This window comes from Lolium perenne, chromosome 3 (assembly GCF_019359855.2).
Source record: "Lolium perenne isolate Kyuss_39 chromosome 3, Kyuss_2.0, whole genome shotgun sequence".
In the NCBI taxonomy this organism is placed as follows: Eukaryota; Viridiplantae; Streptophyta; class Magnoliopsida; order Poales; family Poaceae; genus Lolium; species Lolium perenne.
The window spans coordinates 67,865,823-67,936,762 of record NC_067246.2 but is presented as its reverse complement, the minus strand read 5'-3'; the positions used below and the strand labels follow the sequence as shown (position 1 = coordinate 67,936,762).

Genomic DNA, 70,940 nt, shown 5'->3' with positions numbered 1-70,940 from the left:
ATTTAATGTGCAAAAAATTCCGAAAAAGAGTGGCACTTACTCATGGAGTCTTTACCACAAATTGCCACTTCTCAAATCATAGATAAATCATAGATAAATCAAGTTTCACCACAAATTGCCACTTCTCAAATCACCTAGTAGCTATGAAGGTGCATGGTTTTCCATAATAAGCCCTACCCAAAACAGATTTCCCCAAAACATACTTTGTCTGAATGAGGCCATAATTTTCACACTCATGTAGATTTGTATTGCAAATAGTTTGAGGTAGGGCAAGATGGGTTTCATTGTACAAAACACGCATTTTCCATTTTTTAAATCTCATATTTGAATCCCTTAGTCTGTTTACTACTCACTTGCCCTTGGTTTCTTGATACTACTCAGTTTTGCCCTCTCCCTTCACAAACTCTCACAGACGCCCAACATTGCCCTGATTGGTCTAGCCCATGTCACGCGGATCGTGCCCGCCGACCGATTGATCGTATGATCTAACGGGCAGGATAACCCTATCTCTCTCTCTCTGGTCGGGGCCAGCACCCTCTCTCTCTCTGTCGTCGGTTAGCTTCACGCAAAGTTTGGTTTTCTGCATTATTTTTCACGAGCTAAATTATAAACTCTTTTTAGGCATTACTTTTCACGCAAAAAATGATAAACCATCACCGATTTGTTGTAGCCATTACTTTTCACGCAAAAAAATGATACACCATCACCCATTTCTTGTAGGGATTGTACCCATTACTTTTCACGCAAAAAACGATAAATCATCACCGATTTTGTTGTAGCCATTACTTTTCACACAAAAAATGATACACCATCACCCATTTCTTGTAGCCATTACTTTTCACGCAAAAAACGATAAACCATCACCGATTTGTTGTAGCCATTACTTTTCACGCACAAAAATGATACACCATCACCCATTTCTTGTACCCATTACTTTTCACGCAAAAAACGATAAATCATCACCGATTTTGTTGTAGCCATTACTTTTCACGCAAAAAATGATACACCATCACCCATTTCTTGTAGCCATTACTTTTTACGCAAAAAACGATAAACCATCACCGATTTTGTTGTAGCCATTACTTTGCACGCAAAAAATGATACACCATCACCCATTTCTTGTAGCCATTACTTTTCACGAAAAAAATGATAAACCATCAACGATTTGTTGTAGCCATTACGGTAAATGATAAAGTATCACAAATTACCATTTCTTTTAGGCATTACTTTTCATGGTAAAATGATAAACTATATCACGGTCGTCTCCTCCTTAATTTATTGTGTAAACCCCCACAACGGTCATCTCCTCCTTAATTTATTGTGTAAACCCCCACCAACGTTCACCTCCTCCTTATTTTATTGTGTAAACCCCTACAACGGTCATCTCTCCCTTATAAACACCCACACGGCCATCCCTTGTGTCAATAGGTTCTGCCTCTCTCTTCTTCGTTCACATACACTTGATCATCCATTGCCATGGCTTCCACATCTCGGACGCGGACCGGAAGGGGAAGGGGAAGGGGAAGGGGAAGTGGATCATCATCATTGCCACCACCACCGTCAACACTGCCATTGATCATAGAGGAGTTCTTCATCGTCGTCTATGAAGACCCTTTGGTCAAGAAGGTATGTACGCGTTCCCACATATATGATGCATGTGATTAATTATGGGCATGTTCTAAAAAACCTTTAATTTCAAACGATCGGCGCTCGATCTCTTTGCAGGAACTCCCAAAAAAGTTTGCGGACTATCATGATGGACAGGAGCCAGCTAAGGTGTATCTGCGAGCAGCTGACTGCGGTCCTCGTCTCTGGACCGTGGAGGTCATATTTGATGGACAAGGCCGGATGTACCTCGACAAGGGCTGGGAGAAATTCGCCATCGCGCACGGTGTGGATTTCGGCTGCTACGTACACTTCAAATATGAAGGCGATGATGTGCTCACAGTGAAGGTGTTCGACGGAACAATGTGCAGGAGGTACTACTACTCAGACGACAAAGATACTGACGATGAAAGCGACGACGACGTGAAGCCATGCATCCATCCCCTTTAGATAAGGGGATTATGACCAAGAATATATATGTAGCTTCATATGCATCGATTTAGAGATCTAGCTATTTTCCTATATATTATGCATTTAAAAAATAATATCGCATTTCCACTATTATTCGAGCACCACATCCTCCAAACGATGCCGGTGCCGATGCCGATATCGGCATGGTCAGAACGGCTATGCTCGCCGCCACTGCTAGGTCAACGTCGGGATGCACAATGTTTAGCATAAGAGTCACTTTAGATTAAGCTGCGAAAATAGTCACCTGCCACAGCGGTCATTGGCTGCGGAGGCCCCACAGAGCGGCAATATATAATTTTCTATAAATAAATAGACGACCCACTGGTCATTGGCTGCGGCAGCCCCATAGAGCGGCCCCATTTGTCATTGGCAGCACCGCGTATACAATCAGGAAATAAAACGGCCCACGCGTCAGCGGTAGATGGATGGCTACCCGTCAGCACGAGACGGTCAGAGAGGAACTGCCCTCTATGCAGCCCCACCTCTGTGCAGCCCCACCCGTCAGATTAACGGTAACGGTAAGGCCTCTGACCTGACGGCAACCCGCGTCTTCGAGGGGTTTCAAACTAGAGGGAGGGGAAAGCTGAGGAAAAACTAAGGGGCTGGGGAAAACTGAGTACAACTAACGAAGCAGGGGCACGAAAATAGAAATCCCTTCACTCAATAGCATCAATATTCAATAACAAGGAGTAATCAACACTGGGAGAGTTTCCCCTATGAAATAATCAAGATTAAACCCTAGATGTTACAGTGGAGACGAGGTGCAGCGGTGGAGATGACGGTGTCGGTGGTGGAGATGATGATGATGATGACGATCCCAATGAAGTCCAACTCGATGACGGTGACGATGGCGACGATTTCCCCCCTCCGGGAGGGAATTTCCTCGGCAGATTTCGGCCTGCCGGAGAGCTCTTTTCTCTCTGGTGTTTTCCGCCCCGAGGAGGCGGCTATGACTATCCTCGATGTTCCCCCGCACCTTAGGGTTTCTGGGAGATGAAGTACGCGAAAGGGCGATGGCCGAGGGGGTCGTGGGCCCCCTCCCCACGTGGCGGCGCGCCAGCCCTGGTGGCCGCGCCGGCCTATGGGGAGAGCCCATGGCGGCCCTCCTCGGCCTCCCCTTTTGGATGGCTCCGTCATCTGGAAAAATAGGAGCTTCTGTATATTTTCCGTCAATTGTTGATCTTCAGAAATATTGTATCCTGACGGTGCTTTTTCCAGCAGAATTCTGACTCCGGTGAGTAATTCTCCAATAATCATGAAACATGCAAAATAGATGAAATAACATAAGTATCATCTCTAAATATGAAATATATCAATGAATAACAGTAAATTATGATATAAAATAGTGATGCAAAATGGACGTATCAACTCCCCCCAAGCTTAGACCTCGCTTGTCCCCAAGCGAAACTGAACTCAGTAAACAAGACCACATGTTTATGGACTGAAGAGTCGATAAATAAAATACGGACAAGAAGCATCACATTTATTAATTCACACAAGACATTCTAGTAAACAACTTCCTCATATAACTCAACTTGAGACAAGTAAAGGGAAATCACAAATAAAGGTGCATAGGAAATCATAATTGGTGATGGCAAACTTCGTTCTTGGTCAAAGAACAATTAACAGATTGTAATTATCTTTCGAGCAGAGCCTTTATATTAGAGCTTATATGGCAGATCTTACATGCTCAATCATAACAATCTCCTCATAATCATTGATAACCTTCAAAGTCATATTCATTCAGATAAAATTTGTACTAAACAAGGAAGAATAAAAGACATAATTAAATAGATCACAATATAAATGGTTGGACCACAACAACACAATTGCTTGCTTGAGATAGAGGGAAATAGGTTTACTGACTTAACATAAAGTAAAAGATATGCCCTTCGCAGAGGGAAGCAGGGATTAAATCATGTGCTAGAGCTTTTCAAGTTTTGAAATCATATAAAGAGCATAAAAATAAAGTTTTGAGAGGTGTTTGTTGTTGTCAACGAATGATAGTGGGCACTCTAACCCCCTTGTCAAACAGACTTTCAAAGAGCGGCTCCCATGAAGGACGTTATCTCTACCAGCAAGGTAGATCATCCCTCCTCTTTTGTTTACACATGTACTTTAGTTTTATTTATGGATGACACTCCTCCCAACCTTTTTCTTTCACAAGCCATGGCTAACCGAATCCTCGGGTGCCTTCCAACATTTCACATACCATGGAGGAGTGTTTATTGCAAAATTAAGTTGCTCACTGATAAATCAGGGCAAAACATGTGAAGATAATTATTAATGAAAGTTATTAATTGGGGCTGGGCACCCCGTTGCCAGCTCTTTTTGCAAAATTATTGGATAAGCGGATGTATATGCCACTAGTCCATTGGTGAAAGTCTGCCCAACAAGATTGAAAGATAAAAAACCACATACTTCCTCATGAGCTATAAAACATTGAAACAAATAAGAGATAATAACTTTCGAATTGTTTAAAGGTATCACATGAAATATTTACTTGGAGTGGCGCAAAATACCACATAATAGGTAGTTATGGTGGACACAAATGGCATGGGTTTGGTTTAAGGTTTTGGATGCACGAGAAGCATTCCCTCTCAGTACAGGTCTTTGGCTAGCAAGGTTGGTTAACAAGCATAAGAGTTGAGGGAAACAAACAAATATACATGTGATAGAAACAATCATGCATCTTCCTTGTAAGCACAAACAATTTTAACTTCAGAATACTAAGCTCATTAGCTAACAAGAAAGAAAGATAATGAAATAATATATCTACATGTATTTCCCTCTTTTCTACTTAAGCTTCAAAGTATTGTTGGTGTTGACCAATGCTAAGTTTGCCAAAGCAAAATAGATTTACTTGATGCTCCCAAAGTGATACCAATACTAACAACAAGATCAATCATATAACAGAAATTGCAAACTAAAATAAGGTGTGCAAAACGTAAATGATAAAACTTCTCATTAATATTCCATAACGATAACTCACACCAAGGGATACATAGATAACCAACTAAAAGAGAGATACTTCCACACTGCAACCATCTTATATGATAACTTCCCTACTCATGATATGACACTGATAGTAAAAAGGTAAAAGATAGTGATGATGTGATACCGCGGCACTCCCCCCAAGATTGGAACAAACCAAGGGGGCGCCAATACCAACGATGAATTACTCCTTTGGTGGTGGTGGTGAATTCTTCCCGTCATCAAACTTCCAAGGAAGAGGACCTCCATCAACAAACGACGTCTTGGTCTCAGGAATCTTGAAACTGGCAGCATAGCTTATGTGTTTAAACCTGTTTTCATACCCACAGTTTTGATTCTGAACATCATAAAGTTGCGCTTGGAGTTTGTTGGTAGTGTTGTGAAGCGAGAGGATATCGTCCCACAGCTTTGTAGTCTCCTTCTCGTGTTCATCAATAAGTTCGGACACAATCTTGTGGAAGATGTCCACTTCACGTTCAGCCATCTTCTTGTAGGTGAAGACCTCTTGTTCTAGCTTCTCCATCCTGTCCTCCAAGCTTCCTTCTCCTTTAGGGCCCCGGACATCTTCTATCTGCAACTCTCCATCTACGAGCAGCAATTCCTTGGGATGCATCTTCAGCTCATTCATATACGGGTTGACGACGTTCTCAAAGAAGCTGTCCTTCGGAGTTCCCGACGAAGACATGGTGGCTCTAGATCTGAAAACAATATCTGGCAGAAAACAGCTCGAAACAAAACATGACGAGAAGACGATATATGGACCTCGGGGGATCCGGGGGATTATATAACAAAAAAATTCACGACAAAGGAAAGTACCAGATCGAACTCGAGTGGGAGAGGGACTCCGAGGAGCCGTCCCCATATGGCAGCGCAGCCAGGGTGGGGCCCGCGCCACCACGTTGGGACGCGCCCTCGTGCGTCTCCTCCGCTCCGATTCGATCTCGTAATTTTTCATATTTTCTAAAAATAGCAAAAACATTGTTCGGAAAGTTAAACGCGGACTTTTTACTACCAAAACTCTTACCTATTCGAAGTCGAACTCTGCAGAACTATCAATTTGATTTTTGATGAAAGTTTCCGGAGTCACCACTCGAATAACATCAACATCTTCATTATAAGAATCTCCGGAACTATAATGTTTGAGTCTTTGTCCATTCACCACTTGTGTGGCATCACCTTTCAGCGAAGCAATTTTTATTGCCCCTGAACGATACACCTCCACAATGACATATGGTCCTTCCCATTTTGAGAGTAATTTCTCTGCAAAAAATCTGAGACGAGACCGATAAAATAGGACTTTATCTCCAACATTAAATTCTCTTTTAATAATTCTTCTATCATGCCATTTCTTAACTTTCTCCTTAAAAAGTTTAGCATTTTCATAAGCTTCACTTCTCCAATCATCTAGAGAACTCAATTGTAGCAACCTTTTCTTACCGGCAAGTTTAAAATATTTATTAAGTTCTCTTGCGGCCCAATAAGCTTTGTGCTCTAGCTCTAAAGGTAAATGACAAGCTTTTCCATAAACCATTTTATAAGGAGACATACCCATAGGATTTTTATAAGCACTTCTATAAGCCCACAACGCTTCCTTCAACTTACTAGCCCAATTTTTCCTAGATTTATTAACAGTCTTTTGCAAGATAGATTTAATTTCTCTATTTGATAATTCTACTTGCCCACTAGTTTGGGGATGATAAGCTGAAGCAATTCTATAATTAATACCATATTTAGCAAGAGTTTTTCTAAAACCACCATGAATAAAATGAGAACCTCCATCAGTCATAAGATATCTAGGTACTCCAAACCTAGGAAAAATAACATCTAAAAGCATTTTTAAAGAGGTCTCACCATCAACGCTTTTTGTGGGTATGGCTTCCACCCATTTAGTAACATAATCAACAGCAACAAGTATATGAGTGTTACCTTCTGAAGAAGGGAAAGGACCCATGAAGTCAAATCCCCAACAATCAAATGGTTCAATAACAAGAGTATAATGCATAGGCATTTCATTGTGTCTAGAGATATTACCAACTCTTTGACATTCATCACAAGATAAAATAAACTTTCTTGCATCTTTAAAGAGAGTTGGCCAATAAAAATCTGACTGTAGAACCTTTTGTGCGGTTCTATCTCCGGCGTGATGTTCTCCATAAACACTACCATGACACTTACTCAATATCTCTTGTTGTTCATATTCGGGGACACATCTTCGCATAACACCATCCACTCCTTCTTTATATAAGTGTGGGTCATCCCAAAAATAATGCCTCAAGTCATAAAAGAATTTCCTCCTTTGCTGAGCTGAAAAGGTTGGAGGCAAGTACTTGGAAACAATAAAGTTAGCATAATCAGCATACCAAGGACTATCTCGCGAGCTGACCCTTATTGCAGCCAATTGTTCATTTGGAAAACTATCATTAACAGGTACAGGATCATAAACAATATTTTCCAATCTAGACAAATTATGAGCAACAGGATTATCAGCACCTTTCCTATCTACGATATGTAAATCAAATTCTTGCAAAAGAAGCACCCATCTAATAAGCATTGGCTTAGCATCTTTCTTTTCCATAAGGTACCTAATTGCAGCATGATCAGTATGAATTGTGACTTTTGAATCAACAATATAAGGTCTAAACTTGTCACAAGCAAAAACTACAGCTAATAATTCTTTTTCAGTTGTAGCATAATTTCTTTGAGCAGCATCAAGAGTTTTACTAGCATAATGAATAACATTCAATTTTTTATCTACTCGCTGTCCAATAATAGCACCTACAGCAAAATCACTAGCATCACACATAATTTCAAAAGGTAAATTCCAATCAGGAGGTTCAACTACATGAGCAGTTGTTAAGGCTTTCTTTAGTGTTTCAAAAGCTTCCTTACAATCATCGTCAAAAACAAAGGTACATCTTTTTGAAGAAGATTAGTAAGAGGCTTTGAAATTTTAGAGAAATCTTTAATAAATCTCCTATAAAAACCAGGATGACCAAGAATACTACGAATACCTTTAACATCCCTAGGATAGGGCATCTTCTCAATTGCTTCAACTTTAGCTCTATCAACTTCAATACCTCTCTCAGAAATTTTATGTCCCAATACAATTCCTTCATTAACCATAAAGTGGCATTTCTCCCAATTAAGAACAAGGTTAGTTTCTTCACATCTCTGCATAACTTTATCAAGGTTTCGCAAACAATTATCAAAAGAATTCCCATAGACAGAAAAATCATCCATGAATACCTCTACAATCTTTTCACAAAAGTCATGAAAAATAGCAGACATGCATCTTTGAAAAGTAGCAGGAGCATTACATAAACCAAAAGGCATACGCCTATAAGCATAAGTTCCATAGGGACAAGTGAAAGTGGTTTTCTCTTGATCTTTAGCTCTAACAGCAATTTCTGAAAACCCAGAATAACCATCAAGAAAGCAGAAATGAGTATTTTTAGACAATCTTTCTAGCATTTGATCAATAAAAGGTAAAGGGTAATGATCTTTCTTAGTAACTTTATTGACCTTTCAAAAATCAATGCACATTCTATACGCTACAACTACTCTTTGAGGGATGAGCTCATCATTATCATTAGGTACAACAGTTATTCCTCCTTTCTTAGGAACACAATGCACAGGACTAACCCATCTACTATCAGCAATAGGATATATAATACCAGCTTCAAGAAGTTTTAATACCTCATTCCTTACCACATCCTTCATCTTAGGAATTAGACGATGCTGATGTTCAACAACAGGCTTTGCATCATCTTCCATGTTGATGGCATGTTGGCAAATAGAGGGAGAAATCCCCTTCAAGTCATCAAGAGTGTAGCCAATAGCTCCTCGGTGTTTCTTCAATATTTCCAATAATCTTTCTTCCTCAAAATCTGAAAGCTTAGTACTAATAATAACAGGATATGTTTTCTTATCATCAATATAAGCATACTTAAGATTATCAGGCAACGGTTTCAAATCAAAAACAGGATCTTCCTTTGGCGGTGGTGTTGTACCTAGATCTTCAACCGGTAAGTCATGTTTAAGAATGGGTTGACGAAGAAAAATTTCACCAAGCTCATTCCTTTCTTACCTAAAGACTTCACTCTCATGATCCTCCAAATGTTGCTGCAAAGGATTATTAGGAGCAAGAGCAATAGATGCCAGTTGTTCAACTCTAAAATCATCATTAGGCAATTCAGCTTCATAAGGAACTTTGGCAAATTTAGAGAAATTAAACTCATAAGATTCACCAGCAAATTTAGTCACAATTTTCTCTTTATTGCAATCTATAATAGCTCCACAAGTATTTAGAAAAGATCTACCAAAAATGATAGGACAAGTCTTACTAGCGGCAGAACCAAGTACCAAAAAGTCAGCAGGATATTTAATCTTACCACATAGAACTTCCACATCTCGAACAATACCAATAGGAGAGATAGTTTCTCTATTAGCTATCTGAATAACCACATCAATATCTTTGAGTTCACAAGAACCAATTTCATGCATGATTTTCCTGTAAAGCTCATAAGGAATGGCACTAGTACTTGCACCAATATCGCATAAACCATAATAACAATGATCACCAATTCTAACAGAGAGCATAGGAACACTGGCTTTCCTAGACTTACTAGGATTTGAAACAATATTAGAAGCATCTTCACAGAAAATGATGTGACCATCTTCTACATTTTCAGTCACAAGGTCTTTAACTATTGCAACAGCAGGTTCAACATTTATTTGCTCCTCAGGTTCTATAGGTTTCTTTGCACTTTTGTTAGCCACACTAGTTATAATAGAATACTCCTTCATTTTAGCAGGAAAAGGAATTTTTTCAATATAAGCTTCAGGAAGAATTTGATCAACTAACTTCAATACATTTACCTATAGGTGAATCAGTTTTATCTTTGTAAGGTTCATGATACTTATTAAAACTCTTCCTAGGCAATTCAAAATGAGAGGCAAAAGCTTTATAAAAATTTGCAACAACTTGAGAGTCAAGACCATAAGTAGCACTCATATTTCGAAATTTATCAGTATCCATAAAAGTTTCAATGCATTCATAATCATAATTTATACCTGACTCTCTACCTTTGTCGTTCTCCCATCCTTCGGTATTCTCCTGAATCCGATCAAGAAGGTCCCATTTAAACTCTTCTTTGTTGCGTGTGAATGATCCAGAACAAGCAGTATCCAGCAAGGTTTTATCTTGAAAAGAAAGTCTTGCATAGAAATTATCAATGACGATATTACCAGGAAGCTCATGAATGGGTCATTTGAGCATTAAAGACTTCAATATCCCCCATGCTTGGGCAATACTCTCTCCATCATGAGGCCAGATATTATATATGCAATTTCGGTCTTTGTGAATTTCACTTGGAGGATAGAATTTAGAATAAAATAGAGGCACAATATCCTTCCAATCAAGAGAATTCCCATTCTTCAGCAATTTATACCAATGCGCCGCTTTACCAGACAGCGACATAGAGAATAGTTTCTTCCTAACTTCATCCATAGAAATACCTGCACACTTGAATAACCCGCATAATTCATGTAAAAACAGTAAATTATCTCCAGGATGGACAGTTCCATCCCCTTCATAGCGGTTATCCACAACACGTTCAATAATTTTCATAGGTATTTTATATGGAATCTCTTTCTCACCTGGCACCTCATCCACTACCTTTGCAGTAGTAATAGATTTTCCAAATAGGAATTCAAGAGAAGATCTCTCCATAATGAATTATAGCAGCAGGCAGAAATAAAAACAGCACGTACAGTAAAAGTTTTCCTTACCAATTCCACTTACCAATAGCGCTTCACTCCCCGGCAACGGCGCCAGAAAATAGTCTTGATGACCCACAAGTATAGGGGGTGTATCGTAGTACTTTCGATAAATAAGAGTGTCAAACCCAACGAGGAGCAGAAGATGCTGACAAGCAGTTTCGATGAAGGATTCACTGTAAATGCTCACATACAAGTTTTCAGGAGGTTTTGATATAGTAGATAAATAAAATACAAGTAAGTAAAATGCAAGAATAATAAGTGCAGCAAGTGGCCCAATCCTTTTTAGCACAAAGGACAAGCCGGTTTTTTTACTTATGATGACCAAATGTTCTTGAGGACACACGAGAATTTAGTCTAGTGCTTTCGCTTCATATAGTTGATTAATCTTCATTGTTTTGATAAGTGTTGTGTGGGTGAACCTATGCCAATGCACCGCCCTTCCTAGGACTAATACATACTTGTGATTAAACCTCTTGCAAGCATCCGCAAATACAAGAAAGTAATTAAGATAAATCTAACCACAGCCTTAAACTCTGATATCCTGCTATCCCTCATGCATCGATATACCAACGGGGGTTCAGGTTGCTGTCAATCCGGCAACCCCACAATTAGCAAACGAATACAAGATGCATTCCCCTAGGCCCATAAAGGTGAAATATCATGTAGTCGACGTTCACATGACACCACTAGAAGAATAACACCACAACTTAAATATCAAACCATTAAATATTACTCAACATAGTTCACTACTAACATTTAGACTTCACTCATGTCCTCAAGAACTAAACGAACTACTCACAAGACATCATATGGAACATGATCAGAGGTGATATGATGATGCATAACAATCTGAACATAAACCTTGATTCAATGGTTTCACTCAATAGCATCAATAACAAGGAGTAATCAACACCGGGTGAGTTTCCCCTATGAAATAATCAAGATTAAACCCTAGATGTTACAGCGGAGACGAGGTGCAGAGGTGGAGATGACGGTGTCGGTGGTGGAGATGATGATGATGATGATCCCAATGAAGTCCAGCTCGATGACAGTGACGATGGCGACGATTTCCCCCCTCCGGGAGGGAATTTCCCCGATAGATTTCGGCCTGCCGGAGAGCTCTTTTCTCTCTGGTGTTTTCCGCCCCGAGGAGGCGGCTATGACTATCCTCGATGTTCCCCCGCACCTTAGGGTTTCTGGGAGATGAAGTACGCGAAAGGGCGATGGTCGAGGGGGTCATGGGCCCCCTCCCCACGTGGCGGCGCGCCAGCCCTGGTGGCCGCGCCGGCCTATGGGGAGGGCCCATGGCGGCCCTCCTCGGTCTCCCCTTTTGGCTGGCTCCGTCATCTAGAAAAATAGGAGCTTCTGTATATTTTCCGTCAATTGTTGATCTTCAGAAATATTGTATCCTGACGGTGCTTTTTCCAGCAGAATTCTGACTCCAGTGAGTAATTCTCCAATAATCATGAAACATGCAAAATATGTGAAATAACATAAGTATCATCTCTAAATATGAAATATATCAATGAATAACAGTAAATTATGATATAAAATAGTGATGCAAAATAGACGTATCAACACGCTCGTCGAGTTCCTCCAAGCTAATATGGATATCTTCGCATGGCAACCTTCTGACATGTCCGGAGTACAAAGGGAATTCGCCGAGCACTAACTCAACATCAATCCGGGTGCAAAACCGGTGAAGCAAGCTATGCGACGCTTTGGAGACAACAAGCGTCGTGCCATAGGGATGGAATTATCAAAGTTACAGGCGGGATTTGTAGTAGAAGTTATCCATACTGATTGGGTCGCAAACCCCGTCCTTGTACCCAAAAAGAATTCTAAAATACTAAGAATGTGCATCGATTACTCCGGCTTGAATAAGCATTGTCCAAAGGATCCGTTCCCCCTGCCGCGAAATGAACCAAGTCATTGATTCGACGGCAGGGGCAGAACTTCTGTGTTTTCTTGACGCATATTCCGGGTATCATCAGATCCGGATGAAGAAGTCCGACCAAAAGGCGACCTCGTTCATCACACCCTTTGGCACTTACTTCTATGTCACCATGCCTTTTGGTTTGAAAAACGTAGGTGCCACTTACCAACGTACGATGCAGCGGTGCTTGAAGGACCAAATTGGTCAGAACGTACACGCTTACATCGACGACATTGCGGTCATGACCCGAAAAGGATCCGACTTGATCATCGACCTCATGGAAACCTTTGAAAATCTCCGACGGTACAAGATGATGTTGAATCCGCTAAAGTGCGTCTTTGGCGTACCAGCCGGAAAACTCCTTGGCTTCATTATATCTCACAGAGGCAATGAAGTAAACCCGGAAAAAATCAAGGCAATTTTGTGCATCAAGAGGCCAACTTGTCTCAAAGATGTGCAACGACTAACTGGTTGCGTTGCTGCAATTAGTAGGTCTGTTAGCCGTCTTGGCGAGAAGGCGCTACCTTTGTACAAACTGCTGAAGAAAATAGACAAATTTGTCTGGGATGATGCAGCAGATAGAGCACTTCAGGGGTTGAAGGACATACTCTCTTCCCCACCTATCTTGGCAGCTTCGGAAGAGTCAGAGCCTATGCTCCTCTACCTGGCAGCCTCCAATAAGGTCATCAGTCTCGTTGTCGTGGTGGAGCGAAAGGAAGAAGGACATTAATACAGAGTCCAAAGGCCAGTCTATTACATTAGTTAGGTACTAACGGAGTCCAAGCAAAGATACCCTCACTTTCAGAAGCTAGCATATGGGGTGTTCCTAGGTAGCCGGAAGCTGAGACACTACTTCCAAGAGCATCATATGACAGTTGTGAGCAAAGCTCCATTGTCAACCATCATCAACAACTCCGACGCAACAGGGCGAATAGCAAATTGGGGCATAGAACTCTCTGCCTTCGACATCAACTACAAAGCTAGAACCTCGATCAAGTTCCAAATATTGGCAGATTTCGTCGCCGATTGGACCGAGGTTTCAGATGGCGACCCTATGCCGGAACCTGAAACTTGGGTTATGCATTTCGACGGATCCAAGCAACATCAAGGCTCGGGGGCTGGAGTTACCTTGAAGTCACCAACCGGAGAAGAACTGCAGTATGTTCTGCAGATTCACTTCGAAACTACAAACAATAAGGCGGAATACGAGGCTCTACTACACGGTCTATGCATCGCTAAGAAAATTTGGATTAAGCACATCATATGCTGCGGAGATTCCGACCTGGTGATACAACAAGTAGCCGGAACCTGGAACGCCAGAAACTCCGTTATGGTGGCTTACAGAGATGAAGTTGACGAGATTGCCAAGTGCTTCCTCGGATATGTAGTCAAGTACGTCAAGAGAGATGATAACACAGCGGCAGATATGCTGTCCAAGCTCGGAACCGGTAGGAAACCCATTCCGCCAGGAATTTTCCTTGAGCATCTACGGATACCCTCGGTAAAGGGCGCTAACCCGAAAAACCCAGATGTGGCGGTGTCTCCGGCAAAGGAGGTGATGGTAATCACTCCGTCTTGGACCCGACCTTTCCTGGACTACCTCATGGACCGGAAGAAGTTGCCGGAGGAAGAAGTCCTGACACGACAGGTCATTAGACGAGCAAGATTCTACACAATAGTTGATGGACAGCTCTATAAACGAAGTGCAAACGGGGTATTTCTGAAATGCGTCTCAAATCAAGATGGCATCAAAATCCTCAGAGAGATCCCTAGGAGCTGAAGACCATCCAAATCACTTGGCCGTTCGCGTTCTGGGGGTTCGATATGGTCAGAAAATTAAAGAAATCATCTCATGGCGGTTTTGAGTACCTCTTGGTCGCTATTGACAAGTTCAGTTAGTGGATTGAGGCAAAGCCAGTGAGAAAAGCCGATGGTGCTACGGCACTAAGATTTGTTTGCAACCTCGTAGTGAGATACGGCATCCCACACAGCATAATCACAGACAATGGCACGAACTTCGCTCAGGGAGAAATAAAGGATTATTGCAATAACGTAGGGATCCGCTTGACCTTGCATCTGTGGCTCATCCACAATCTAATGGGCAGGTCGAGCTAGCCAATGGCATCATACTAGCCGGAGTCAAACCTCGCCTTGAAGAACCGCTGCACCGTGCAGCTGGAGCTTGGGCTGTGGAGCTTGGGCTTGATAGCGTGTATACACACATCCGTTGGGAACCCCAAGAGGAAGGTGTGATGCGTATAGAAGCAAGTTTTCCCTCAGTAAGAAACCAAGGTTTATCGAACCAGTAGGAGCCAAGAAGCACGTTGAAGGTTGATGGTGACGGAGTGTAGTGCGGCGCAACACCAGGGATTCCGGCGCCAACGTGGAACCTGCACAACACAACCAAAGTACTTTGCCCCAACGAAACAGTGAGGTTGTGAATCTCACCGGCTTGCTGTTACAAAGGATTAGATGTATAGTGTGGATGATGATTGTTTGCAGAGAACAGTAAAACAAGTATTGCAGTAGATTGTATTCGATGTAAAAGAATGGACCGGGGTCCACAGTTCACTAGAGGTGTCTCTCCCATAAGATAAATAGCATGTTGGGTGAACAAATTACAGTTGGGCAATTGACAAATAGAGAGGGCATGACAATGCACATACATGATATGATGAATATTGTGAGATTCAATTGGGCATTACGACAAAGTACATAGACCGTTATCCAGCATGCATCTATGCCTAAAAAGTCCACTTTCAGGTTATCATCCGAACCCCTTCCGGTATTAAGTTGCAAGCAACAGACAATTGCATTAAGTATGGTGCGTAATGTAATCAATAGCTATATCCTCGAACATAGCATCAATGTTTTATCCCTAGTGGCAACAGCACATCCACAACCTTAGAACTTTCTGTCACTGTCCCAGATTTAATGGAGGCATGAACCCACTATCGAGCATAAATACTCCCTCTTGGAGTTACTAGCAAAAACTTGGCCAGAGCCTCTACTAACAACGGAGAGCATGCAAGATCATAAACAACACATAGGTAATAGATTGATAATCAACATAACATAGTATTCTCTATTCATCGGATCCCAACAAACACAACATATAGCATTACAGATAGATGATCTTGATCATGTTAGGCAGCTCACAAGATCCGACAATGAAGCACATGAGGAGAAGACAACCATCTAGCTACTGCTATGGACCCATAGTCCAGGGGTGAACTACTCACTCATCAATCCGGAGGCGACCATGGCGGTGTAGAGTCCTCCGGGAGATGAATCCTCTCTCCGGCAGGGTGCCGGGGGCGATCTCCTGAATCCCCCGAGATGGGATTGGCGGCGGCGGCGTCTCAATAAGGTTTTCCGTATCGTGGCTCTCGGTACGGGGGGTTTCGCGACGGAGGCTTTAAGTAGGCGGAAGGGCAACGCGGGGGGCCACACGAGGGCCCCACACGCCAGGGCCGCGCGGCCTAGGGCTTGGCCACGCCGCCCTGTTGTGGCGGCGCCTCGTGGCCCCACTTCCTTTCCCCCTCGGTCTTCTGGAAGCTTCGTGCAAAAATAGGACCCTGGGCTTTGACTTCGTCCAATTCCGAGAATATTTCCTTACTAGGATTTCTGAAACCAAAAACAGCAGAAAACAGCAACTGGCTCTTCGGCATCTCGTTAATAGGTTAGTGCCGGAAAATGCATAATAATGACATATAATGTGTATAAAACATGTGAGTATCATCATAAAAGTAGCATGGAACATAAGAAATTATAGATACGTTTGAGACGTATCAAGCATCCCCAAGCTTAGTTCCTACTCGTCCCGAGTAGGTAAACGATAACAAAGATAATTTCTTAGTGACAATGCTACCAACATAATCTTGATCAATACTATTATAAGCACATGTAATGAATGCAGCGATTTGAAACAATGGTAAATGACATGAGTAAACAATTGAATCATAAAGCAAAGACTTTTCATGAATAGTACTTAAAGACAAGCATCAATAAGTCTTGCATAAGAGTTAACTCATAAAGCAATAATTCAAAGTAAAGGTATTGAAGCAACACAAAGGAAGATAAAGCTTCAGCGGTTGCTTTCAACTTGTAACATGTATATCTCATGGATATTGTCAATGTAAAGTAATATAACAAGTGCAATATGCAAGTATGTAGGAATCAATGCACAGTTCACACAAGTGTTTGCTTCTTGAGGTGGAGAGAAATAGGTGAACTGACTCAACATAAAAGTAAAAGAATGGCCCTTCGCAGAGGGAAGCATTGATTGCTATATTTGTGCTAGAGCTTTGGTTTTGAAAACAAGAAACAATTTTGTCAACGGTAGTAATAAAGCATATGAGTTATGTAATTTATATCTTACAAGTTGCAAGTCTCATGCATAGTATACTAATAGTGCTCGCACCTTGTCCTAATTAGCTTAGACTACCGGGATTATCGCAATGCACATGTTTTAACCAAGTGTCACAAAGGGGTACCTCTATGCCGCCTGTACAAAGGTCTAAGGAGAAGGCTCGCATTGGATTTCTCGCTATTGATTATTCTCAACTTAGACATCCATACCGGGACAACATAGACAACAGATAATGGACTCCTCTTTTATGCATAAGCATGTAGCAACAATTATTTTTCTCATATGAGATTGAGGATATATGTCCAAAACTGAAACTTCCACCATGGATCATGGCTTTAGTTAGCGGCCCAATGTTCTTCTCTAACAATATGCATGCTCTAACCATAAGGTGGTAGATCGCTCTTACTTCAGACAAGACGAACATGCATAGCAACTCACATGATATTCAACAAAGAGTAGTTGATGGCGTCCCCAGGAACATGGTTATCGCACAACAAGCAACTTAATAAGAGATAAAGTGCATAAGTACATATTCAATACCACAATAGTTTTTAAGCTATTTGTCCCATGAGCTATATATTGTAAAGGTAAAGAATGGAAATTTTAAAGGTAGCACTCAAGCAATTTACTTTGGAATGGCGGAGAAATACCATGTGGTAGGTAGGTATGGTGGACACAAATGGCATAGTGGTTGGCTCAAGGATTTTGGATGCATGAGAAGTATTCCCTCTCGATACAAGGTTTAGGCTAGAAAGGTTTATTTGAAACAAACACAAGGATGAACTGGTACAGCAAAACTCACATAAAAGACATATTGTAAACATTATAAGACTCTACACCGTCTTCCTTGTTGTTCAAACTCAATACTAGAAATTATCTAGACCTTAGAGAAACCAAACATGCAAATCAGATTTTAGCATGCTCTATGTATTTCTTCATTAATAGGTGCAAAGTATATGATGCAAGAGCTTAAACATGAGCACAACAATTGCCAAGTATCACATTATTCAAGATATTATACCAATTACCACATATATCATTTTCCAATTTCAACCATATAACAATTTAACGAAGAAGAAACTTTCACCATGAATACTATGAGTAAAGCCTAAGGACATATTTGTCCATATGCAACAGCGGAGCGTGTCTCTCTCCCACACATTGAATGCTAGGATCCATTTTATTCAAACAAAAACAAAAACAAAAACAAACAGACGCTCCAAGCAAAGTACATAAGATGTGATGGAATAAAAATATAGTTTCAGGGGAGGAACCTGATAATGTTGTCGATGAAGAAGGGGATGCCTTGGGCATACCCAAGCTTAGACGCTTGAGTCTTCTTAATATATGCAGGGGTGAACCACCGGGGCATCCCCAAGCTTAGAGCTTTCACTCTCCTTGATCATAGTGTATATCATCCTCCTCTCTTAATCCTTGAAAACTTCCTCCACACCAAACTCAAAACAAAATCATTAGAGGGTTAGTGCATAATCAAAATTCACATATTCAGAGGTGACACAATCATTCTTTATACTTCTGGACATTGCACAAAGCTACTGAAAGTCAATGGAATCGAAAAATCCATCAAGCATGGCAAAACAGGCAATGCGAAATAAAAGGCAGAATCTGTCAAAACAGAACAGTTCGTAAAGACGAATTTTTAACAGGCACCAGACTTGCTCAGATGAGAAAACTTAAAACTAATGAAAGTTGCATACATATCTGAGGATCACTCAAGTAAATTGGAATAATTTTCTGAGTTACCTACAGAGAATTTTACCCAGATTCGTGACAGCAAAGAAAACTGTTTCTGCGCAGTAATCCAAATCTAGTATCTTACTTCTATTAGAGACTTTACTTGGCACAACAATGCAATAAAACTAAGATAAGGAGAGGTTGCTACGGTAGTAAACAACTTCCAAGACTCAAATATAAAATAAAAGTACTGTAGTAAAAACATGGGTTGTCTCCCATAAGCGCTTTTCTTTAACGCCTTTCAGCTAGGCGCAGAAAGTGTGTATCAAGTATTATCAAGAGATGGTGCATCTACAGCGGGGTGTGGAGTTTTTTAAACCATGCATAGTATATTGGATACATAAGTTTCAACGGCTCCCTTTTCATTAGTCTTGGGCTTGCTACTCTCATCAAACAAATTTTCAGGAACAAGCCAAGCATAGTTATTTTCTAGTGCCTCATGCATTGCTAGGAGCTTACATAGTATTGGTGCTTTAATCTCCCCACCATTATTAACATTATTAATATACTTAATTCTATCCATATCTATCTTTTCAAGTGTTCTTTTAAAATCGGTGATCATGCCAAGCCTATCATGCTTACTAAAAACTTTTCTAGCTTCTTTAGCTATATCCGCAAATTCTCGCACTAAGACTTTTAGAACAAAATCTCTCTTCTCTCCCCTCTCCATATCAGAAAGTGTAAGAAACATGTGTTGTATCATGGGGTTGAGACTAATAAATCTAGCTTCCATCATGCGTACCAAACAAACAGAGGCATCTTCATAAGTAGGGACAGCTTTTGCAAGGGGTATATCTTTAAGATCTTCATGCATACTAACGTGGGTGAAAAATTCTTCTATATTATCTCTTCCAATTATAGATCCTTGTCCCACAGGTATATCTTTTACAGTGAAATTAAAAGGAAACATGTTGAAATAAGTAAATGCAAGTGCAAGTAACTAAATTTTTTTTGTGTTTTTGATATAGCAAACAAGATAGTAAATAAAATAAAACTAGCAACTAATTTTTTTGTGTTTTGATTTAGTGCAGCAAACAAAGTAGTAAATAAAATAAAGCAAGACAAAAACAAAGTAAAGAGATTGGGATGTGGAGACTCCCCTTGCAGCGTGTCTTGATCTCCCCGGCAACGGCGCCAGAAAAAGAGCTGTTGACGTGGGAGTTGAAAATCTTTGCGGTGTAACTTTTCTTCGTTCCCCGGCAACGGCGCCAGAAAAAGAGCTTGATAGCGTGTATACACACGTCCGTTGGGAACCCCAAGAGGAAGGTGTAATGCGTATAGAAGCAAGTTTTCCCTCAGTAAGAAACCAAGGTTTATCGAACCAGTAGGAGCCAAGAAGCACGTTGAAGGTTGATGGTGACGGAGTGTAGTGCGGCGCAACACCAGGGATTCCGGCGCCAACGTGGAACCTGCACAACACAACCAAAGTACTTTGCCCCAACGAAACAGTGAGGTTGTCAATCTCACCGGCTTGCTGTTACAAAGGATTAGATGTATAGTGTGGATGATGATTGTTTGCAGAGAACGGTAAAACAAGTATTGCAGTAGATTGTATTCGATGTAAAGAATGGACCGGGGTCCACAGTTCACTAGAGGTGTCTCTCCCATAAGATAAATAGCATGTTGGGTGAACAAATTACAGTTGGGCAATTGACAAATAGAGAGGGCATGACAATGCACATACATGATATGATGAATATTGTGAGATTCAATTGGGCATTACGACAAAGTACATAGACCGCTATCGAGCATGCATCTATGCCTAAAAAGTCCACTTTCAGGTTATCATCCGAACCCCTTCCGGTATTAAGTTGCAAGCAACAGACAATTGCATTAAGTATGGTGCGTAATGTAATCAATAACTATATCCTCGAACATAGCATCAATGTTTTATCCCTAGTGGCAACAGCACATCCACAACCTTAGAACTTTCTCACATGTCCTGCATTTAATGGAGGCATGAACCCACTATCGAGCATAAATACTCCCTCTTGGAGTTACTAGCAAAAACTTGGCCAGAGCCTCTACTAACAACGGAGAGCATGCAAGATCATAAACAACACATAGGTAATAGATTGATAATCAACATAACATAGGGTATTCTCTATTCATCGGATCCCAACAAACACAACATATAGCATTACAGATAGATGATCTTGATCATGTTAGGCAGCTCACAAGATCTGACAATGAAGCACATGAGGAGAAGACAACCATCTAGCTACTGCTATGGACCCATAGTCCAGGGGTGAACTACACACTCATCAATCCGGAGGCGACCATGGCGGTGTAGAGTCCTCCGGGAGATGAATCCTCTCTCCGGCAGGGTGCCGGAGGCTATCTCCTGAATCCCCCGAGATGGGATTGGCGGCGGCGGCGTCTCAGTAAGGTTTTCCGTATCGTGGCTCTCGGTACTGAGGGTTTCGCGACGGAGGCTTTAAGTAGGCGGAAGGGCAACGCGGGGGACCACACGAGGGCCCCACACGCCAGGGCCGCGCGGCCTAGGGCTTGGCCGCGCCGCCCTGTTGTGGCGGCGCCTCGTGGCCCCACTTCCTTTCCCCCTCGGTCTTCTGGAAGCTTCGTGCAAAAATAGGACCCTGGGCTTTGACTTCGTCCAATTCCGAGAATATTTCCTTACTAGGATTTCTGAAACCAAAAACAGCAGAAAACAGCAACTGGCTCTTCGGCATCTCGTTAATAGGTTAGTGCCGGAAAATGCATAATAATGACATATAATGTGTATAAAACATGTGAGTATCATCATAAAAGTAGCATGGAACATAAGAAATTATAGATACGTTTGAGACGTATCAGGGCTGAGGAGTTAGAAACTTAAAAAGCTGGATCCCGCTAAGTCTATCTTCTACAATTCCGGTGGACTTACCGACAATGGCGTGGTGGTTCCCCGTGACGCCATCGAAGGAGAAGCTCGCGGGCTTGACGCGAAGGCCTCCGGCGAGACCACGAATCGGCGGCGGAGGCGAAATCCCAATCAAACGTGGGCAGCTCGGGTCGAGGAAGACCTTGGAGCGGTGGCGCTTGAAGTTTTCCGGGAGTAAGCTCGCCGGAGTGAGATCTAGTGGGCAGCACTATCGCGAGGAAGAAGATGAAGTTGTGAGGACGGTGAAAAAGTGAGAGTGACCGCGCGGATGGGGTATTTATAGGCCTCGCGCGGAGATTTGTGAGTCGGATCCTACGGTGGGAACGGAACGGTCGCACCGTTGGATGATCGCCACGTGTCTTAGGTCAAAAGCGGTGAAATAGACGCAGTGGTGACCTAATTGCGCGCCTCCGAGATTTCCGGCTAAAGATTCGCATATCCGAAAATTTAGCGCGGGAAAAGAGGAAGTTGTGTGCGATGTGGGTGAGAAATCTGCTAAGTTACTGTTACAAAAGAACAAATGATTTCCGGTTGAATGAAGTCGGAGATGATGAAGTTTTGGAAGCTCTTCAAGATTCTCTTCGGATCCGGACAGAGATAGGCGGAGGAATGACGAATCTTGAAGAACTTCAGGGGCTACTATTGTGGGTATACTTTATGGGTATACCAATGACATGGTCTAGATCCGGCAAGCCCGGGTAGCCCGTAGATGGTGATGGTGGCATATGGCCCATCGGGCGGCCCAGTTGCTATTGATAGAAGATGGATGAAGTCTAGCTCAGGAACAGGAGCCGGAGCTGAACCGACCTATGCAGGTAGTCAGATCCGTGAAGGCCCATGAAGTATCCGGATCCAATATGGCGCATAAGGAAAGGTGGATCCTTGACGTGCACGGCAATGTAATATTCCGTAGTTAGGCATCTTGTATTCCGGCTAGGACTCTCCGTGTAAACCCTAGATCATGGCGCCTTTATAAGTCGGATCCCGGGAGCCCTAGAGGCACAACCACAAATTCGGGTGTACAAAAGTGGTTTTAAATTTTGGTTTGTACATGTTCTAATAGGAGAACAAGCTAAAACATACTTATGCGGCTTAAATCGAAAGTTAAGCAATGATGGCAATGGGCAGGGTAGAACAATACCATACCCATACCCGTATAGTCGATGGGTACAAACTTCTACCCATACCCGTGCCCATGGGTATAAAAGTTTACCCATACCCATACCCGGCGGGTACCCGTACCCATTGGGTACCCGGTGGGTAGGTTAAATTGTACACAAGTCACTCGAAATTTTACATTTATCAATAACAAATTCAATTAAAAAATGAATTATCTCAACTTGATAACAAGTAGTTTAGTACATAACAATTAAGAAAATATGAAAATCCATTCTCATATAGTAACTCATAAGTAAACAAAAGTAGACGTGTCATGTAAGAAATTGACAATAAACGGGCAGGGTATGGGTATACCCGCGGGTACAAAGCTATACCCGTGCCCTACCCATGACTTAACGGGTAGGGTATGGGTACTACCCATGGGCATGAAAGTGTACCCATACCCTGCCCATGCGGGTACGGTACCCGCGGGTACCTGTACCCGTGGGTAAAATTGCCATCCTTAAAGTTAAGAGTGGAGTGTGTAGGTACCGAGGTGCATAGCAGGATTCTTCGCTGCCTTTTATCACGTCATACTATTAATCAGACAGAGCGTATGTTTTATTTACTAGTATCAAAATAGAGCGTATGCCTTTTTACTAGTATCGAGCGTTCAAGTTGTCTATACATAGCTTTGATTTCGCTAAAACAAAATAGGTTTGCTATTTTTGGTGCCTAAGAAATAACGTCTTATTCCTCAGCCGGTGAGAAATAGCTGCTCAATTTGCATCAAGTTCCATATTTTTTTAATTTTTTGGTACTTTTCGTATTCCTTTTCCTTGGAGTTATTTGCAGCTTTTGCTAGAATTATGTGTAACTTTTCAAAGTTACAAGTAACTCTAAGAAAAATATGTATAACATTCAAAAAGTTTCTAGCAACTTTTGAACTTATGTGTGTATCTTTTGAAATAATTATGTGTAATGTTAAAAAAAAATATGTACAACTTTCATAAGCCTTATGTATTTTTCGAAATGGAGAATGAAATCCCGACCTCTACATCAAAATGATGCACACACCGATTTTTATTTAGATTATTTGGCAAAACCCTACATAAAAGATACCGTTATATATATTATGTAAACTGTAGAATGTACATGTGTGTACCATGTGGTACCCGCATATAATGTGATAGGCCATGCGTAGACCTTAGAGTGTTGAGCCAGTTCCACCCAAACATCATGTGCCTCACGTTTAACATGGTAGCATACTAGGTCATCTTTTTCTACCCTAGTCGCCGTCCACCCCCTGCCCCAGTTGCCACCGCCATGAGTTCTTCCGGCGCCGTCTCAACCTCCACAGCTGCTCTACCCGCCATAACCACTGCCCTACCGTCGTCGCTCCCGCCGTCCCTCACGGCGATCCTAGCGGCTAGATCCACGAGCTTGATTGCCACATCGCAGTCGTCGCGGCCACTCTACCTCCACCATCGCAGTTCTTCGTTGGGTTCTTCCCACCACCATCGTCGTCGTCCGCGTCATCCCCGGCCCATGCGCCATCGGCCGCGACATCGACAATGCTTGTTGGGTTCTTCCCCGAGCAGGCCAACCACTTCAGCCCGCCGCTGTTCCCCGCCTCGTTGGCCAGTTTACTGATTCCCCGAATGAGGCCCCCACCGTCCCCTACAGCACCCTGATGCCGGACGTCCCGGGGCGCATCGACGGCGCTGTCCTTGGCCCATACCAGATGTCCCACCTCACCATTCGTCCACCTCATGCCGGATAACTACCTCTACTGGCACGCTCAGATCCTGCCACTCCTACGTAGTCGCCACCTCAATGGTTTTGTTCATGGGAGCCTCCCCTTCCCGCCGCGCACAGTCACGACATTTACCGCTGATGGTACGAGCGTACCTGCGGCCAACCCCCTCTACCGCGCCTGGGTCACTCAGGATCAGGCGATCGTGTCCGCGCTCCAGTCCTTGCACATGGAGGGTGTCGCCGGCCTAGTGTTGTTTGATGTGTCCTCCCAGGACATCTAGAGCACGCTCGAGCATAGCTTCTCGGAACAATCTATTACTCACGGTAATGCCCTTTGTCGCCAACTCAACGAGTGCAAGAAGCTTGACTAGCACGTCTACTTCAACAAAATCAAGATGCTCGTGGACACACTGACATCCATATGACAGCCTCTCTGTGAAGCGGGGTTCCAGGAGTACGTCCTCCAAGGCCTCGACAACGACTACGACAATCTTGCTGAGGTGGTGAACGGTTGTGACACACCGATGCCGCCATAGGATCTCTACAACCGTCTCATATACACTCTATTGCACATGAGGCGTACCACGGCAACCACGCACCCGTGCCCCGTCTACCTTCTCGTCCACCTGCTGGAGGAGGTGGCCAGTGGCAGCCGCGTCCGCAGCCTTCGCCCGCCAACACCGGCGGTCGTCAGCGCCCCACCTGCCAGCTTTGTGGCCTCATCGGTTACCTCGCATCCAAGTGCCATCGTCGCTTCGAAGCTCTGCTGGTTGTTAATATCATGGAGCTCATTTTCTTTTCATGGTGCTGGCGGAGAAGGTCATGAAAGACAAGATTGGTGGAAGAGCAATGGTGGTCGGATCTTGGTGGTGAGATGGGATTGGCTTGGAGATTCATGACTTCAAATAGTGCCTTGTATGTGGGGGCGACTGCAGATGAGAAGTTCGAGTTCTATCTTTAAGGGTGAAAATCGAAGGTCTGGCCTTAATTGGTTGTGCCTAGCAATGTTCTTGTTGAAGACATTGTTTTGAGTGGGAGGACTTTCTTCAGGGTGAAAATCTAAGATCTATGATCAGGTGACGACAGCGTTTTTGCACTGTTTTCTTCTTGGAGGCATCCCTTATGGAGAAGCTGATCTTCTGGTGTTGTCTTGGTGGTGTCAATGTTGCTGTTTCAAGTTTTCGATCTCTGTAGCGGGACTTTTCTTTTCTGTATTTCTTCTCTCTCTTTTTTGGATGTGTGCATCCTTTATGTCATTAGGGCATGATGTTGTTGCAGAGACTGGGTGTAATTGGTATCTCCGCGATATTAATATATGCTCTTTATCGAAAAAAGTGCCATCGTCGCTTCAAACGTGACTTCCTCGGCATCGACAATGACGGGTGTGGCAACGAGAAGCAAGCCGCCATCGCCTGCAGCTAATGAATATACCCGTGGTTCATTTCAAAATAAGCTCTACATAAAAAAAAAAAAGATGCACGTCGACGAGTTGAATCCATTCGGACTATCGGTTCTGAGTTTCGTTTGTTGTAAACCTTCAATTTCATGTTATGTTTGAAGCATTTCTGCTGAATTTCTTCAAATTAATCGCACACGGTTCGATGTTTGAAATTTTCTTTGAGGAGCGGCTTCACCTCGCCGTGTTCGGCACCGACGATGAGGTGTAGTGGGTGCAGCGAAAAGCGGCCAGCCTCGAGTTCCACTTCGTCAAGTTCCGCGTTCTCATGGCGAGTTTGCTGGTAGAGCTCATGCACCAGTGGCTGCTCCCTATGCAGACCGATGTAAGTGTGCTCAGATATGGTAGTGTGAGGAAAGGTAACCACATGAAGAAAAGGTGAGACTCAACGTAAGTACACAGGCAATCAATCAGAGGTGTTACTATGTTACCAACAAGACAACTTGGACCAACAAAATTCAGAACGTGCCTTTTAGCTCGTTTTTCCGTGGCCATGTTCTACAAGAACATGTCACGTGCCTGGGAGCTCTAAAAAATAGACCCGGGCAACCAATAGCCTCCTAGATGAACGAGTACGTACTTTGTTCAGACAGAAGATGACCAAGTACTTTTTTTCGATAAAGGATGCTTTATTACTTCAAGAAGCAATTACATCCAGCCTCTGCATAACTAAGATGCACACAGCCGTTTGTTGTCTCAAGTGACCAAAGTTACATAAAACAAAAAAGGCGAAATACATATCGGAACGATGAATCATATAACGCCTAAGAGCTAGGTGGAGCTTCTATCCATAGACTATGCTGCCACCCATGTAGGGAAAAAGTATCCCTCGCCGTATCCTCCAACCGTGTACAGACCTCCGTAAACAGGTCTCGGTTCTCCTCCCGCTGAAGAGGTAACCACGAACGGAGAATACCTGTGCATCTGTAGATAACCTGCAACAAAGAGCAATTTTTGTTATTAAAGATCTTATCATTTCTACATAGCCAGAGCGCCCAGATAACTGCTAGCGCCCCCATCCTAAGAAGCATTTTAAACCTTGAATTGATACCATGAAGCCAATTGCCAAAGACATTAGCGACACTAGTCGGGGGATACAAGGTAGACGCTACTTGGATGACTGACCATATAGATCTCGCAAACTGGCACTGGAAGAATAAATGATTGATGGTTTCGTCATGATGACAAAAGACACATCGTGTACTTCCGTGCCAATTCCGCTTAACAAGATTGTCTTTGGTGAGAATAACCCCTCGAGAAGATACCATCCAAAAAATTTAATTTTTAATGGTATCTTCATCTTCCAAATTTTCTTATTATTATCAACTGGTAAATGAGAAAGCAACATCGCATTGTATAAAGATTTTACAGAAAAGGAACCATCTACGTGGAGGTTCCATCGAAATTCATCTGGCTCTGGCGATAATTGAATATCTCCAAGCCGCAGAATTAGGTTGTTCCATGCCACGAGCCTTTGTCCTAGTAAAACCCGTCTGAACGTCACATTCGGGGGTGAGATAGCCATTACAGTTGCAATGGTATCACCTTGGCGACGCGCAATTCTATACAAAGCGGGATACTGTTCACATAGGAGTGCATTGTCGAGCCAAGCATCTTCCTAGAACCGTATCTGTGCACCATTCTTAATGGAGAAAGTCCCATGTCGAAAAAAGACATTTTTTGTCGCCATAAGACCAGCCCAGAAGTGTGAATCCCCAGGTTTCCAAACCACTTGAGATAATGTCTTCGAGCCGATGTACTTTCTCCGAAGTATAGTTTGCCAAATCCCATCCTCAGTAAGTAGCTTAAAAAGCCATTTACCCAGTAGCGCTGAGTTCTTGACCTCCAGGTCATGAACTCCAAGCCCTCCTTGATCTTTGGGACTACAAACTATACTCCATTTAACCAGTCGATATTTCTTTTTCTCGTTGTCCTCTTGCCAAAAGAATCTGGATCGATAATAATCGAGTTTGTGCAGAATTCCTTTGGGTAAGATGAAGAATGATAACATATACAATACCATATTAGTTAGTACTGAATTAATGAGTACCAATCTTCCACCCAGGGACAACAGTTTACCTTTCCAACTACTGAGGCGTTTTTGTAATCTTTCTTCCACTAATTTCCATTCCGCAATTGTAAGTCTCCGATAGTGAATCGGAATACCCAAATAGCGAATCGTAAATTGGCCTTGCCCACAACCAAATAACTCTGTGTACAGAGCTACATCGTCTTGGGCATCACCGAAGCAGAACAATTCACTTTTATGGAAGTTAATTTTCAATCCTGATAATTGCTCAAAAGCTGCTAAAATTAATTTCAGATTTCGAGCTTTTTCAAGATCATGATCCATAAAAAGAATTGTGTCATCGGCGTATTGAAGGATAGATAAGCCACCATCAACTAGATGTGGAATCACCCCTTCAATTTGACCATCAGACTTGGCCCGCTCTATGAGTATCGCCAACATATCCGCTACGATGTTAAACAACATCGGAGATAACGGATCCCCTTGGCGTAACCCTTTTCGCGTTTGGAAGTAGTGTCCGGTGTCATCATTGACCCGTATAGCCACACTACCACCATACACAAAATCATTAATTAGAGCTCGCCACTCAGGCGAAAAGCCTTTCATCCTGAGTGTCTGTTGAAGGAAAGACCATTTAACTTTATCATACGCCTTCTCAAAATCAAGCTTTAAAATAACCCCATTTAATTTCTTAGAATGCATCTCATGTATCGTCTCATGCAAAACCGCCACTCCATCAAGGATATTCCGTCCTTGCATAAAGGCTGTTTGCGATGGTAAAACCACATGATCCGCAACCGTATTAAGTCTAATGGTGGCCACTTTAATGAAAATCTTGAAACTTACATTTAATAGGCAAATGAGTCTATATTGTTGGATCCTTTCTGCCTCATTAATTTTCGGTAACAAGATAACTTCACCAAAATTTAGACGAAATAATTCTAGTTGTCCAATGTGTAAATCACTGAACAAATCTAGAATGTCCGATTTAATAGTATCCCAGAAGGTTTGATAAAACTCTGCTGGAAAACCAACTGGACCCGGTGCTTTGTTGCATTCCATTTGGAAAACTGCCTTCTTAACCTCTTCCTCAGTATAAGGTGCGGTTAGCAAGCCATTTTCTTCCAAGGAAACTTGGGGTATATCATCCGTTAAGTCCTCGTTAAGAGTAAAATTACTTTCCTCCGGAGGACCAAACAGACCCTTATAATAGTTAGTAATGTAAGACTTGAGTTGCTCATGGCCTTCAAACAACCCTTCATCTTGAATAAGAGAGTGAATACGTTTTTTCCGGTGTCTCCCATTGGCTAAGCCATGGAAATACCTCGTATTTGAGTCTCCTTCCAAGATGAATTGAGGCTTGGATCGTTGATACCATTTGAGTTCCTCTTCGCGGAGAAGACCGGCCATCTGTTCATTGGATTGATTTTTAAGTTCAATCTCATGTGTAGACAGTGGTCTAATCTCCGCAACAGCCTCAAGCTCATCAATCACATTTGATAAGCGAGTCTTTTCTTTTTTAAGAATACCAGCCGTATGAGCAGCCCAACCAGAGAGATGTTTGCGCATAGACCGCATTTTATTATTCCATCTCAAGATAGGTGTACTTCCCCCGACTGGTCTTTCCCAAACCCTTTTAACCATATCATGAAATCCCTCTCGATATATCCAGCCAAGTTCAAATTTGAACGGCCGTTTACAAACGGGTCTGGGATTTCCAGTGGTTAGAAGGATGGGAGCGTGGTCAGACAGTTTTTCAATACGTTCTAGTGCACGGACAGACACCATAGGGTATTTACTTTCCCATTCGGTATCCATCAACACGCGATCTAGTTTCTCGTATGTGGGCTCCGGCAAGCTGTTTGCCCAAGTAAACTGCCGACCAGTCATAAACACCTCTCTTAAATCTAGGCTATCGATGACAGCGTTGAACAAGAAAGGCCAATGACCATCAAAGCGGCCTTTACTTTTCTCATGAGGGAACCTCAACAAATTAAAATCACCTCCGATTAAAATCGGATGAGGATTATCCTTTGTAAGGTTTACCAACTCACGTAAAAAGTCAGCCTTAAACACTTCCTGTGTGGCACCATACACAGCGACCAGACTCCATATGAAACCGTCTGCTTTATTCTGAATGTCGAGTTTAATGTGATACTCTCCATCAGAACTCGCCAAAACGGTCATGGTGTCTATACGGACGCCGAGTAAAATGCCCCCAGACCTACCACGGGGCGGGCGAGAAAACCACTGAAAGTTAATCCCGCCTGACAAACGGTCGAGAAAACTTTGAGAGAAATTCCGCCTACTCGTCTCCGAAATAGCAAGAAAATCTAAATCATAATCTCTACAACCATCAGCAATGTGGGAATGCTTAGCCAAGTCACGAAGACCTCTGCTATTCCGGAACATGCCATTCATCGAGAAACTATTTTAGATTTAGAATTCTTACCATACCTGCGAGATTTCTTTCCAGCCGATGATCGAGAACCACGTTCGGACGCTTGTAAATCAGAACTAAGCTCCGCGTGTTCTAAGTACTGGAAGGATAGCGTGGAGCGGCCGGAGGGGAGCCATTGGGACTATATATCACTAAGCAGCTCATGACAGCCAAGATGGCACAGAGACTCAATTCAATTGCATCAAAGCTGCGGGGTTCGGGCCTCTGACTTATCTCCAGCCCGGAAAGTTCTGATGCCACCAAGGCACCAACACTTAGGGTTCTCTCCACCAAAAATCATTAACATTTCTTACAACGTTTACATGAAATGCATCTATCATGTGCCTGGTCCAAGATTGACCTATATACTCATCGAAATAGGCTTTGATCCTACTCCGCACCCCTCCTTCGCCATCTCCGGCCAGCAAAGCCACCGGAGAAGGCTCGGGAGTGGCCCGGCCTCTCTCTGGGAGCTGTCAAGGAAGGGGGGAGGAGATAGAGAGGAAAGGGGAAAGTGAGCGGCGGGTCCCCTGGAGCCATGCTCGTTGCGTGCTTTTTCAGTCTCTAGCTATGCAAAGTAACTGCTTCCATTCACCTCCCTTAAACTACACCTTTCTAATCCCATCTAATGAATATAACCGTGGTTCATTTCAAAATAAACTCTACATAAAAAAAGATGCACGTCGACGAGTTGAATCCATTCGGACTATCGGTTCTGAGTTTCGTTTGTTGTAAACCTTCAATTTCATGTTATGTTTGAAGCATTTCTGCCGAATTTCTTCAAATTAATCGCACACGGTTCGATGTTTGAAATTTTCTTTGAGGAGCGGCTTCACCTCGCCGTGTTCGGCACCGACGATGAGGTGTAGTGGGTGCAGCGAAAAGCGGCCAGCCTCGAGTTCCACTCCGTCAAGTTCCGCGTTCTCGTGGCGAGTTTGCTGGTAGAGCTCGTGCACCAGTGGCTGCTCCCTATGCAGACCGATGTAAGTGTGCTCAGATATGGTAGTGTGAGGAAAGGTAACCACATGAAGAAAAAGTGATACTCAACGTAAGTACACAGGCAATCAATCAGAGGTGTTCCTATGTTACCAACAAGACAACTTGGACCAACAAAATTCAGAACGTGCCTTTTAGCTCGTTTTTCCGTGGCCATGTTCTACAAGAACATGTCATGTGCCTGGGAGCTCTAAAAAATAGACCCGGGCAACCAATAGCCTCCTAGATGAACGAGTACGTACTTTGTTCAGACAGAAGATGACCAAGTACTGGAAGGATAGCGTGGAGCGGCCGGAGGGAAGCCATGTTCCTCCAGTTTCCAGTGATCGAGCGGATTGTGTGGGGAGTGACGCTGCGGCGGCTGCATAGCTGCCGCAGCATAGAGCGGATGAAGAGCGTGGAGGTGAACTACAACGCCGGGCACGGGTTTTGTTGGAATTTGAACTCAACATTCAATCAGGAGATTTGGGACTATATATATCACTAAGCAGCTCATAACGGCCAAGATGGCACAGAGAATCAATTGCATCGAAGCTGCGGGGTTCGGGGCTCTGATTTGTCTCCAGCCCGGAAAGTTCTGATGCCACCAACACTTCGGGTTCTCTCCACCAAAAATCATTAACACTTCTTACAACGTTTACATGAACTGCATCTATGATGTGCCTGCTCCAAGATTGACCTATATACTCATCGAAATAGGCTTTGGTCCTACTATATTAATATAACAACCAACCAATACAACGAGTAAGCTGGAGCCACAGCACAACCAAACCCAAAAGAAAAGATAAAGGAAAAAAAGAAATTAATGCCGACACCGACAGATCGACAAAAAACGAGGACGACCCGCAGCTGCGCTATCCGAAGAAGAGCTATTTGATAAAATGCCTCATTTTACTTTGCCATTTGCCTCAAAGGGCATATTTACTTTGACATGGATGAAATGCCCTGCTTTACATTCCCCATTTGTTAAAATGCCCCGTTTAGGTGATTTGCTGGTACTAGTTGAAATAATATCCTGTCAAGTCTTAACCTAGTTCTCTAACCTGCAATTTATCCTTTGGCCCTGAGCGGATTGACGTAGAGCTGGGCCACCCGTGCACATCTGCCTCTCTCTCCTCCATATACGAATACGCACTCGCGCAGGTCAGGAGATGGCGATGACCGGCCGGCCGCCGCAGCCAAGCCCATTGTCGCGCTTTCTTTTTCCAGCGGCGTCCCTCTCAGCTCCTTCGTCCGCGTCCCTGTGGTAGGGCGACTTCTCCGGCGTGGCGGGACCACTGATGGCGGCGAAGGCGCGTCGCCGCGACTCGTGGTCCGGATGAGAGGGGTGAAGTGTTGGGACGCGGCGGCGGAGAGAGGGCGGCGCCGAGCTTCGTCGCGATAGTCGGACAGCTCGTCGCCGTTGCCGGCGTAGCCTGGCTTTGTCCCTACGGGAGAGATACGGGCGACAGGACAGTTTAGCTTAGGCAGGTTTGCAGCAATCCACTAACTTGCAGTAAATCATTTAAATGGAGCATTTTAGCAAATGAATAATGTAAAGTGGGGCATTCTATCCATGTCAAAATAAATGTGCCCTTTGGAGCAAATGGCAAAGTAAAGTGGAACATTATCAGAAGAAGTACCACCACAATCCTAGCACACCAAAATACCGCATATAAAGCAGTACCTTCAACAAGGAAACGACCACCTTCAACAAGGAAATGACGACAACACCGCTGCTGCCCGGACTAGTCCTAGGGTTTCCCCCGGTCCGCGGAAGGGATTGGGGAGAAGGTATATCCAACGCCCTTCAGGAAGGCAATACGGCACCCACAGGAGTCGCCACGTCGATGTCGGACATGCCGACACGGATTTCTACCGACCACCAAACCCATCCACCCCAGATGCTCTGACGTGCTGCACCTTACATGCCGCCCACCAGCACACGACACCACGATCTTGTGTCATCCTCGCCGTCTCACTGTGGTCACCAGAACATGGCCTAGAGGAAGAGAAAGGATGCAGCAGGGACAGGTGTAGGCGAGTAGCAGCACCGCAGCCACGCGGGAGGGAACTACCTCCACCATCAACTCACTGGTTAATCCTCTTTGTGCAGTTTCAACAATGAGATAAAAAAAACGTTTGCTGGGACCAAACGAAATACTGATGAAAACATATACTCATGTTCTGTCATGATCAATAAGGGCATAGGATTTGCTATACCACAGGGGAAGCAAAATATTTGAGCCAAATGATTGATTTTATAACAAGACACAGTGATGATGACGCTTTCCTCTAGCAAGGAGAAATTCTAGACAAAACTTAGCAAAGAGAAATACTACAAAAGATCACCATCAAGAGGAGCCAGTTATTGGTTGGATTGGCAGAAAAAGCGTATCAAACAGCATTCTGATTGGCATCAAAATGAACACAGCTATTCAGTGGCCCAAAACATGCTTCAACCCAATATCAGCACACAGTTTTCGATGTGGGCACTTCAGAAACAAACCAACTTCATTGTGCTTTCCTGGCTTCTGCTGGGGGCTTCCAGAGTCCAAGACGGTACTTGTGAGCAAAACTCAAAATCAACTTCCTCTGCAACAAGGCAAAAGCAACCAAAATAGGGAAATCAGTAATTGAATACAAACATAATTCTCTTGTATATTAATCACATGAAAAAAGGAAATTGCATATACAGTAAGGACTCTACCAGTTGAACTCAGATTCAATGTTATAGTGGCCATTTATAGTAGCAATTAACAAGCTGTGAGCCATCTTTGAAAATTTGTGTGGGTTACAATATGGATATGTGGATTATTTGAAATGCTTTTAGTGCACATACACGCGCTTCTAAGTGCTGCTATCTAGAACACTGCTACAAGTATTACTAGGAACTGAAATATCTAAAAGATTTTTGTGACATAAGAACATGTTGAATGTTATCCGTAAATTTACAAGCTACCTACTCCCTAGGAAACATCACAACCGACTAAGGCCTCTCCCAAGTTAATGAAAAGAAGGAAGCTGTATGTTAGCACAGATACAGCTCTTAGCTCCTCTCTTGGCACAGATAGCATGATCAATGTGCAGCTTCTCTCTCCCTTATTTTCTTATTTTTTCTGTCACTGTGAACAACTGAATAGTGCGGTTGAGTCGCTGCCGTCTCAGCTCTGCGCCAGCTCCCTCCCTGCATCCCATCCACCGCTCGCCTCGCTGTTGCATCACCTGCGCCAGCACCCTACCTTGCCTCCCCTAAGAAGCCACCCCCTCCCTCATCGCATCCCTTCTGCCTCTCCTGGCCCATTCCTCCGCGATTTCCTAGCCGTCAGCGCCAGCTCTACCCCTTGCCGCCAGCCTGCTTCTGCCTAAAGAAGTTGTCACTGCCGACAGGCCACGTCCACCTGTGCGAGGACAACGATATGATCCATGTACCCAATGTAGTGGTCTCTGAATATGATCGGAGGGAGATGAACTAGTCCAAGACATGGAGTGGTAGCTGCAAGTGGGAGTGACGATCCTGCTCAACTGCGCCATGAATAATTGCAGATGTGCTTTAGATTTAGTTCTTCTCTTGCATATGTGCTTTGCTTCTGCAGATGTGCTTTCCTGGGACAATGTTGTTGCAGTTTTAAATCCCAGAGTGCTTGTGGAAATTTTGATTCTGGCTAGCCGATGCCTCTTTTCACTTGTTGGATTCTCTCTAATTAAGCCTAGCTACTGTACTATACATGTGTATGCTGATGGGCACTCAAAATAAGCTGTGGCAGATATGAAATCAATCAAGGTATATAGCCCGTAGTTTTACCTGGAACCTGATTGGTTTCATGCCTGTCTAGCTGATACTATGGAAGCTAAAGACTAGATGTATGTTTCACTAGATGCATGCATAGACAAGGAACTGCAAACAGAAACTTTGATATCGCTCTCCCAGAGAAAATACTCAGAGTCAAATAGCCAAAGCTCTAGTATACTATGAATTTCAATTTCATTTTGTACATTCCAATTCAAAGAATCTACAGCCTGTGCAAGGAAGTGCCATGAAATTGGATAAGTCATACTACAGTAACCTATGCCAGGAAAACATCAGTTTATATGACCGTCTTGACACATACCACTTCGGAACTAACACAGGGCTGAGGTGATAGTCCCTGGATCCCTTTTGTTTAAGGCTGCCTTTTGAGTTTTTAGGAATGGAGGCATCAAAGTACCAATTTCTATTAAGAAATTTGTGATTACAAATTTAACATATCCTTGCGTGTGTCAAAGATGAATATATGTTCCTCCATACCACAAATGGACAACAATATTGACATGCAATTAGGATCCCTAAAGCTATTAAATGGAAGTCCTCTAAGAGACAACACTTAAGAGAGAATGCATTGGATATTTGTCTCTTAAGATCTTATAACTCTTAGGATAGCGTGCTACAAGAAAATGCACTGAGAAAAACCTAAATACCAGTATGACACTCCACGTACGTCAGTACACTAGCCACTAATTGAACAGGAGCTAACTCAAAGGTATTCAGAAACTAGTTTTTTTTACTTCTAGGCAATAAAGACGACTTTACCTACTTCGTAAGTTAGTTCTGCACCCAAATGCAGTTATTAGACTGCAAATGTGTTCACCTCATCCTCCAAGTCCAAATATGATTCCTACATAGTTTAAATGCATAAAAAGAACAAGTACATGACTTGTTAATGCCCATGGAAACAACAGCCTTGAAGTTGAAGGAAGGATTATGGCCCATGTCCACCTATAATTTATCAAGATAAATTAATCTTAGTTCTTTCCCATGTATTACAGCCAGTTCAGCATCAAATCTATTTAATTTTCTCTCAAAGTGCTACAAACTAAGAAAAATTATCCATGGATTAAATCACAGCAGGATCTCAAAACATTTATGGATGGGGAGGGGTGTGCATTTTCTCAGATTAACGGCCTTGTTATTTCTGGAGGCATTGTCAAGTTAGAAATTTTCCATCCTTTGTAATAACGCATAACTCATGTTCCTCATATGGATTGTCCATATGAGGCTTTTCTGCGGGATGCTACGTTCCAGGTATGTGTTGGGCCGTCACTATTTTTCACACTTCTTAAAATACAACCTGGTATGGTGGAGTTTTCAGAAAACAAAGTGCTGTGAATTATCAAATGAGGATTATTTACTGAATTTTGAGAATACTGTATTTTCAGGGTTTAGCTTGGACTGTTGGGCAGGAACCAAAGTGGTTACAAGTTTCCTACAGAAGAAAATTCCCTGTGTTTGTGCGCAAATCTAACCAGAAAATCGGATGCTAGTCGTTGCACGTACACATGAACCATCTGATACAAAACTAGACCCATGACTTGTATCCAACCATCACAAATGAGAACAAAACCTAACCAAACTCTACATTTAGCCATTTACACAAAGAAGGGGGAAACTATCATAGCCAGCAAGCACATAAAGCCTTGTACGAAACTACCACAAGAAGTAAATCAGAAGGATTATCTGGAAGAGGGAGGGCACGCACGTGCTTGACGGGGACGCCGAGCTTCTTGAGCCGCAGCGTGCGGGTCTCGAGCAGCCTCTGGAGATCTCCGCCCACGGCCTCCTCCAGCTTCGCGGCGTGCGTCTCCACGCCCTTCCCGATCCCGTTCAGGAACTCCACCACGCCGACCTTGGCTGCGCGCGCGCAGGAGTTGAACTCTGCTCAGCGAAACGAAGTAAGGGGCTTGGGGATCAGAGGGGAGGTAGGCGTACCTTGGTAGGGCTGGGCGTAGAAGGATCTCGCCGGAGCTCCGGCGCCGGGGTGGAGGAGGAGGCGGCGCACATGGGCGAGGGCAGCCATGGGGGGAAGAAGAGAGTGTTTGGAACGCGAGGGTTGAGGATTGAATGGGCTTATGACTTTGGATGGCCCGTTTGGGCCAGCAAGAGAGGCCCAGGATTGTTGCAGGTGTGAGTTTGTGATTTCTAAAAATGTTTGCAAGTGTGACTTTGTGAATTTTTTTAAAGATGGCTGCAAGTGTGACATTGTCAGAGACTAGTATGGGTATGGAGTAGTGGGTTAATAGTGGTGGAAGGCGCCGAAGGGGACCATGGCTGGTGCTCCGAAGCCATTAGGGAGCGGGGGGGGGACCGCCAAAACGGGAGCGGGCAGCGCATACGCAACGGAGGTGGGAGCGAATCCGAAAGGAAAAAGGTGTTGGTAGCTGGTGGTGGAAGGAAAGGAGAAGGGGTAGTGGTAGGGGTAGGGGTTCATACGCGGGACTGGGGAAAAAGCCGAGTGCAGGTGCTCCGAAGGCGTGAGGAGGCGGGGGGAAAACGGTGGTGGGGAAGAAGAATGGGGAGGTCGAGGGCGAGCTTGCCATGGATGCGAATCCGGTGGTGGTTGTGCTCGATTTGGGGAAGGGAGGGTGGGGACGCGCAAATTGGATAGCAAGAGAAGAAGCCGCTAGAGAGAATTTTGGTTAGGAAATCGCTCGCTCGATACCTTATACAACTTGTCCACTTGTCCCGATGGATCGCTGACGAAAGAGGATCACCAAGAACAGAGATTTGAGGGGAATCGATAGGTCAATTAGATAAATTGCTGAAATAAAAGTAGATAAATTGTATGAAAGAAAGGATAGAATTAGGGTTCATGCAACACGATACAATGGTAGGCTTGTTTGGACCTTACCAACTACAACATGACAGTATAGTTGAAATATCTAATGCATCTTGCATATTCATTCAAAATCAAACAGTCAAACTCCACGTACACGCTCTCATTCTAACTGTCAATGTGTGGTGTAGCCATTAGTGAACGCGCTGACACTAGCCAACATTTTAACAGAGTAGAGAAATTATTTATTTCAAGATCTGTCACTTGACCACCAACAACAGCGCGGGTCCCGTCACACAAGAAAAAGGCACCGCTGGTAGGGAGGCACACTGGTCCCTTGTTGAATAACACCGCTTCCTACATGCTACAGCCCTCGTTCAAAATCCAACAAATTCATGCTTCTTGAACCATTTGCACTGAAAGGCTGACGAAGGGAAGAATATCAACCTCTTCCTCTCTGCTTCTTGGTTCTACCCCCAACGAAAACGCAAGAGAAAATGTGACGTTTCAGCACAACTCCCACCATTATCTCGGAATTTACATGCAACCAATCTGACAGAGGAGACTGATTGCCAAACACTAGCATCATCTAAAACGACCAATAACTGGTGACTTCTGACAGACAGAAATTGCCCCACAAAAAGCATAAAACAGTACTGAAAATTCCACATCAAATATGTCTTATTAACATTTGGCAATCAAACTGAAATGCCAATGCAAATGCTTCACAGTGAGGAGCAGAGCAAATAGGGTCACACTAAGAGAAGAGATGCATTCTGTTGACTATCAGGCATGTTGGATCCAGCAGGATCAACTAGCTCTAGTTTGAGCCACAAAAGAATAAGATTAGAAATACCTTGGTCTGAAGATGATGCCATGCCTCCTCTTGTTTAATTGCTCACACCAGGATGGAGCAATTTGTGCTAGGTTCTTCCTAGTGCTTTAGTGCTAGCCTGATCGGTGGCTTGTTCTTGAGAGAGAGAGTGTAAGAGAGAAGGCAGAGAGCAGCAGCCATCTTCCACCTCTCCTCTTCTAGGTCATTTGACCCCTTTTATATGTTTAGCACTATGCACTAGGGGAACCAGCACCGTTGGATCAAAATCGATGTCTCCGATCAAGACAACACATAAGGATAGGTGGCCATTTACTGTACCACCGCCCTACTGTAGCACCGTCCTACTGTAGCAACCCAAAAAGATCTGACCTAGGAGAGCAGCCTAGATCACCAAAATATCCAACATTCTCCCCCTTGATCGTAAGGCTGATCATTATAAGCTCATTTTTTCAACAAAATAATGCACTAGGACGAAAAGATTATAATGGTCTGTTAGGTACCATTTAATCTAGTGACTATAGCACATTACTTCATATCAAAATGAACCTCTTTAATTTATGAGCTCCATAAACTTTATTCACATCATATATTAACTTAATTTACATAATTCTTTACATAAACATCATAAACATTACAGACTCATCTTTTGATAAAATGGTACACCAAGATAATAGGTTACAACAGTCAATTAAGTACTGCTAAACCAAGTGACTATGGTTCCCATCCGATCTCAAAATGAGCCCCTTTTTGGGGAGATGGTGCCATAATAGTTCCAACTTCTCCAGGATTAAAAGCTTTCAACCAAACCCATGCCGGCAACATGCTCTCTAAATACGCTGGGTGGTAAGCCTTTCGTGAGCGGATCCGCTAACATAAACTTAGTACTAATGTACTTGATATCTATTGTTTGATCCTGGATTCTATCTTTCACAACAAGATACTTAATGTCAATAAATTTGCCAGCTGCACTTGACTTGTTGTTACTCGCATAGATCACTGCGGGTTGATTATCGCAGTATAGAGTGAGAGGCCTGAAAATGCTGTCAATCACTCTTAGTTCCGGGATAAAATTCTTCAACCATACCGCCTGCCCGGTTGCCTCATAACATGCTACAAATTCTGCCTGCATTGTCGACGATGCAGTGACAGTTTGCTTTGAGCTTTTCCATGATATAGCTCCTTTTGCAAGGGTAAAGATATAACCTGATGTGGATTTCTTAGTATCAACACACCCCACAAAATCAGCATCTAAATAACCCACTATTTCGAGGTTATCAGATTTCTCATAAGTAAGCATGAGGCTTTTAGTACCTTGCAAATAACGCAAGACCTTTTTAGCAGCCTTCCAGTGATCCAGACCTGGATTGGACTGATATCTGCCAAGCATCCCGGTCACAAAAGCTAAATCAGGGTGAGTGCACACTTGTGCATACATAATGCTCCCAACAATTGAGGCATAAGGAATTGACTTCATCTGCGCAGATTCATAATTATTTCTTGGGCACTGGAAAGTCCCAAATTTATCGCCCTTAACAATAGGAGCAAAGTAGGCTGAGCACTTATACATATTGTACTTTTTCAGTACCTTTTCAATATATGCTCTCTGAGATAGCCCCAAGATCCCTCTGGATCTATCCCGGTGAATTTCAATTCCTAAAACATAAGTTGCTTCACCGAGATCTTTCATATCGAACTTTGAAGACAGGAATCTCTTGGTCTCCATCAACATATTTTTATCACTGCTGGCCAAGAGTATGTCATCAACATATAATATCAGGAAGATAAAATTACTCCCCCTGAACTTAACATAAACACAATTGTCCTTCTTATTTTCCTTAAAGCCAAATTTCTTTATGACTTGATCAAATTTGAGATACCACTCTCTTGATGCTTGTTTCAAACCATAGATGGATTTCTTCAGATGACATCCTAAATGTTTATTTTCTTCCATAACAAAACCTTCCGGTTGTGCCATGTAAACATCTTCGCGTAAGTCACCATTTAGAAATGCCGTTTTGACATCCATCTGATGTAGCTCTAAATCATAATGAGCCACGAGTGCCATAATTATTCTGAATGAATCCTTCGAAGAGACGGGTGAAAAAGTTTCATTATAATCAATCCCTTCTCTTTGAGTGAATCCTTTTGCCACAAGCCTTGCTTTAAACCTTTCGATATCACCCTTGGAGTCACGTTTGGTCTTATAGACCCATTTGCATCCAACTGTTTTGGCTCCTTCAGGGATTTCTACTAAGTCCCATACATCATTGGTGCTCATGGACTTCATTTCATCTTTCATAGCATCAAGCCATTTAGACGAATATTCACTTTCCATAGCCTCCTTAAATGAGGTGGGATCATTATCCAACACTGGCTCATTTGTATCCTCACTCATGTAGGTGAGATAATCATCAGGAATAGCAGGCTTTCTAGCCCGCTGTGACCTTCTAAGAGACTCATTATTCGGCACATTAATAACAGTTTGAGACTGCTGATTATTTTCAATAAGAGCATCATTAGATGTGACATCTGGAACAGTCGCCGGTGTATCAGCAGGTGTTGCATTAGCAGCACGTTGCCTTCTTGAATACACTCGTAATTGCTGTCCTTGGTCCTTTTGTTGTCCAGTTTTGCGAGCACCATCAGCTACAGGAGCTGAAACTTGAGGTGCAGTCTCAGTATGTACTGGAAACACTGGCTCTTGGATTACAGGCATCGGGACATATTCCTGTTTTTCCTCCAAGACTATTTCTCTGGGAGTCATGCTCCCCCTCATCATATCACTTTCCAAGAACACAGCGTGTCTTGTTTCAACAAATTTCGTTGTCTGATTTGGACAATAAAATCGATATGCTTTAGATTTGTCAGGATAACCAATAAAATGGCAACTGACTGTCTTGGGGTCTAATTTTCCCATAACCGGATTAAAAATCCTTGCTTCAGCAGGACAGCCCCATACATGAAAATAATTCAGGGTTGGCTTTTTCCCAGTCCATAATTCATACGGTGTTTTGGGCACCGATTTACTGGGAACCCTGTTAAGAATATGTGCTGCTGTTTTAAGGGCTTCCATCCATAAATTCACCGGTAAAGTGGAGTGGCTTAACATACTCCGCACCATATCCATAAGTGTGCGGTTTCTCCTTTCAGCCACCCCGTTTTGCTGAGGTTCACCCGGTGCTGAGTATTGGGCGACAATGCCATTTTCCTGTAAGAATTTTGCAAATGGTCCAGGAATTTGACCATAAGTTGCATGTCTGCCGTAGTATTCACCACCACGATCAGATCTTACAACTTTAATTCTTTTATTGCACTGATTTTCAACCTCAGCTTTGAAAATCTTGAACTTGTCTAATGCCTCTGATTTTTCTTTAATTTGATAAAAATATCCATAACGGGAGAAGTCATCAGTGAACGTTATGAATGAATTATAACCGTCCACCGATCTCACATTAAACGGACCACATATATCCGTATGAATTAATTCCAAAACTCCCGTGCTTCGGTTTGCACCTTTCTTAATTTTCTTGGCATATTTTCCTTTGATGCAATCGATACAATGATCAACATCCGCATCGGAAAAATCAAGAGAAGGAAGAACTTGATCTTTAATGAGACGCTCAATCCTCCCCCTCGAAATATGGCCTAAACGGTAGTGCCATAATTTCGAAGAAGTCTCATTATCATTACGTTTGCGTTTGGTACCGACATTTATATTTGAGGTAGAATCCACATTATTTATATCATCACAAAGGGAAATTACATAAAGTTTGTCTTGTCGACAGGCAAGACCAACATTATTATTGTCATACATAATTATACATTGCTTATTCCCAAAATGACAATCATAACTATCATCATCTAAACATGAGACGGAAACTAAATTCCGTTTCATCGAGGGTACATAAAGAACATTATTTAGCTGAATCTTAAAACCGCCATGAAGTGTAAGAGTGAAGTCTCCAATCGCCTCGGCATAAGCTTCAACACCATTAGCAACTCTAATTGTTCTTTCCCCTCTTTTTAGGGTCTTCCTCATATTGAATCCCTGCAACGAATTTACAACATGAATTGTTGCACCTGAATCAATCCACCAAGTATTGGTGGCATAATTAACATAAAGGGATTCTTCAACAACAGTAATAGTGTCGGTACCTCTTTCTTTGAGCCATCTCTTGAAGCCAAAACAATCCTTTCGCCTATGCCCACCTTTTCCACAAAAGTGGCAAGCATTGGAATTATTTCCTTCAGCATTAGGCGCTTTTTCTGGCTTCTTTTGCTGTGAACCTTTTGAGGATTGGCCTTTTTCCTTGAACTTATAAGGCTTGGGCTTCACATATTCATTCACAAATTTTCTATACTTCTTCTTTTGTGAATGACCAAACTGATTAACATGATCAATTCTGTCAGCCTTAAGCCTTTCTTCTTCTTGCACACATCGCGCCATCATTTCATCAATCTCCCATTTAACATCCATCGCATTATAGTTGATCATAAATGGATCAAATTGGGGAGGCAAAGATGACATAATAAAATGGACGAGGAAACCATTAGAGATTTCCATCTCCATTGACTTTAGTTTGGCGGCCATGTTGCACTTTTTCATAATATGCTCTCGAAGACTTCCAGTGGGATCATATTTTTCATCAATTAGCCTTCTGATAAGACTTGTTGCATAAACTTTAGAAGACCCTTTAAATTGATGCTCAATTTTTGCAAAGTACCCTTTTGCTGTCTCACAATCAGGAAGGGCTCCCCTCATACTCTGTGTAATGGAGCCCTTTATCATCATAAGGCACTTACGATTAGAGTCATCCCACTTAGCCTTAATAATGTCATATTCCTTCTTGAGGGCTTCATAATTTTCATTATTTTCTTTAGGCACCTCAGGAGGATCATTAAGGAGAGCATAATGAATATTGAGTAAGGCCATAGTGATCTCAAGCTTCTCCTTCCACGTGACATAATTGCTGCCATTTAGCTGTTCGATGCCATTTAGCATTCCAGCAATATTAGAGACATTAGTTGCTGCAAAAGAAAAATTCAAAATGCTTTAGTAAGCATCATCATAATCATCATTAAATTTTATTGATCAAATTCAAATCAGCTTTGGCCAGAGATGAAAATGAACAACAAAATTTTGTGGACAAATATTCATCAATTAGCTTTGGCCAAATTGATAAATAGAAGCCATACATTAATGATCCTCATTCATTATTTTCTTTTACCGACCCGGTTCACATCAGCTTTGGCCAGAAGTGAAACAGACCAATAAAAGAATTTTGCAGTTAAAATGCCCGTCAAACAACTTTGGTCAGAATGACAAGGCATAAAACCACACTTTATTTGAGGATCCATAAACTTTATTTTGCAGCGAAAGCATTATCACATAAAAATTATAGTGATAAATATCACCATAATTCATTAATCATAAATAAACTAAATAATAAAAGTAATATCAACATGTAAATTAACTAAGCATGACAATTAAAATTGTGGCCTAAAATAAACATAATAAGCATAATCAATTTATCCAGAAAAAATAGCCCTGAAAAGATATTTATTTCAGCCCTAATTTTTTATTATTATTATTATTATTATTAGCATAATAATCCTGCTGAACTGGGCCAAAATTGGCCCGGCCCAGCACTTAGCTCCCCCTGATCCCCTCTTGGGCCACAGCCCATTAGCAACACGCCTGGACGACCTGAACCGTCGGATGCGATCCGACGGCCAGGAACGACCGCAGCTGGAACAAAACCAGCTCACCGTCGCCCGGCTCCCGGCGAAAAAAAAAAAAAAACCTTAGCCCCCTTTCTTTCTTCCTCCTCTCCTCTCCCGATAGCGATGGCGACGCCGAGCGACCAAGAGGCGGCGACGGCGAGCACCACACGACGGGGAAGAAGACTCGGCGTCACCCAGGCCCTCTCGCCGGAGTTGCGTGCAGCTTTGGCCAGCGCGCAGCTCCGTCGAGCGGCTCTGGGCGGCGCCTCCGTGCGAGGCAGGCGCGCGTGCGGGCGTCCGCGACGGCGACCTCCCTCACCATTCTCCGGACGGCTGCGAGCTCCAAGGCGACAAGCGCACGTAGAGACGAGCTGCCGGCCGGTGCAGCGGATGGCGAGGCCGCTCGGGTTTGAACCCGAGCACACCTGCCAACATTAGAGAATGGCTCCGACGCCGCCGTGGCCAGCGACGACGACGAGGCCCATAAGGTAATCGTCCGCTTTTTAATCTTGAATTAGGGTTAGGGTTCCTCCAAAAATGGGGAATTTCATAATTTAGGGTTTCGGTAATTTTGGGGATTTTGCTTTAGGGTTGATTACGGCATCAAATCAACCAATCCCCACTTCAATTCATGCTTGACCGAAACCATGTGCATCAAAACAGGGGAAATTTTCATCATGTTAGGGTTCCGGATTGGGGAAAATCATCAAGATTTGTGCATAATTAACTTATTTCCCCTTTAAATCTTAATCAATCTTAAACCAGAAGCTCATAATTGAGGAGGGGAAAAGAGGACAACATTTCTAGGGTTTCTGGAAAAAATAGGAATTTAACATAAGAGCTTTAATTCCTTTAGTTAATAGCTCAAATTGAAACCCTGGAGTGTCACATAGTCTGTTAGGGCTTGGAGTTTGAGAAAACAGGGCTTAAACTTAAGGCATGATTAATAACCAGGAAGAACAGCCTTTAAACATAAGCATAAAATACTTTCACAGAAGCAACTTGGGCATATGCCCTTGATCTTGATCTTGGCTTGATAAATCAAGCATGAATCTTAACATAAGTGGGCTCAAACTTAAGAGCTAGATGCTCTGATACCATTGTTGGATCCAGCAGGATCAACTAGCTCTAGTTTGAGCCACAAAAGAATAAGATCAGAAATACCTTGGTCTGAAGATGATGCCATGCCTCCTCTTGTTTAATTGCTCACACCAGGATGGAGCAATTTGTGCTAGGTTCTTCCTAGTGCTTTAGTGCTAGCCTGATCGGTGGCTTGTTCTTGAGAGAGAGTGTGTAAGAGAGAAGGCAGAGAGCAGCAGCCATCTTCCACCTCTCCTCTTCTAGGTCATTTGACCCCTTTTATATGTTTAGCACTATGCACTAGGGGAACCAGCACCGTTGGATCAAAATCGATGTCTCCGATCAAGACAACACATAAGGATAGGTGACCATTTACTGTAGCACCACCCTACTGTAGCACCGTCCTACTGTAGCAACCCAAAAAGATCTGACCTAGGAGAGCAGCCTAGATCACCAAAATATCCAACAAGGCATGCCATTGCCATGGATTGTTAGCGTGACTCTGAAGCTCAGGCGGACCGTGTGAACCGCTTCCCCTAACACGGTCGTTCCAGCTGCGTTTACCGGGCTGTGTTTGCACCTTTACAGACAACAGCTGCCCCTCCCCACTTGCACCCTTACCAACGATTCATATTTTAACTCTGCCTTGAAGAGAAAATAATTAAATTACATGGTGAACCCATGACGTTAAAAGCAAATAGAGAGACAATGTTGAATCAATGACCTGCGGATACGTACCTCGATTGCTCTAGCTTTTAGGTGAGAGGTCGTCCTCAACTAGGTTTCTTCCAGGGTTGAAACAATGAAGAGGTCAAGCCTGCACCAAACACATTACTTTTTCATTTTGTTATAATCTCACCTGTAATGAACAAAGATATGCATTGACTACAGTCAGATCATGTGACTTGTGAGCATGCCAAAATGACATTTGCATACTGAGGCATGGATTATGTATGGGACGTGAGGTCAAATCACATCAATAGCAAAAAACTCACGCATGATGCATCAACGAATCGGCAAAAATGAACTGTGCACAATACAGAAAAAAGCTAGATCAACAGTTACAACTCTCTGGGAACTCAAAAGTACATAAATACATCATATCATATACAGCTACACACGTAGAGACAGTGACCTTAACATGCATCGTTCAGGTGAAAAATCACGGTCAGTTGCTTAACACTTTTTTCTTATCCTAAACAGGGTAGGTGGTCAACATACATATATATGATTACTATCGTCAGCAAATCAATGTCCTTACCTGGTGAGTAAGGCTCAAGTAATCCTGGTTCATTTTGAGATCTGGTGTGAAGCAGCAAAATTTAGAGTGTTAAGCCGAGTCAGAAGGTGTGACTAATCTGGGATCAGAACTTACTTTTCTTGCAATAATTGTATATGCCCATTTCACCATCCAGCTGTAAGCTTTAGCTGCATATATATGTGACGCCTCTTACAGTTGCACCTTACAATCTGCATCAAATAAACTAGCTTGAACCAACACAGCATACATAATTCTCTGGGGTTCAATGCTAGGCCAGCACCATCACCGGCAAAGCTCCAGCGGCATATCTACCTATCCTGAGATCATCCTCACATCCTTGCAGACTCCACAAGATGATGAACACCTCCAGAACAAAACTCTAATCCTAGATGTAGAAGGAAGTCTGCTGAGGTCTCCATCTATCTTTCCTTATTTCATGCTTGTTGCAATAGAGGCAGGTAGTTTCCTAAGAGGCCTCATCCTACTATGCCTCTACCCTTTGCTATCTTGTCTGCCACAAGAAGTAGAATTACAGATCATGATCATCGTGTGCTTCATGGGGTTAAGCGAAGAGAAGGTGGCTAGGGTTGCAAGGGCAACGTTGCCAAAGTATTTCCTAGAGGATGTGGGAAGGGAAGGATTTGAAGTGCTGAGAGGGATGAAGAGGGTGGCTGGGGTTTGTAGCCTGTTACCAAGGATAATGGTGGAACCATTTCTTAAGGAGTATATGGGGTTGGAAGTGGTGGTGGGAAGGGAGGTGAAGATGATAAAAGGGCGTTATGTTGGTTTATTGGAAAAGGAGAGTGAAGGAAGGCTAGAGCAGGCAAAGTTCGACGAAACAGAGATGATAGGGTTGGGATGCAGCTCAAGCTATTTTGGTTATGATCATCACCAGCTTTTCTCTTGGTGCAAGGTTAGATACTATGAGTGGATATCATTTATCTTACTGAAATATACTGCATCGTGTCTTTTACCCACTTTTTCCTTCATCCATGAGATAATTTTTGTAGCAAAATACCAATTAGTCCATTCGAGTGTTACTTGATTAGTTGAACACTGTGGCTGATCTATGAAACAATTATGTGGTGAACTAGTATCACTTGAAGCTGAAAGGTGTTTCATTGCTGATACTTTCCATGAAATAACCATCCACAAGCTATCCCATTTCACAAAGCTATATAGGTTTTACATCATACTGGTTACTGAACATATGTGTGTTACTCTTACAGTTTTGAACATTTTCGAAATCAGTTATGAATACATATACCCACCATGTGTAGACATGATTTGTACACATGTATACCCATATGTACACAGCACACAGCATCCTAGATCTGCAGAAATTATATATGTTACTAAATATATGAAACTAGCTGCCTAGTTCACCACATGGACTATAAATAAATCATCCTAGATCTCAGGGTAGTCATTCCACTCTACAGGCTCAAAACCACATAACATGCAGTTAAGCATCACTATCACAGGTGTTATGCCGAAGGACAACAGGACATATGTATTTTTGCAGCTATTGACTTCCTTAACTCAATGTAGCTAGCCTCCTACATCATTAAGGGAACATCTTACTTACACAAGTTAGTTGGGTTACCTTGAGATGGAGAAAAGGAAACATATGTGCCTGGAAATCTAAACTTGAATAGAAAAGACCATACAAATACTTCATGCATGTCTCATCCACAATAGCTGTGCAATCAGTTAAGATTTCTGTAAAGGATAGTTCATGGCAAGACAATATATGCAAGACACAAGTAAAATATTTTAGTACCAACAATTTACCTTCTACCCTGAGAAGTTTCTTCAGTTTTGTCAATTCACACTTGTTGGACTTCATTTGCAAAAAAATTACAGTGCAGATAGGTCCAGCTTAAGCCATTGGGATGTGAGATCTAATATAAGTTTTGCTTCTCATTTGCAGGAAGTATACTTGGTGACACCAGAAGAAAAGAGAAAATGGTCACCCTTGCCAAGAGACCAGTACCCAAGGCCCCTGATCTTCCATGATGGCAGGCTGGCCTTTAGGCCTACCCCTCAAGCCACCATAGCCATGTTCATGTGGCTCCCAGTTGCCCTGCCCCTCACCTTGCTCCGAACACTAATCTTTCTGAACCTACCATACCCTATTGCCGTTGCAATTGGATCAGTGATTGGTGTAACAACTCGAGTCATCAACTCACCAGTCCACACTGGTCAAGTAGGTTCTGAACCACATGCCCAGCCCAGCCCGCAGGGCCATCTTTACGTGTGCAACCATCGCACACTTCTCGACCCGGTCTACATCTCAGCAATGCTGAACAAGCAGGTGTCAGCCGTCACTTACAGTGTCAGCCGTGTAACTGAGCTCATATCACCGATCAGGACTGTCCGGTTGACCCGAAACCGAGATGAGGACCGGACGAGGATGGAGCAGTCACTGAGGCTGGGGGATTTGGTGGTCTGCCCTGAGGGGACCACATGCCGGGAGCCATACCTGCTTCGCTTCAGCCATCTGTTTGCCGAGCTCGTTGATGAGGTCTATCCAGTCGCACTGGTGAACTGGTCCAGCATGTTCCACGGTACCTCCACCGGCAAGTCCAAGTATCTAGACCACTTCTACTTTTTCATGAACCCACGCCCGGCTTATGATGTTCAGTTCATGGACAAGATGCCAACCAAGATGGTGATTGATGGGAAGAGATGCGAGAGTTACGAGGTGGCCAACATCGTGCAGGGTGAGATTGGTAGGATTCTTGGGTTTCAATCCACCAAGCTCACCCGTAAGGAAAAATACTTGAGGCTGGCAGGAAATGAAGGGTTTGCTGATACAAAGGAGTAAAGTCTCTAAATTTTACACTCGCAAAAGTCTCTAAATTGTGAACATAACACATTGATGGCTGTTGATCGCAACATAACATATGTTTGTAATACATAACATTTAAGATTTTTATAGGTTGCTTCTAAGTTGTGCACCTGTAACTTTGGTAGTTCAGTTAAGATCATTGCATGCTATTAGAGCGGTATGAGTGTATGACCACATTTTGTTGGATCATTCAGAAAACTGTGAATGTACAAAAATCAGAAGCATAAGTCAGTATACTTGTTATGCGTTGATTAGTTGTTCCTGCATAAGTTTGACAAATGCAAATCTTTTATGCATGCCTAGAATTACAATATGATAATAGTGACAGGTACATATTAATAGCCTAAAAGAGCAGCGCTAAACATAGAGAACATTACATAGGTATGGAAGAAATGGAACTTCAAATTCAAACTGTTCTCTAGAGCAGCCATACCTACTGAGCAACTCATCCTTGTGGTTTCCATGCGACCAGCAGCCACTGGAGAAGTGCAGCGACCAGCAGCCTCAGGAGAAGTGCAGCGACCAGAGCGAATGCTGCTTTCTTTCATATTTCGCTGATTATTAAAGTTATCAAGATAATAAACAAATACTGAATGTTAAATCTGACATCAATTTCGATGCCAATTCAGGACAACCTAAATAAGCTCAGTCCTCGAATCTTTTGCTCTAGCATTAATACTTGAATCTTTATAACAAAACAAGCATTGAGCCCGGGCGTTGCCACGAAAAAATACACAAAAACACAAGGAGTTAGGCAATGGTCATGAGGATTTTTGGAAGAGACTTGGTGTCATGGAATGTCAGCGTAATGGGACCCAGGGCCCACACAATTACGCCGCGGCGCGCATGGGCCCCATCCCACGACCTCTACGACACTTATGTGGCAAGCCACACATGTATGACTTGTCATAAAAACTGTGCAACAGTGCTAAAGTTTACCTTGTCATGTGCGTGGGCCCCATCCCACGACCTCTACGACGCTTCTGCGACCGCGCCTTGACTCTGGAGAGCCACGCGCTGCCGAACCCCCCGCACCGCGAGATCCGCCACGACGATCGCGGCGGGCCGGGGCCCTGCCGTCCTGGACCGGAGGATCTTCGACAGCCGGAGGGGCACCGCGGCGGCCGCGGCGCCGCCGCCTGCGCCGTGGTACCTTCCCAACAGGATGAACCGGGTCGTCCCCAGGGACGTAGAGCTCGTCCCCGTGGCCGTCCTCTAAGCCCTCCGACGCCATCATTGCCAAGCAAGCAAAGGAAGAACAGGAGAAGATAGTGGAAGGAAGTGGGGTGGACGCGCCTTTGCTGCCACTCAAGCCTCACCGCTTTTTATAGGGGGGAGAGGTGGAACGGTCCACTTGGAGCGTGACGAGTCCCCTCCCACGTTTTTTTTTTGTGTTTGCGCAGGATTCGAAGCAGCGGCAGTTAATGAAGACTCACTACGGAAGACGAGGCGAGGCAAGTCGCCTGCGCTCGCACTCGAGTACTGACATATGCACGCGTCGAAGACTTGGTGCACCATCCCGTCGCGTCGTGCCCCGCGACAGGCTGGGCCCGCGCGCCGCTGTAGGGCGAAGCCCGGCAACAAAATCTTCTGAAGAACTCAAAGAACAAGACTGCTCGTGGGCTACTCCGTGGCATTGCCGGCCCTCGCCCGGGGGCTTCTGTCGGCGTAATGGGACCCAGGGCCCACACGATTACACTGCGGCGCGCGCGGGCCCCATCCCACGACCTCTACCACACTTCTGTGGCAAGCTACACAGGTATGACTTGTGGTAAAAACTGTGCAATGGTGCTAAAGTTTACCTTGTCACGTATGACAACCAGTGGAGAACAAGTGCTCCCAGACAAAGGCGAGTCTGGACGAGCGGATAGGACGCTGAGAACAGGACAAATGGAGCCAAGAGCTCCCCTTGGCCTCCTCCCGGGAGCATCCCCTGTGGAGAGACTAAGGGCACAGAAGCGGAGCCTCCGAGCCAAGGCGTGCCTCGGACGGCCCCAGGAAGGCCTCAGGAGCCTCCTCTCCTTGGCTAGGCGAGGCTAGGGAGCGGGGGACAGCTAGGATCGATGGGACACGTCAGGACTTGCGTGGGGAACAGGCGCCACCCCTGCGCGGCCTGCGCCGCAGACAGGAGTGACAGCTCGCTGCCCGAGCTGTCACGCCATCATCAAGCGCGTCTGTGCACCGCCCGCGGCCATCTATTGGCCACGCACACCACCCATCTGCCCATCGCCCGCGTGGCTCCATCCGATTGAGCCCGGGAACGCTCTTGGACGGTGCCCCGGCGAGCCGTTGTGACCGTCTCTGGAGATATACTAGATCATACTCCACACGTTGCTGCGGAAAGTATTGGATGGCATGGTAAAAAAAGTAGTAAGCCAACTAAGTTACAGAGAATTGGCGATACAATGAATCGAATAATAGATTATTGTCATTGCCTGTACATCATCCGCTGTATTTGCAAGAACACTTCAGAAATTGCCAAATAGTTGCTCTTTGATTTTTGCTACTCAAGACTGCCGATTTAGATTTGTTAAGCCTCCCAAGGGGTGCTCAATACTCTCTGTTCTAACATGTTCGAGATCCACCGTCAGACTGGCTGCATAGAAAATTTAGAAGGAAAGAAATGCAAAGGATTTTAGCAACAAATAAGCCTTGCCAATGATACTGTTTCCGAAGATCAAGGACAAATGGAAAATGTGGGTGCTTAATGGTGCGGAATCATGTGGAACTAATTGCTTCCATCTCCATGTTTACATCGCCTACATAATTTTCCTCATTTAACAAAAAAAATCTTTGGGATTGCTTGATTTTGAGAAAATAGAAATTCGTAATTTTTGGTTTTAGCAAAAACTACTATGTATAATGATAAATATTTCCTAATGACTGAGAATAATTAGGCGGATGTGAAAGAAAAAAATATTGACACTTGCTTACTACATAATCGTGTAGTTGATTAATGGTTTTATCAAAACGCCAGGCATGAAATGAAGAAAGCCTACACTTTGAAGGAAACATGTTTTTGTACAGGAAGAAAACTCAGAATGCAGTTGCCAGTCACACTGTTTATGCAGTTAAGAAGCTTACCATGTTGAAGGGAAGCAGTAACTTCATAGAATAAAAAAGAGTATAGTAAAAGGAGAGAGCTCCAACTCGATTTTTTAATTTTACAGTGGTTGTGAACGGCAAGATTCCATGTCACTTAAATGAATGGAAGGTGCATCCTCTAGCTTACAGCTTTATGATGAAGGAAATAGCCCTTGAGTAGTAGTAGTAGAATATGATCAAGCAATATCTTGCACAAAAAAATGTACAACCTAAAGTGAAGTATAATATTTTAATCGTAGAATTGAATAGATACCTGAACACTGTTCTCCATCAGGTGTGATCGTGCCAAGGTGCCAAGCACAATTCCACCGAACATCATACCAACCTTATAGCTGGGAACCAACACATTACTCCATCAGGAGTATTTGCTTTCTAACCAAGGTAGTCTTCAGTTCCTCGTGCAATTTCATGGAACATGAATGTCTCGGTTGTAAAGTGTTAATAGGTCAAAGATACTTGCCATTAAAAAGCGTGCATACATACCATATCTGCAAAAACATAAACAATTTCCACGCCATTTCAAGCTGGAGTACAGACCGGTTGCCATATTACAGTCAAAGGATTATTCTCTCGGATTTGTAATTTCTCCGGAGATAGGATATCAAAAACATCCATGCAAAATAAGTGCAATCGATTAAACAAAATGGAGGGCCCTAAATTACCTGACACAGTGCGATTGATGGTAGGATAGGCTTCCTCAATGCAATCAGCTAGAGCAAATTAGATCCATCCATATTCAATATCATCTGGGCACGAAGGGATGGAAGATTGCCTTCTGAGGTGTGCTTAGAATCGTAGCTCCCTTATCTCTTCGCTCATGAACACGCCAATGTTCCTGAAAGCTGATGTACTGCTGGCTGCAAGTGCGAATCGTTGATTCAGTAAACGGCAAGAACCATTGGAAGATATTGGAAGGTTGTTGTTGTGTTGACCCAGACGAAGGGTGAGACCACTGAGATGAGAAATGGGAGGGCATTAACCGTGAAGATACATCGAGTCATGAAGCCAGAAGAGAGGGAGAGGAAAAGACCAACAGTTCCTCATAAATTAATGCATCTCAGAAGGCAAGAGACCGACTAATGGAGTAGTGTCGTGGAGGCAGGAGGAAATAAAACATGGCATTGTTACAGCAAGCTGAACCGAAGGGATTTTTTTGACGTGAACGGAAGGGAATTGAACGCGCTGAACATAATGGTGGCCTGCATTTTTTTTATTAGGATGATATGGCAGAAACGCTAACGTGGCATGCTAGGATTGCTCAAAGATACTTGTTGAGGAGGATAGCTTGCATGTTGAGAGAATTAGACCTAGTGGGTTGCTCCTATTTAGATATTATAGATAAGCCAGAGATTCACTCTTAGCAGAAGGGGGCTTTACGTTAGAAGAGGATCATTGCATGAAAGAAGATCACATCTAGAGAGAGAGAGAGGGGGGGGGCTACGTCGAGAGAGCTACATTGAGAGAGTTAGAGCTTTGTTCTTGATAACGTCAAGGCCAAGATTGAGAGAGAGAGAGAGGAAAAGATCGAGGAAGTCCGGGAGGTGTAGGAGGTGATAAAAGCATCCTCCCGGCAGAGATTTCATCTCCATTGTACTTTGTATCCATAAGATAATCCACCAAAGCAGGACGTAGGGCTATTAGCCGAAGGGCGGCCTGAACAGGGGTAAAAAATGATCGTGTGTGCTTTGTGTATGATCCTGCTCCGCCTGGGAATGATCCTAAGGCGGCATTGAGGCCGAAACGCCTTCGTGCCCACTAACCAACAAGAAATGGGGGTGTGTTCATCCCCGGTGTCCGCGTAGGCGAGACACGACATGGAACCATTCTGCCGTGTGGCTCCGGTAAAAAAAGGGTTGGTTTCTATGAGAGTAAAAGTGTATATATTTATGTGTGTGTTGCAAAAACTATTGGTCCTACGTATGAGTATAACATGTATGGATGGTTGTAATTGTTTATTCAAGGCCTTTTAAGATGTTGGTACCACCTATATTATATAACAGTGATGGAAGAGTAAACTCACCACCATCTCCAACTTTATGAGTAGGAAATATGATAAGGCCAAAGGTACATGTTGCCTAGGTGCAAGTGAGGAAGTCATATAGAAAAGGAAATTTTGGTATAAAGATATTCTGTGTGTTTCTTACACAACTACTTCAATTTTTTGCTTAAGCTGAAATGTACCTGTGCAAGGTTTTCTATAAGACCATCCACTATGTTGAACCGATTCGGAGGAAAAATGGCAGGCTTTGGAATCTCTCTTGTTTCACTCCAATGTTAAAATCGGTTTTTATATTGGCCCATGATTAATAAATACATGCATTCAGCGTTTTGCCGCTTCTTCTGTTTCCAAGCAATCTCTTACTGTTCTTCTTTTCCATGTGCGCCAAGTTTCCCTGCCCCTTGTACATTGATTCCTTCGAAACAAACCAACAATATGGTTCACTTCTCTTTCTGACACCATGATTCACCTAGCTCCAACGATTTTTAACAGATTCCATCAGGCATTCAAACCGACTTTCCACCCGTGTGGATGGTCTAACTTGAGTTCACACTTCACAGTAGCTTGGCTCTGAACAGGTACTATCAGCATCACAACCTGCAGCATTCATTTATGCATATGTTTTGCTCCAACTAATGATTGTCCAAGCACAAACTGATCATGTGATTCTGAAAAATCCTGGGAAAAATCAGCTCTAGCGCCATGCATGTGTCGAGCCAAGATCTGCAATGCCTCATCTGCCAAACTAACTTGACAGCTGCTACTGTCAGCTGTGTTAAAGCTATACATCTTATCGTTTACGTCTATCCAGCTCATTCCAGCTTCCTTCCTGTTCCCTATGCCTCTCAACAGCCTCCTCGTGACAGCATACTCACCCCATTTGTTACCTGCAGCATATATATTCGCAAGTAGGATGTAAGTCTTTGCTCCATCAGGATTGACCTCGATGATCCTTCTTGCAACCAATCTGCCCAGATCCACATTCTTGTGCATCTTGCAGGCACCAAGCAATGCTCCCCAAATAGATTCATCAGGAGCAAATGGCATTCTATTGATAAGGTCAAATGCTTCTCTCAGCCTCCCTGCCCGTGCAAGGAGATTGATGACACACCCATAAACCTCTTTCTTAGGCTGCATCTTATACTCAGTTGTCATTGATCTGAAGAAGTTCCATCCTTCGTCTACTAGACCAGCATGGCTGCAAGCACTTATCAGGGCCAGGAACACAACATGGTCAGGACACACCCCTGCATGGACCATGGAACTGAAAAGCTGGATGGCTTCATTGGCGTACCCATTCATCCCATACCCACAAATCATTGCTGTCCATGATAATTTATCCTTGCAACCCATCCTGTTGAACATTCTCTTTGCATCTGCTATGCTCCCACACTTGGAGTACATGTCCACCAAGGCATTGCTCAACTGTAGGTCCTCACCATAGTTTCTCCGAAGGACAGCCCCATGGACCTGCTTCCCGAGTCCCAGAGCTGCAAGACCAGCACAGGACGATGTAATACTAGTCAGGGTGAAGCAATTTTGCTGAAGATTCATGTCACGAAAAAGCTGCAAGGCCATTAATGGATTGCATTGGCTATACCCAGCAATCAAGGTATTCCAGGTGACCAAATTCTTCTCAGGAATTTCGTCAAAAATCCTCCTTGCATCCAAAAGGTGTGCACAATTGCAGTACACGTGGATCAGAGCATTGGCAACGGCAAGGTTTGCACTGAGAGCTTTCTTCAAGGACAGTAGATGAAGCTGCTGTCCGATACGTAAGTTGGCTATGGAAACACATGCATGTAGTGCAATAGAGCAAGTAAATGGGCTAAGCTCAACACCAACCTGCACCATAGAAAAAGTAGATGATCGGCCATGAGAACAAATGTGCGCAGAAATTCATGCACAAGCAAAACTGACAAACATTAGCATATGGTGTGTTCTTTTAACATTTACTAGGGCATAACAACAGAAAATGGTAAAATAACATGTTTGGCTACTACTGCCAATGGTTAATATGTTATCGTTCACACGAACTCAGCTAGTACTGAGATCCGAAACAAACCGTCAACTCAAAGAGTACCAAAATCATAAAATGAACTCCACACCACAGTGATCCAATGTTTAGACTTTAGAAACCTCCGGTGTCATTTGGGGCATTCGTAGAGTTCTAACGGAGTAAAGGTAACATTATGGCATTCTTTTATGGTTAGATGTTACAGGATAGCATACTTCATAATGAATCTAGAAATACAAGTTGACGTGGCAAATCCAGGTAGTGTTTGACCAATTTCATGTTGTTTGAACCATTTCAAGAATGAATATCATAGATTTTATTTTATCAAATTATACCCATAGAGTTTCCGCTACAAAAAAAAAAACATTCTCTGTACAGAGTACTGAAACACTGAGATACGAAATGGTAGAGAGCAGAGCAGATAAGAAATACAAGACCGTTAGAACAGTCACATAGTCAGAGATATCTCACCTGAATCATTGTTTGGAATAACTGTAGCCCCACGTGCTCCTGTCTCCACCGGGCATACCCGGCGATCATCGACGTCCACGATGCATCCGTGCGCCCACTCCCCAACGCATCAAACAGCGTCCTCGCGTCCGCCACGCCCTCTCGGCGGGAGGCGTAGGCATCAATGAGCGCGTTGACGACGTACGGCATGCGATCCACGCCCCGCCGCACCGCGGCAGCGTGCAGCGATGATGGGTCGCAGCCGCCAGCCGCACACATGCCGCCGCCACGGCACGCGGTCAGGACGCTGGACAGCGTGAACTCGTTGGGGCCAACGCCCGCCGCGAGCATGCCGCGGAAGAGGTCCAGCGCGTCGCCGTGGCGGCCGTTGGAGGCGTAGCCGGAGAGCATGGCCGTCCACGCCACGACGTCCCGGTCGCGCATTTCGTCGAACACGGCGCGGGCTTGGCACAGCGCGCCGCCCGCGCACAGGGACTTGATGAGAGTGGTCGCGTGCTTCTGGGACATTTGGTTTGCTTAGCAGGTGGAGGAGGCCGGCAAGGGGGAGGAAGGAGCAGCGAGGCCGGAGCTCCAGGCAGCGTTCGCCTAGCGGTGCGGTGGAGTAGCGTCGCAAACCTCTCAAGAACAGCACCTCTCTTTGGACGGAGGTTTGTGCAGTGATCTCGTTTTCTTAAAAAAATGAAATGTTATATTTTTCAGTTTTAAAAAATTCTAAAAGAACCACATATATACCCCGCAAAGTGCAAAATATCAATTTCAAATACTTCATAGTTTGATCTACATAAAAATGACAAAAGTGTGAATTTAAGTAGTACATTTTCAGATCTTCAAAATATACCAGATTTTGTTATTTTTGTCTAGCACAAAATAAAAATAAAAATCGGGTTAAGATTTTGCATGATTGTGAGATATATCACTGATACTCTTACGCTTCTCTTTGAAGTAGTACACTTTAATTCTAGGGTTTGTATTCTATTTTAGAGGGATTTTGGGGTTTGTATATTCTGATCATGGGGCCGGGCTATTTTGGACGGTTTGGAAGGACAAAGTCAAGCACGGGACCATAGCACGACACGACACGGGCTAAGCGGGTTGTGCTAGACATGAAGCCCGCAACAGGGTGGTCACGACACAGCTTCCGGTTGTAGCCATGCTCGAGCAGTCTTTCGAGCTGCCAGACCATGCATGATTTTCTTTAACGGGATAGGTCCCGAAGGACCTAGATGATGCATTGAAAGTTTAAAACAGAGCGGTGGAGTTACAGTTTAGATAGAGGACCTCAGAGAAAAAATAAATTACAACCACGAAAAGTGTTTGCGCCGTGCCTTTTTCAATTCAGGGCATGTGGGTTGGCTCGGCCCAACACAAAAGGAATCCAGGTCACATCATGTCATGCCTTGCACTGTGCTTGTCAAGGCCGTGACGGGCCAGCTGGATTGCCAGAATTCTCAGTCTTAAGTCTCGGTAGCCAAATAAAATGTAACCACAAAAAAATGTAGAAAAATGCAATTGCACTTGTTTACCAGAAATCTTTGAACTGTGTTAGAAACTTCAGTCTACTAAGACATAGCAAAATCATTAATTCTAGTGCAAAAACATGCATTCCACTGCCCTCAAGAAAAAAGAACAAATCTATATTTATTTCATGGACACAAAAAGCATGTTTTATAAAGAAATTAATGGGTACATGATCTAAAAAAATGGTATATATTATGAGTATATGTACATGAGTGTTTTTTTTGGAATTCTTTTACGCTCTAAAGCACGCCTTTTCATTTTCCTAAAGTTTAATGTTCTTTTCACTAGCAACTCTGTGATGATCATCAACTTCGGGCTATGTTGTAGCTATACATTTGCTAGATGATACTGATGGTACAAGGAAAACGTGCGTAGGGGCGTAGGGCCAATGTCAATGCTTCTTCTAAGAGCACAGAGAACGTATGATCTGATGGATAATCTCTGAAGCTGGCATTTGATGATCCGATTACGGAAACTGAACGAGTATCATCCACTCTCAGGTAATAACTGAATAACATCCAACAGGTTCAGGTAATATCCATCCAAGAATTGCTTTCATTGCTCAACTTTACAGTGATAGCTCCCTACCAGGCAGAAACACGGTTGACATGTAGATACACAAAAGATGCATGTTTATAAATACATGGGTACAATTTACATGAAAAATAATTAAAAGACTATCACATGACTAATCACCATAACATATTTTGTTCCCATGGCATGATGACAATCTCAAACACAACAAACATATGTCTGCACAATAAAAAAAAACATATGTCTGCCACCTGTAAGTTATTCCATCCCACATGGATTCTTATCTAGTTTCATGTGCATATATAACCCAACAAAGTAAGAACAGATAGCTGTACAAATCAAACAGCTGCAACCATCTTCATGTTGCTGAAGGCAAGCTCCTTCCCGAGGCAGATTCTTGGCCCGTGGTTGAAGGCCAGAAACTTCATGGCGTTTCTTTTTTTTACGGGAAAAAATGATGGAGTTGGGTGTACAGGAGCAAGAAACAGTTAATGCATCCAGAAATATCCTGGATCCACCGCATATATATGTATAATTTTTATAGCATGTGTCTCTCGTATGCCATCTGTAATGCATCTCTTATGCCATCCATATACTTTTTTATTAGACGTCAGTCAATCAGTCCCAAAAATCAGTGTCGCAAGCCAACGCTTGCTTTCAAAGCGAAGAAAACAAATGACTTGATGAATAGCCTCTGAGCTGGGACATTTGATGATCCAGATCCATTCTCATATAACTGAATTAAAATCAATAGAGCAGGATCCAAGAATTGTTTTTCTTACTCAACTTTGCAAGGAGAGATCTGTACCGGACAGAAGCACTATTTATGTGTAGATACACGTAAGATACAATGGAATTTATTGATACAGTACATTGTTACATGAAACATTTGCAAACAAATTTACTTAAAAATAAGCTGTCCATCACACAACTAATCTCAAACACAACAAGCATATGTCATGGTCCATGTCCATCTCCCATGCATGGATTCATAACCCAGCAATGTAAGGACCGATAGCAGTAAAAATCAAGCAGCTGCCTCCCTTCTCTTGAGCCTAACCATGACCCCGTTCCTTGTGTGCAGTACGATCGAGCTTTGAGGCATCACGGCATGGCCTTCCACCAGCTCCATCTTGAAGTTGTAAATGATGGAAGCAACTACCATCTTCATGTTGCTGAAGGCAAGGTCCTTCCCCACGCAGCTTCTGGGCCCGGAGTTGAAGGCGAGGAACTTGTATCCTGGCACGTGGAGGAGACCGCCGCTCTTTGATACCCACCGCTCCGGCCTGAATTCCAGGCAATCCTTGCCCCATATCCCTTCAGCCCTCCCCATGGCGTAGATCGAGAAGACGATCCTTGTGCCCTTGCTGATCCTGGCACCATTTGGCAAGACATCGTCGGCGAAGGCCTCTACCTCCTCGAATGGGGCCGCTGGGAAGAGCCTGAAAGAAGCAGTACATCCAGTGCCTGGGTTAGTCGATCAGATGGTTGGGAGGGGCTAGAAGATCGAGGAGGTGAAAGCTGTATCACCTGAGTGTCTCCAGGAGCGCAGCTTGGAGGTAAACAGCACGCCGGAGCATGTCACCCTCCAAGACCGAGAGGTTCCCTGGCAACGTGGTGCTCTGCAGGGCCTTGATCTCCTTGAGGATTCTCGCCTCGACGTGCGGGTGCTTGCACATCATGTAGAAGAACCACGTGAGTGTGACAGCAACGAGATCCTTCGCGGCGAAGATGAATGCCATCACCGTGTCACGCCGGAACAGGGTCATCTGCTGCTCGCTCATGCTGGGATCCATGGGCCACTTCATCAACAAGGAGAGAACGTCTCCCTGGCTTTCCTTGTTCCCCTCTGTCTTCCGCTTGGCGATCTCTTTAAAGATGAACCCATCGATCACCACCCTTGCATTCGCCATCTTCTTCTCGCTCCCGACATTGAGCACCCTCAAGAACTTCCACAACCATGGTGGCATCATGTGCCTGAACAGCACCCCCTCCTCCACTTCTTTTGTGGCTTGGCCGAACGCATGGATCGGGCGAGACATAGACAAGGAGTCAAGGTCAGTTGCGAAAGCAGAGCTGTACGTGACATCAAGAAAGAACCTCATGAAGACGCCCTCCAGCTCGACCTCTGAGCCGAGCTTAGCCATGTAATCAAGGTAGGGTAACAAGGTCGTGCCGGCCTTTCTCGTGATGGTGGACATGGCGAAGGACCTAAATGCACGGGAGCCAAGGTTGACCATCACCATATGACGCTGATATTCCCAGGATTCAAAGTCTGACACAAGGATCGCGCCTCCTAGGAAATCAAGCATCTCAGCAAAGTCACTGCCTTTGGGGTACTTCTTGAAGTTGCCGTTGAGGCAGTGGTTGGCAGTGGCGGGGTCGCAGGTCACGAAGAAATTCATGTTGAGGAACCATGGGCCAAAGACCATGGAGTTCCACCCCGCCTCATGGAGGAAATCTGCAGCCTTGTCATGGATGTGGTACAGATTCCTCAAGAGGAAGGGAAGCATACCCACCACAGGCCAGTTCACCGGGATGGCACTCTTTTGGCACCGCCGGATGAGGCGGAGGAGGGATATGCACAAGAAGCAGCTGATGGATATGTATACCTCAGGGTAGGACACAAGGAAGCTCCAGGAAGAGCCCATGGCTGCACAAGGATATGAGATGCAGAGGGAAGAAAGGCATGGAGATATTAATGGACTAAGCAGGCTTGGCTGTTCTTTGTTCTCTGCTCTTATGGTGTATATATAGATGTGCACCGTGCTTCATTGGTAACGAAATTGATCAATTATAATATCATGCCATCAGCTCCACGCGGAGGCATACAGCAGGCAATCATGATCTCTTGAATTAAGTTGAGCTACTTTTGAATAAATTTTTGGACATGTCATTCAAAATGGACAGTGTAGTAAACTGAGACAGGCCAGGAGGGTCAATTCAACAGAAAAAAGTTCAATGTAATTTTTAGTAACTACTCAGTGAATAGTGATGTTCATATGATGCATATTCTTTGTAAATACATGGATAAAATTCTACATGAGAATAACTAAAATACAATCAGACCAATCACTACAATATTTTGTGTCTTAAAACTACAAACAGATGGCCCACGCCTTTAGTTATCCGATCCACCCGTAATTCCGCACCTAGTTTCATGCGCAAAGGGCAGCAAAAATCAAGCAGCTGCCTCCCTTCTCTTGAGCCTAACCATCATCCCGTTCCGTGTGTGCAATATCACAGAGCTTTCAGGCATCACAGCATGGCCTTCCACCAGCTCGACCTTGAAGTTGTATATGATGGAAGCAGCTGCGATCTTCATGTTGTTGAGGCCAAGGTCCTTCCCCAGGCAGCTCCTGGGCCCGGAATTGAAGGCCAGGAACTTGTAGCTCGGCTCGTGGCGAAGGCGCCCGCTCTTCGAAACCCACCGCTCTGGTCTGAACTCTGCGCAGTCCTTGCCCCATATCCCTTCGATCCTCCCCATGGCATAGAGCGAGAAGATGATCCTTGTGCCCTTGCTCACCCTGGTACCGTTTGGCAGGACATCATCGTTGAGGGCCTCCTTCTCCTCAAATGGGGTCGCCGGGAAGAGCCTAAAACACATGCACATCATGGGTTAGTCAGATGGTTAGGAGGAGCTACACAAAGCTGAATGATGTGTCACCTGAGTGTCTCGAGGAGCGCGGCTTGCAGGTAAATAGCAGGACGGATCATCTCGCACTCAAAGACAGAGAGGTTCCCTGGCCATGTGGTGCTCGGCAGGGCCTTGATCTCCTCGAGGATCTTCGCCTCGACATGCGGGTGCTTGCACATCATGTAGAAGAACCACGTGAGTGTGACAGCAACGAGGTCCTTCCCAGCGAAGATGAACCCCACCACCGTGTCGCGCAGGAACTGGGTCTTCTGCTGCTCGCTCATGCTGGGATCCATTGGCCATTTCATGTACATGGACAGCACGTCTCCTTGGCTTTCCTTCTCTGCTTGTGCCTTCCGCTTCGAGATTTCCTCATAGATGAATTGGTCAATCACCACCCTTGCGTTCGCCATCTTCTTCTCGCTCCCAACTTTGAGCGTCCTCAAGAGCTTCCACAAGCTCGGTGGCACGACGTGCCTGAATAGCATTCCCTCCTCCACTTCCTTTGTGGCTTGGCCAAACAGAGGGATCGGGCGAGACACAGACAAGCAGTCAAGGTCAGTTGCAAACACAGTGGAGTACGAGACATCAAGCGAGAACCTCATGAAGACGCCCTCCAGCTCAACCTGTGAGCCGTGCTTAGCCATGTGGTCAAGGTAGGGTAACAAGACTGTGCCAGCCTTCCTCGTGATGGTGGACATGGAGAAGGACCGAAAGGCGCGGCTAGCAAAGATTTGCATCGCCACACGGCGTTGGTACTCCCAGGATTCAGAGTCTGCCACAAGCAGCCCCTCACCTAGGATGTCAAACATCTCGGCAAACTCACTGCCTTTCGGGTAGTTGTGGAAGTTGGTGTTGAAGCAGTGGTTGACAGTGGCTGGGTCGCAGGTTGCCAAGAAGTTCATGTTGAGGAACCATGGGCCAATGATCCTGAAGGTGCATCCCGCCTCACGGAGCATATCGGTGACCTTGTCATGAATGTGGTACAGATTTTTCACGAGGAAGGGAAGCATGCCAACAACAGGCCAGTTCACCGGGATGGCGCTCTTCTGGCACTTCCGGACAAGGCGGAAGAGAGAGAGGCAGAAGAAGCAGACTAGGGCTAGGAAGATCTCAGGGTAGGACAGAAGGAAGCTCCAGAAGAAGCCCATGGTTGAACACAGTTATGAGATGCAGAGGAAAGAAAAGCATGCAGCAATTTAGGCTACCTCCCCTTGCTAATGTCAAATGCATGGTTTCGGTACTGATATAAAGAAACCGCATATGAGCAGCTTCCCCATGGAATAGTTAATCAGTTTCCTCGAGTTAAGGACGCAGTGATTCACAACATTCATGTGTCCGAATATAACTGCTATAATTCTGGAGACTAGATGTGTCTTCTATCCCAAGCAGCTTATTCTAGAAAAAAAAATCCCAAGCAACTTTATTCAGAATCTGACTTCTCAAGAACTAGACATTGTACACCTGTCTGTCAATACACACAGTTTAGACTTCCTGTAACCCACCTCCTAGGAGGCTTGTAAAAACCCTATCTTTTCAATGAAATGAGACGCAAAGGTCCTTTGCGTTTTCTCGAAAAAAAAATACACACTTAATGTAACTCACCGGATAAATCGTGCCGGAATGTTCGACTATATATGCATTGAAAAATCAACGACCCATCATAGTTATATGTGCTCACACATAAAAACCATTTAACTTTTCATGTTTCTGATTCTAATCTTTATAAGACTGAATGACTGATTATAATCCTCTTTAGACCAGTGACTAACTGGGACTCCGAGAAGAGCATTTCTGTACATCTTAAAACTAATCCTAGTCCTGGTTTGCTGGTTGATTTGTTCACCATGCAAACACCCAAAACGTGTGGGATTACACTCATGTAAATTTTGTGATGCCAGTACATCCCGTGGCAAGAGGGAAGTGAACTGTGTATTTGGATCATACCGACACGTCTTAACTTCTTAACCAGAGGTATTGCCTAAGGGCAGCCTTATTGGAGTATTCTTACGCCGGTGTACATCAGCCAAGTCACTGCTGAGTCACTAAAAATAAACCTAATCACTATTGTGTGCAAGAGGGAAGTGAAGTAGTGAACTGCTTGTTTGCATCACACCGACAAGTCTTAACTTCCCAACCAGAGACATTAGCTAAGGGCAACCTTGTTGAAGTATTCTCGCGCCAGTGTACATCAGCCAAATCTGTCACAGATCTACGCATCAATCGATGTGTCATCATTTCTTTTGCAACTTCTCTGGTCAGCAGGTCTGTAACAATGGGGTAAATCCTAGTGAACCACTGAAGAAACTGTGGTTGTATAACCTTCTATGAAATTAGTAGCACTCTTACTCTCAGCATCAAACCAAATCCCAAAGGAGAACATTTGTTTCAAACAGGCCCCAACTGATGAGAATGAGATAAAGGGTAACAGGGAGCTAACTGGCTGTCGAATGCGCATTGCAGAAGCCTAAATCAAGGTATGATGTGAGGAAATGGGCAAAGATAATTGCATAATTTTGATTTGATAGAATGCATAGGTTCCAATTTCATCAGATGGCAGGTAGGACAGGAGTACATCTAACAGCTTAGACAAGCAGTTCATGAGTACAGATGGAGAGAGGCACGCAAATCTAGGTGACCTTCTGGAAGAATCCGTCGATGCGGCGGGTCCCACGCGGCAGCGGCTTGGGTGCTGCTGCTGGGGCGGCGGCATCAGATCCGGAGCGGGCGGCGCGAGGCGCCTCCTCGGCGGTGGAGAGGCAGTCGAGGAGGAAGTCGGCAGTGGGGCGGTGCGCGCGGGCGGCGGCCCGGACGTCCGCGGCGCGCAACCCCCGCCGACCACGCTGGGTGGCGGCCGTGTGGGCGCCGGCGGCGAGGGAGCCGAGGAAGAGCTCGGTGGCCGCGGCGATGAGCAGCGACGCCTCGGCGGTCACCTTCTTGATGTCGCGGTCCAGCCGCATGATCTTCTTCACCCTCCCCAGCGGGAGCACCGTGCTCAGCACTTCCGCCTCCGCCGCCGCCTCCGCCGCCGCCTCCGCCGCCTCTCCTTGGACCTCCTCCTCTGCCTCCGCTTGGACCTCCTCCTCTGCCTCCGCTTGGACCTCCTCCTCCTCCTCTGCCTCCGCTTGGACCTCCTCCTCTGCCTCCGCTTGGGCCTCCTCTTCAACTTGCTCCATTGCCTCTATGTGCGCTTCATCGCTGGCCGCTGCCCCCTCCTCCGCTGGGGCCTCCGCGTCGGCCTCCGCTCGCTCCTCCTCTTCAACTTGCTCCATCGCCTCGACGGCCTCCGCCGCCCGCTCCTCCCCTCCAACTTGTTCCATCGCCTCGGCGTGCTCGTCGGCGGCGGCGGTAGCCATGGTTAGTGCTCCGGGTATGGCAGATCTCGTCGGGATGGTGCTTGGATTGTGGAGCGAAGTGGCGGGGAGACGGGGGAATTTTCCCGCGCGAGCGAGGCAGATGGCGGCGGCGGTGCCGCGCCGAGGAAAACCTGCTGCGGCTGATGAATTGGGCCTGCGTGGCCAGAAAGGCCTGTCATGTACAAACCCACGACAGGCCCATCTCATGTGGAACCCTATTTGCCGCTCAATCGACGCGCTGGGCAAGGCCCATTAGCGAGGGGGGAACGCTGGGCGTCTGTCGCGTGATGGCTGGGATCCACTATTGAACGCTTTAAGCGGGATAGATGGTCCGCTCCGCCCACCTGTCTTACAAAGGAGATGCTTAAATGGGCTCGGCCCAATTTAATGTACCGTTTCGGGAGTTTACTTCGTTCTGCTGTTTCGTGATACTACTTCGTTCAGCTGTTTCGGGAGTTGACTGTTTCGGCTGTTTCGCATGATTATCTATTTCGTTGACTGTTTATCCCGCTGTTTCGGGACATCCTCCTCCTCTCCGGCCACGGGATCGACCGGGCCCCTCCCTTCCGTCGCGGCCGCCGGCGACCTCCCCATCCTCCCTCACGTGGCGTACCGCGTCCGCTCCAGCGTGCCGGACATCGTCCTCCTCTCCTGCCGCGGGATCGACTGGGCCCCTCCCTTGTGTCGTGGCCGTCGGCAACCTTTCCCTCCTCCTTCTGCTAGACGACCGACGGTGCCCTCTGCCCGACAGTACATAGCACGCGTCCGAGAGGAGGTCACTTCCATCCACCGCGTTTAGCCAGCGTCCAGCCACCACAGCCGCTCTGAATTCCCGTGGTCGCCGGCGTGGTCTCGCACAAGTGTTGGCGTTGACTTCTGCAGTTCTGTGAGCCGGCGGCCTAGACTTCAACATGCGCCTCCCGCTAATTCTGCCCGCTGTGAACTTGTTTATTGTAGCCTCTGAACTGTAGCTTTGCAGGTTAAGTGTTTGCTAAAATGCCACAGGGAGCAGTACATATGCAGAAGTAATTTGGAGTTCGTTGCTTGCTGTCTCGAAAGTGAGCACAATCTGTTAAAACTTTGCAGGCTTTTATTTGTTTACAATTCACATCAGTGACTTGTCATGGGACTGAAAATTGTCTATGTTTAAGGAATTCAGGTGATATGTCATGGACTAGGTACTAGGTGTCGAAGCTGATAATGTTATTGGTACCCTACTGTTAGCTGTAGAATGATGTTGATTAGTAATTTGATGTATCAACAAGACATTGTGTTACTGCCTGTGTATGTGATTTCCAGGATTTAGTCTTCTCTTGATGTGTAGATGTTGTATTTCTAGAAAATTCAGTCAATACAGATGGATTTTATGTAGAGAGACATAGACTATTTTTCCATTCACTGAGATGGAATTGTTGGTGGCCATGTACTGGTTAATTTCTCATAATTACTCCTTTATCTTTTTTAATGAAAGCAACCAGAGAGATGGATTCGGTAATTCTATTTCCACCTTTTCTTTTTTGATGAAAGAATTGCATTTTCTTGGCTGCAACCTTAATTAGAATCATTTGTGTTAGCCCAGCCATCTAAACTTAGGCCAACAATTTATATATTTCCTTAGTTAGAATCATTTGGATCAACAGTTCAACAAATGCTTTACAATGGTTCAATTAACACAGGCGGCGCTGTGGCCATCCTCTAAATAGGAAGAAAAATTATCCTAACATAACTATCGGCATGACCGATCACTACATCAGTAAAAATCATAAAAAGCACCCAACTTAGGGCCCTTTTGTTGTGGTTTTTTTTGGCCTTTTGGCTTTGGCAAAAGCCAAAAAAAAGCACCTAAATAGATGTTTTTTTGGCTTTTGTATTTTGGAAGCCAAAAACAAAGATCCTATTCTTTTGGCTTCCAAAACCCATTTAGGTGCTTTTTTGGCTTTTGCCAAAGCCAAAAAGCCAAAAAAAAGCCACAACAAAAGGGCCCTTATGTATTTGTCGCACCTCACTAAAACAACAATCGGTAACTAGGATTTTTAGTACCCTCGACTACATCAGCGATTGATTTGATCTACAAAATCTACCATCGAGGTAACCCATACATTCATAAAAGGGATTTTCGGTACCTCTACTATAATGAAATCGGTACATCGGTAAAAATCATAAAAAGCACCCAACTTATGGATATGCCGCACCTCGCTAAAACAACAATCGGTACCTAGAATTTTCGGTACCGTCGACCACATCAGCGATTGATTTGATCTACAACACCTACCATCGAGATAAGTCGTACCTTTATAATATGGGTTTTCGGAACCTCGACTATAATGAAATCGGTACATCGATAAATTAAAACCATAAAGAAGCACCCAACTTATATATATGTCGCACCTCGCTAAAACAATAATCGATACCTAGGGTTTTCATGAACTGATTCCGCCTCTGAACAAATTTGGAAATGAACGGATTCCCACTTTGAACATTTTGAAAAAATGAAAGGTTTTTCCTATGTTGGTCACATGAACTGATTTCCATGATTTACGGTTTGTTAAAAGAACAAACTTTAAACCATGAAAGGGTTTCCACCTTGAACATATCAATTACATGAATGAAATTCTACTATGAACGGTTTCCGAATCGAACGGTTTCCGCCTTTGAACAAATTTGAAAATGAACGCATTTCCACCTTAAACATTTTTAAAAAATAAATGGTTTCCCACCTCAAATGGTTTGCAACTTGAAACAAATACGTTCCTATGGATTTCCATGATGAACAGATTGGAAATCATGAACGGATTCCGTCTCCGAACAAATTTTAAAATGTACGGTTTCCGCCTTTGAACAAATTTGAAAATGAATGCATTTCCACCTTGAACATTTTTTAAAAATAAACGGTTTCCCACCTCAAACGGTTTGCAACTTCAAACAAATACGTTCCTATGGATTTCCATGATGAACAGATTGCAAATCATGAACAGATTCCGTCTCCGAACAAATTTTAAAATGAACGGTTTCCGCCTATGAACAAATTGGAAAATGAACGCATTTCCACCTTGAACATTTTTTAAAAAATAAACGGTTTCCCACCTCAAACGGTTTGCAACTTCAACAAATGCGTTCCTATGGATTTCCGTGATGAACAAATTGCGAATCATGAACGGATTCCGTCTCCGAACAAATTTTAAAATGAACGGATTCCCACTTTGAACATTTTAAAAATGAAAGGTTTTTCCTATGTTGGACACATGAACAGATTTCCATGATGAACAAATTGCAAAAGCATAAAACGGATTGCCACCTTGAACATTTTTGAAATAAACGGATACCACATTAAACGGTTTCCAACTTAAACAATTTCCAAAAGATGAACGAATTTTCCAAGGTTAGTTACATGAACAGTTTTAATGATGAACAAAAATTCCAAGCATGAACGGTTTCCTTTTTAAAACATTTTTTGAAGAAATAGAACAAATTAACACCTTGAACATATTTATCAAATGAACGGATTTCAACTATGAACGGTTTCCTCCTTGAACGGTTTCCGTCTCCGAACAAATTTGAAAATAAACGCATTCCCACTTTGAACATTTTGAAAAAAAGAAAGGTTTTCCCCATGTTGGTTACATGAATGGATTTCCATGATGAACAAAATGCGAATCATTAACGGATTCCGTCTCGGAACAAATTAAAAAATGATCGGATTCCCACTTTGAACATTTTGAGAAGTAAAATAGTTTTTCCTAGGTAGGTTACATGAGCGGATTTCCATGATGAAAAATTGCAAAGCATGAACGGATTCCCATATTGAATATTTTTAAAAAAATGAAAGTTTTTTCCTATGTTGGTCACATGAGCTGATTCCCATGATTTACAGTTTGTTAAAAGAACAAAATTTAAACAATTTCCAAAAGATGAACGGATTTTCCAAGGTTGGTTATATGAACAGTTTTCATGATGAACAAAAATTCCAAGCATGAACGGTTTCATTCTTTAAAACATTTTTTGAAGAAATAGAACAAATTAGCACCTTAAACATATCTATCAAATGAATGGATTTCAACTATGAACAAAATTCCAAGCATGGACAAATTTTCATGAACTGATTCCGCCTCTGAACAAATTTGAAAATGAACAGATTCCCACTTTGAACATTTTGAAAAAATGAAAGGTTTTTCCTATGTTGGTCACATGAACTGATTTCCATGATTTAAGGTTTGTTAAAAGAACAAAATTTAAACCATGAACGGGTTTCCAACCTTGAACATATCTATTACATGAATGAAATTCAACTATGAACGGTTTCCACATTGAACGGTTTCCGCCTTTGAACAAATTTGAAAATGAACGCATTTCCACATTGAACATTTTAAAAAAATAAAACGGTTTCCCACCTCAAACGGTTTGCAACTTC

At 43.9% G+C, this 70,940-nt stretch overlaps 7 protein-coding genes across 7 annotated transcripts; 1 reads left to right on the top strand and 6 right to left on the bottom strand.

Annotated features, from left to right (window-relative positions):
- Positions 1-33,744: 33,744 nt before the first annotated feature.
- Positions 33,745-37,455, bottom strand: LOC127341607 (uncharacterized). Its single transcript, XM_051367467.2, has 3 exons — positions 37,298-37,455; positions 37,068-37,219; positions 33,745-34,146 (listed from the first exon to the last, which is right to left on the bottom strand). The coding sequence occupies exons 1-3, from the start codon at positions 37,383-37,385 to the stop codon at positions 34,066-34,068; spliced, it is 321 nt and encodes a 106-aa protein (XP_051223427.1). The 5' UTR covers positions 37,386-37,455; the 3' UTR covers positions 33,745-34,065.
- Positions 37,456-42,885: 5,430 nt separating this feature from the next.
- Positions 42,886-46,077, bottom strand: LOC127341609 (uncharacterized). Its single transcript, XM_051367468.2, has 3 exons — positions 45,865-46,077; positions 43,132-44,004; positions 42,886-43,024 (listed from the first exon to the last, which is right to left on the bottom strand). Exons 1-3 carry the CDS (start codon positions 45,884-45,886, stop codon positions 42,978-42,980), a joined length of 942 nt encoding a protein of 313 aa, XP_051223428.2. The 5' UTR covers positions 45,887-46,077; the 3' UTR covers positions 42,886-42,977.
- Positions 46,078-47,217: 1,140 nt separating this feature from the next.
- On the top strand, positions 47,218-50,005 carry LOC127341610 (probable glycerol-3-phosphate acyltransferase 2). The gene is made up of 2 exons (XM_051367469.2): positions 47,218-47,954; positions 48,975-50,005. Exons 1-2 carry the CDS (start codon positions 47,307-47,309, stop codon positions 49,869-49,871), a joined length of 1,545 nt encoding a protein of 514 aa, XP_051223429.1. The 5' UTR covers positions 47,218-47,306; the 3' UTR covers positions 49,872-50,005.
- A 2,284-nt stretch (positions 50,006-52,289) lies between these two features.
- Positions 52,290-58,112, bottom strand: LOC127341611 (putative pentatricopeptide repeat-containing protein At1g56570). The gene is made up of 3 exons (XM_051367470.1): positions 57,488-58,112; positions 55,182-56,844; positions 52,290-53,857 (listed from the first exon to the last, which is right to left on the bottom strand). The coding sequence occupies exons 1-2, from the start codon at positions 57,992-57,994 to the stop codon at positions 55,606-55,608; spliced, it is 1,746 nt and encodes a 581-aa protein (XP_051223430.1). The 5' UTR covers positions 57,995-58,112; the 3' UTR covers positions 52,290-53,857; positions 55,182-55,605.
- A 2,262-nt stretch (positions 58,113-60,374) lies between these two features.
- Positions 60,375-62,205, bottom strand: LOC127341613 (noroxomaritidine synthase-like). The gene is made up of 2 exons (XM_051367474.2): positions 61,070-62,205; positions 60,375-60,981 (listed from the first exon to the last, which is right to left on the bottom strand). The coding sequence occupies exons 1-2, from the start codon at positions 62,188-62,190 to the stop codon at positions 60,567-60,569; spliced, it is 1,536 nt and encodes a 511-aa protein (XP_051223434.1). The 5' UTR covers positions 62,191-62,205; the 3' UTR covers positions 60,375-60,566.
- A 283-nt stretch (positions 62,206-62,488) lies between these two features.
- Positions 62,489-65,540, bottom strand: LOC127341612 (noroxomaritidine synthase). Its single transcript, XM_051367473.2, has 2 exons — positions 63,207-65,540; positions 62,489-63,135 (listed from the first exon to the last, which is right to left on the bottom strand). Exons 1-2 carry the CDS (start codon positions 64,325-64,327, stop codon positions 62,721-62,723), a joined length of 1,536 nt encoding a protein of 511 aa, XP_051223433.1. The 5' UTR covers positions 64,328-65,540; the 3' UTR covers positions 62,489-62,720.
- Positions 65,541-65,661: 121 nt separating this feature from the next.
- Positions 65,662-66,654, bottom strand: LOC127341614 (uncharacterized). The gene has a single exon (XM_071827976.1). The coding sequence runs from the start codon at positions 66,530-66,532 to the stop codon at positions 65,807-65,809; it is 726 nt and encodes a 241-aa protein (XP_071684077.1). The 5' UTR covers positions 66,533-66,654; the 3' UTR covers positions 65,662-65,806.
- Between the last annotated feature and the right edge of the window lie 4,286 nt (positions 66,655-70,940).

Bases quoted from the DNA above. Each gene is read 5' to 3' on its own strand.
- LOC127341607 (XM_051367467.2), bottom strand. From the start codon at position 37,385: ATGGCTGCCCTCGCCCATGTGCGCCGCCTCCTCCTCCACCCCGGCGCC. The intron at 37,220-37,297 runs GTACGCCTACCT...GCGCGCGCGCAG, and splicing joins CTACGCCCAGCCCTACCAAG to CCAAGGTCGGCGTGGTGGAG. The intron at 34,147-37,067 runs GTGCGTGCCCTC...GCCTTGTTGCAG, and splicing joins TCGGCGTCCCCGTCAAGCAC to AGGAAGTTGATTTTGAGTTT.
- LOC127341610 (XM_051367469.2), top strand. From the start codon at position 47,307: ATGCTAGGCCAGCACCATCACCGGCAAAGCTCCAGCGGCATATCTACC. The intron at 47,955-48,974 runs GTTAGATACTAT...TCTCATTTGCAG, and splicing joins AGCTTTTCTCTTGGTGCAAG to GAAGTATACTTGGTGACACC.
- LOC127341612 (XM_051367473.2), bottom strand. From the start codon at position 64,327: ATGGGCTTCTTCTGGAGCTTCCTTCTGTCCTACCCTGAGATCTTCCTA. The intron at 63,136-63,206 runs GTGACACATCAT...CATGTGTTTTAG, and splicing joins GCGCTCCTCGAGACACTCAG to GCTCTTCCCGGCGACCCCAT.
- LOC127341611 (XM_051367470.1), bottom strand. From the start codon at position 57,994: ATGTCCCAGAAGCACGCGACCACTCTCATCAAGTCCCTGTGCGCGGGC. The intron at 56,845-57,487 runs GTGAGATATCTC...TCTATGGTGCAG, and splicing joins TATTCCAAACAATGATTCAG to GTTGGTGTTGAGCTTAGCCC.
- LOC127341609 (XM_051367468.2), bottom strand. From the start codon at position 45,886: ATGGCATCATCTTCAGACCAAG. The intron at 44,005-45,864 runs GTATTTCTGATC...TTTCTTTTGCAG, and splicing joins GGCATCATCTTCAGACCAAG to CAACTAATGTCTCTAATATT. The intron at 43,025-43,131 runs GTACCGACACTA...AATTCGTTGCAG, and splicing joins GAGATGGCTCAAAGAAAGAG to GGATTCAATATGAGGAAGAC.
- LOC127341614 (XM_071827976.1), bottom strand. From the start codon at position 66,532: ATGGCTACCGCCGCCGCCGACGAGCACGCCGAGGCGATGGAACAAGTT.
- LOC127341613 (XM_051367474.2), bottom strand. From the start codon at position 62,190: ATGGGCTCTTCCTGGAGCTTCCTTGTGTCCTACCCTGAGGTATACATA. The intron at 60,982-61,069 runs GTGATACAGCTT...TGCTTCTTTCAG, and splicing joins GCGCTCCTGGAGACACTCAG to GCTCTTCCCAGCGGCCCCAT.